Below are 71,103 nucleotides of genomic sequence, written 5' to 3' on the forward strand. Positions count from 1 at the left end.
TTGAAGGATTTTATTCTAAAAAAAAAAAAAGATTAGTGGAAGGTGAAGTGCAAACATTGTAAATCAACCTTTCAGGCTTCTATCTGGAAAAAGTGAAATAGACTAAATTAGTCCCAACTTCAATTTGGATCTAACCATATATGTTTGCTTGATCGTGAGCAGGGTCTGACAAAATGTAACCATATATGTTGTCATTCCGAACTTAATGGATTCAGTTATATAGTATATGGATCTGACAATGTGGGTCAGATCTGGCATAGACCGAGTCAGGACACCAACCATTTGGCGTCCCTCATTCTCAAACCCAAACCTGAACTTGTTCATATCAGCTTAGGTTTTGTTCTAATTCTAGATCAGATGTAAAAAAAAAAATCTAATTATATTTTGACCAATTTAATCCGATCCAATATATAACTTACACAAACTTCATTTGTATTGGGCATGTTTGAGTCCAATTTTTAGATTAGACTGACCTATGCACCCTATGATCACCCGGCCTAGCCCTAAGTTCCTCATAAGTAGGGTAACAATGGGTACTGTGGAGATTGTGCTTTTCAACGTTTAAAATTTTAACTCTACTTGAGCAATGAAGATATATGGCAACTTTTGTAAGGGTTGAGCAAGAATTCCATGAGTTCAACGTCAAAGTAACTTTGGTTTACAATTTCGGGATAATTATTTGGTGAGGGATGCCACCCGTGGGTTTCGAACTTGTGATGTTTCGTTAAGTCGCCCCCACCTGATAAGCAGAACCCTTGTGGGCTAAAATGTAAAATCTTTTAGTGCTTGAAGTCATAAAACCGAAGAGCATTGCTTGGCAATGTTAACCCAAGTTCAGGTTTGGAGGCACCCCAGCTAATGTGCCCTACATTTGGAGGAGATCCCTAATGGACGTCTCAGCCAATGAGTCTCACATCTCATTATATAACTTTCAAGAATCTTGATCAAGAAGTCAAAAATCAAGAGTCTGGATCAAGATAAAAAACACCAAGAAATCAAGAGTCCTGATCAAAATCAAGAAGCCAAGAATCAAAAACACCAAAAAAACCAAGAATCCTGATCTGACTAAGATTAGCTCAAGGGAGATCTTGAGAGAGTTCTACAGAAGAATAAACGAGGAGAGAGCAGACTCTATTCATTAAAGGGACCTTTCATCTCTGAATCAGTTGTAGAGAGAATTTTTTTCTATCATGAACGTTAACCTGCACTGAGTCTAATCACGTTACATCCCCAACACTCGTGAGTTTATGTGTGTGCATATCCAAATTAACAGGCAGGAAGCCTTTGGAGTTATGAATCGTCAGGCGACTAGTTTTTGAAAAATTGATTTCCAAAATCTGTTTCCAGGGTTTCACTCTTGGTAGTAAACAGTTGGATGACACGCAAAGCTTTGGGTGGTGTACCTGCCTCTGGATCGTTCGTCAAAGTATAGAATCTTGTCCTTATCATTGCATAATAGTCAATAGTAAGATGTTCTATGTCAACCACTGAAGATAAGGTTTGGTAGCAAACAATTATTGCATCGTCCCATCGAACTTTATGAACTTTGAATGCAAATGCAAATGCAAACTACTAAACCATTCTCTCTCTCTCTCTCTCATATGATATGTGACCGCTGGAGAGCAGATCAAGTGATCTGCTAAATCACTTTATAAAAGTGATTTGGCATCCTCACCATACACAAGGACCGTGAGGTCCTTTGGATGAAGCAATGAACAGTGAAGACGTCAAATCACTTTTTTAAAGTGATTTGATAGATCAACTGATCTGATCTATGACCACTGTCTTTACTTTCTTAAACCAGGCTCTGTTTGGGAACTGAACACGAAACAGAAAAGGAAGTAGATGTTGAAATGAGATGAGAGTGGAAAGGCGAGACCATCTCGCCTCGCATCTTCACTCCCATCTCCCAAACAGGGGAAAAGGATTCTCCACTTCACCTCATCTTTTCTGTCTCCCCTCTCATCTCAAGTTCCCAAACAGAACCTAATTATCTTGGTTTCTTCTTTCCTATTCAGCATTCAGACGGACATCAAACTGCACGTTGTCTTTCCTATTCAGTCATTTGCTGGCTTGTTTAAAGTATTAAAGCTTATTGGTGAAGCCTGTTATTCTTGTTTTTTTCTCAAGATCGTGTAGTTGTAAGTCACAATCACAATACTTTTTCAAGAAGAAAAGTACATGTCGTGAATGTTAGCAGTGATTGTTTTGGCCTTGAATCTTGTAAGAAAGATGAATAATCATTACATCATAAGCATAATTAACCAACAAATGGGGTGATTATTCTAAAGCTGCAATCAGAAACCCATTGACTGTGATCATTCTAAAGCTGCAATCAGAAACCCATTGACTGTGATCATTCTAAAGCTGCAATCAGAAACCCATTGACCGACTTTGAGATTTTTTTTTTTTTTTTATAACCCGAAGAAACTGCACCCCGCGTGTACCATCCCAGCCTATGAGGCTAAGACTCCTGCCCCCCAGGGCCTATTGCTACTGACCATAGTCACAGATTTTCATAAATCTCGCGATAATATCAAGAGAAATTGCCTGAAAGTTTAAAACGGCAATTTCTCGTAAGATTTTCAAAATCTCATGAGATTTATGAAAAAACATAAATACCACGATTTAAACGTGATATTTATGTTTTAAACGGCTATATATTTATCGTAAAAAACATGTATTTTTATTTTTAAATAATTTTTATTAATATTTTCTTATAAAAAATAAATTTTATATTTTTAAATTTATTTTTTTATTGCCGACATTTTGTTGAAAAAATGCCAGATTTATGAAAATGTTTCAATTTCTCGTGAGTTTTTGAAAAACGAGAAATTGCCGTTTAAAACGTTTGTCACTATGCTACTGACTTTGGGTTTATAAATGTAAAGGTAACTAACTAATCCTTTACTGGCACTATACAAGTGTAAAACAAATTTGTCATTGCCAACAGCCCAACTTGTCAAATTTTTTATGCGTGTCTTCATCAAACCCCAAAAAAGGGAGACAAAAAAATCATTGGAACAATAACAATTGATCCATGAGCAAATGTCAGAATAAACAACAAAGGCAGCACATGCAAAGAAAGTGGGGGTGCAAATAAATATCATAAGACAACAGTAGCAGAGTAAAAAGAATACCAAAACCATGCTCTCCCCCCTCCATCCGTTTCTCGTACCAATTCTTTTTTGTTGTACGCATCTCTTCACCTAATCTCACCCACTGGGCCACTGCAACGATGGTGAAGTGGACAAGATGGAAGTAGCCAAATTGTCATCCTAAAATAGCAAAAACAGTCTTGGACACTTTTTAAATCATCAAAAAGTACCAAGTGTACCCCTTCTACAGGGCTTTGGTAAAGGGTGCCTTGTAAGGTCAAATAGATAAGCCCTATATGTAGGGGTGTCAACTGGGCGGCTTTGGTCAGGACTCAGGTGGAACCAGACTTGGACCAGATTTTTTAGTATAGTATTGGGTCCAAACCCAAGTCTAAACGGTTTCACTATAAGAAAAATAATACCTGAACCCGATAAGAACTACATGAACCAAACCCAGACCATACCCGGTAAAACCATATTTTTTTTTTATCATTTTTACATTGAAAATTGTGGGTCTTAATTGGAACTCGGGCCAGGTCAATTACAAAATTTCACAAACTATACCCGGGTTCATGTATTAATCGGACCTTCAGGTCTGGACCCAGGTCTTAATCGGGTTTTTTTATTTATCACCATACCCAGACCCTATAGGGTTTGGTTCGGATCGGGTTCAGGTAAACCAAGCCCGTTGACACCCCTACCTAGAAGTAGGGCTAGTAAACGAGCCGAACGACCTGAACAGGGCATGTTCAGGCTTGACTCGTTTACTAATAGATTGAGCTCGTGGCTCGGCTCATGTTTGTGTTTAGCCGAGCTAAGCTCAAGCTCGGCTGGTCCCTTAATGATACGAGCCAAACATGAGCTGGCTCATGTATAAACATTCCATGTTATTTATACATAGTGTATATATTTTTATATACTATACTTAAAAAATATATAATTTTTTATAAATTACACTTAATAGTCTATATTTTATGTATACATTTTTCATTTATCCTTCTTTTTAATATATATTTTATGCATTCTTCCTTTTATATATTACACAAAATCTATATTATACATAAAAATATATATCTTATCTATACGAGCTCTCCTAGTCAAGTCGAGCTGAACACCTTGTGTTCGGGCTCGACTCATTTAAGCTAAACGAGCTGCTCATGGCTCAGCTCACCAACTGTACGAACCGATCACGAAGGAGTTCATGATGAGCCGAACCAAGCTGAGTCTAGAGCTGCTCAGTTCATTTACCAGCCCTACCTCTGCTGGACCATGCTGTGTATTGAGTTTGGTGATAGAGAGATGTTTAGTGTGTAGTCATAGCAACAGAAACCAGATATTCTATGTTTCCATTTTTTATTGCCATCCATGCACAAGGGGCCATGCCAATCTTCTCCCGGTGTGTCATCCTTGTTCCTTGTCTGTTCTCATAGTCATGCCATCCTCTTGTCACAAACAATGCTCATGTTTTCTATGTGACCATGTTGTCAGAATCGTATTGGATCGATTTTCAAAATCGATTTGGGGAATTGGCCCATTCCCATTCTGAACTGAATCAACCAGTTTTTAACCAGCAGATGACAGGTGTCAAGAAAATATTAAAATAATATTTAAATATTAAAAAACATTTTAAATTTTTATTTAAAAATAAGCCAAATCAGCTCAGTTTCATATCAATTTTTTGTTGATTGTTCAGGCCAACTCACAATGATACTAACATTGGTATTTGAATTTGCCTAGTTAGTACAAAGATTTTAATATATATATATATATATATATATATATATATATATATATATATATATATATATATATATATATATATATATGAAAATGTTCCAGTTAGGTCCTGGTAAAAAAACATGGTTTTAAGGTGTTTTTCTTTGAATCAATACCTGTAGCACAATTGTTTATTTACTAAGGCACATGCTTCAGATCAAATCAATTTACCAAAAAAATTAAGATCTTCTATCATCAAAATTTAGCATAATATGAGCTGTTGTTTTTTCACCCCTCTAAAAAAACACTTGTGCACGAAAAATACACAATTGAATGCATGTAAACTGATAAAACACATCTATCGGTTTAGATCAAGTAAAAATCACCTAAAGCCGCAATTTTTGTTAAGACCTAACTTGGGGCCTAACTAACATTCTCCATATATATAGCCACTAGAATATGTTAATTAGAAATGTGTGAACTGGAGTATGAACTGTAATTTTCATGGGCTTTTTTTTCTTAAATTTCACCAAAGGGATGTGATCTAGATGCTTACTTTTATAGAAATCTAATCATCCGACTATGATTCATAAGAAAGATGTTTTAAGGCTTAAAAATCAACAACTCAGAATTTTTGTAAATATTTAACCATCCAAACATCACATTTTTTTATCGAAAAATACGTGATCCAATAAATGATTCCTAGCAAATGAACCGTGCAAAATACATCTGCAGGGTTTGATTTGGAAAAAGTGTCAAAAATGTCTAATTCACATTTTTTTCAAAAGTCAAAATTTAGAACTCGTCATGAGAATTGTTTTATAACAAAGGGATCATAGTTATCCACCAACTAGATTATCAGCAAAAGATGACTCAACCCAGGTTTTGAGTCTCTATGTGATAAGCCATACCACCATCACTATCCATCGCAACAATCACTACCAGGCCAAGAGTGATAGACATTGCCAATTGCTGTTTGCAAAGGACCCCACTGATTAACACATTGAAGGGTGAAGATTGAGAGTAATGGACGGTAGTGATGCGTGATCACCAGCCGACGGCAATAAGCCTTATCACACGATTTTGCTCTCTTACGAACCACCTTGGTCAATAGAAAAACCAAGGGTACGATGGTTTTGCCATTCTGTGAAAAGACCAGGGACAATGATTGAAGCGCTCCCCTTATGTCCATTTAAAAAACCCAAGAAGAGGAAAGCCGTCATGTGACTAGCTCATGTGTGGATGCGGCTCTTGATGGGATGAGCACTTCGCAAAAGAAATTCAGTCTTTCCATGGGATGAGAGAGGGAGAGGAAGGCGCCCCTTCCTTCTCAAAAGACCCAAACTGAACGGTGGGTTTCGTTTCCAACGGCTAGTTTTCTTGAATCAGTGAAGGCTCGCCTGTCCTCTGGAGAAAAGGTAAGGGAGGAGGAAGGTGGGAAGATGGCTTCGAGCGTACCGACGGCTCTCTGGGATGGAGTGGTTGAAATCACCAAGAGATCTCAGAAGAAGGGGGAGGAGCCCTTCCTTTGGGCCGTCCAAATCTCCGGCCATCTCAACCTCTCCGGCGTCCCCTTGCCCAGTATCGAGCTCGCCCACATCTTGGTTTCTCATATTTGCTGGGAAAACAACGTGCCCATTGCGTGGAAGTACTTGGAACAGTCTCTCTCTGCCAAGATCGCTCCCCCCATTCTCGCCCTTGCCTTGATCTCTGCAAGGTTTTGGATAAATTGGTTTCTTGGAAACTCTTCTCTCACATGCTTTTAGGCAAATTTCTTTTGTTGGTATTCAAGAATTTGCTTGTTTGGTTCTTCTGTAGTGGACTTTTTGAATTAGTCTTGGTTGGTGACTTTTTTCCTATTATTTTGAACCCTTTGATTTTGGTTCGACATGACATGACATGGTTGGCGGTCTGCATCATGGAATTCTTCTTTGCTCGGTATTTACTTAGTGGTGTCATTTAAGGTGGTCTTTTAGTAATAATCTTAGTTCAGTCTCAATGATCTTTGTGATATATGGATGGTATATCAAGACCTTCTTGACTCTAATAAATATTCAGGGGAACTTGCCCTTCCATTAACTGAAAACCCGGTGACCGATCAATAGGATGGATTTCCTTTACGTGCTTTATTTTGTAACAGTTAATCACTAGAATAAATCTTATGTTCCTTTGATTATATCCCATACAAAACCCACCAAATGTATAATCTGTACTAGCAACGTAGTGTTAAAATTTCAATTGATAATAATAGGCCTTGCCTGCTTTGATCTCACAAACATTTTGCATAGTTGACCACCCTTTTAAACCCACATCAATCTAGCCTTTACATTCTGTCAAAGATCCATTTTTGTCACGGCTGAAAATCTCTTCTGAATGAAGTATTTATATTCTTCTTGGCTTCCAATCTAAAAATTACACATTAATGGAGGTTCAGTTATTATGAGATTCTGTGGGAGCTTTTGCCTATCTTCTCGCTTAGTTTGGAAACAATTGATGAAAAGATCCTTGACAAATTGTACCTTTAATTTATCCCTTGCTATCAATCCATACTCTGCTCTATCTGGATCTCTCAATAAAAGATGGTGCTCGGTTTGTTGCAGGAGATTATCTTCAGCATCTGGAAAGAATGGAACAGCCACATGGTTAACAACTTTTGTTTCTTCCATGTTTAAGCATTTTAATTACCCATTCTCACCATGATTGACTTGTTTGAGGTCTTGTAGCCTGCGCTTGCCTTGGGGCATCCTGTGTGTTCTGTTTCTCCTTGTCTTTAATCTACTACTTACAAAATCCCAAGATTTTACTATATGTTTCGCATCCCGGTACTTCAAAGTTAGTTTGGTTGATCCCCATAGCCTCTCCGCTTTTTGTTGGCCCATTGACACCAATTACTCAACATCTTTCTATGATGGATCTTCATGAGCCCTTTATTCAGAATCTTTCCTAGAACGACGATTCACAAATCATCCTTATTGTAGTCTCCTGGTGCCAGAAACAAATAATGTGCTTAAACCTGTCTCACTTATCTAATTTTATCGTCCTTCTTTAATACGGCCTCTTGTCTCCAATCTCCATCATGTAATTACCCATTTCTCATATGATAAATATACTTCTTTTTTTCCTCTTCTCTTTCCCTCCATTTTTACATATGTTTATAAATCAGTGTCGTATATTCGCTTCTTCACGTTGTGATTTCTGCTTACATCAATACTCAAGGTCTTTTGTGTCCTAAAATTCCTTTAGTTGTCGCCATACCACAAAGTATAGCATGCTTGTATCTTTCAGACTCCACCCAAAATACTCATGTCAGTTTGGATCTTTTTTATTTACCTTTTCTTTTGGTATGGGAAAGTATTGGACAAGTTTTTCCAAATTTTAACATCTGTACCCTGATTATCTCCTGAAATAAAAGAAGAGCAACTAAAAGGTAAAGAAAACTGCCCATTTGGAAAGCTATTGACAGGTTGTCAGTAATATCTCAATCTTTAAATGAAGCACACCCGTCAACTGAAATCCTTGTCTATTAAAAAAGGAAAACAAAAAATACTTCTTCCTCATGTTTTCTTTATTTAATGCAATCGAGTGGATTAAAAGCTCTCTTCTTTTCTTTTTTTGGTTATTGATGGTGTGGCTGAAATGTACATCATACCCTCATCCCCATGTTCTAGGTTTCTTACCCCTTAAGTTTGTTTTCTCAAGTACCGAAATTAGGCCTAAGCTTTATTTCGGCAGATTCTGTCCAAAGGATTGGCCTCTATGTCACATGGGTGCGGGTGCGGGGGTGCAGCAATATATATATATATATATATATAATTTGTGCAGGGGAGGGGTCGAGCTGATGAGTTGTGGAGCTTGATTCAGAGTTTTTGCCCTTGCAGAAAAGGGGTCCGGGGGGGTCTATGGGGGGCAGCGCCCCCCAGAACAATTTTTTTTTAATAAAAAAATTGGACACAAATGACCCTGGGTGTGGTCAACGCACCCAGGGACGGGTTGACCGCACGTGCACCCGCGTCGCGTCGCATCCACGCGGGTGCGGCACCCGGTTTGCCGAGTCCCTGTGACATAGATTGGCCTTAATGTATGGCTTGACTAAGGATCCTAGGCACCTGATTGGCAAATCGTCTAGGCATGCATGTGGACTGGGTTGCTGCTGATATTTGAGTCATGCTTTTGACTAAAAGTTCATTATTATAGTCTCTTAGAATAACTTTTGGTCAGCAGTTTTGTGTTGAAACCACTGGCATTTACTGGCCAAGAAGTTGCCTGGTTGATTCACGGCTTGATTAGGGGGTCCTAAGCACCTAGGCTCCTCATGGGCATGCACTGAGTTGTTTCCAATGCATGATTTTAACACTTACTCTATAGATTTTTACTATGATAGTGTCGTTATCTAATACCTAACGTTTTCAAATATGTTATTTATTGCAGGGTAATTCCATATCGTCGATCCCAACCTGCAGCTTACAGACTTTGTATTGAACTACTCAAGAGGCATGCTTTTTCATATGCATTTCAAATAAATGGAATTCACTGTCAAAGGTGAGGTTTCTTTCTCTTTGTTCATTTTGTTGGCTTGGTAAGTATGATCAAGTTAGTTTTCTCTTACAATGTTTATTTTCCTGCTTTCTTGATACAAAATGCCATAGTCATTATGGTGCATATGTTAATTTATTATGTGCTATTGTATGTCACAGCAGGATTGTCTATTACATGCTTATTTCTTTTGCCCAGAAGGAAGTTTCTTGGATGTTCACTGTATGAAAATGTTGCAACTGAATGTTATACAGGATCATGAAGGCTGTGGATGATGCTCTTTGTCTATCTCAGATGTTTGGTATAAAAGAGCCAGGACCTGGAGAAGTGGTGATCGAATTCGTGTTTGCCATTGTTTTGCAGTTGCTTGATGCAACTTTGGAAGATGATGGATTGCAAGATGTAAGCATCGAGAACCGGTTTAAGTGGACATGCCAACAGGACATGGAAGTGGATATTGAAGACCACGCTGATGAGAAAAAAAAGGAAATTCGAGAAACATTACGGAAAGAAAACAGTTCAGTGGCAGTTGAACTCATTGGACAATTTTTGCAACACAAAGTAATTTTGAGGCTTCTGAACCTAGCATCAAAAAACTTGTAAGTATTGTTGGCATCTATTATTCTTTTTGTCAGTTGTTTTTTATTGGGGCAATTTTCCAAACACAAGTTAACCTTTGGGCTTCTCAACCTAGCATGAAAAATCTGAAAGCATTGTTAGATTGAGTACTTTTCTCAGTTGTTATTTTTAGTTTGCAATGTTTCATGTCAGCCAACTGATCTGCTATGGCAGAACATATCATGATTTGGGAGATAATTTGCTTCCATTTGTCTTTTTTACTTTCATGGAAAATTTGCTTCCATTTGTCTTTTTTACTTTTGTGAACCCTTTAAACCATTCTAGATGGACAATTATTTTCCACTTATTTACTATTTTTTGTAAAATAGTTCATAGTTTCCATACTTATATAATCATTTCTTTAGTATTGGAGCAGGATTATATGACATTTAATCAAATGAGTGGTATCATAAGTAGCAAACTTAGTCTGCGACTCTGGGTTGCCAGGGAAAGAATTAAAACCAAAGACCAAAACCCCAGTATTTCCAGAACATTGCAAACTAAAGCACCTACCTTCTTATGCTGCCTGAGAACTAACATTTGTTATCTTGCTGGAGATTGATCACACAGCACCTTCTATTATTAAAAAATGTTTGAAGGTTTCTCATCTTTCTCCTTGGTTACACATGCTAGTTCCCTTGATTAAGAATTTGAATTTGTAAAGGTGAAGTCAACATGGGAGAAAACTGTGGTTCATCTAGCAGTACTTAGGCTCGTTTGCTTTGTTCCCATCTAAGAGAACACTCTTTCATGGGAAAGGGCACAAATTTCTAGAAACTCCTGATACTCTGTCTTTCCCATTAAGTACCCTCTTCATGGGGTGAGGTATGAACGGATGTATTCATGAAACCATGAAGGAGGTGGGGAATCTCTGGGGCCCACTTGGGCCACCATGGACCTTTCCTGCTACATTGCTTGCATGTTTATTTCGAGCATGGTGGGAAGGTAGTTCCAGCATGGCACTTTCATATGAAAACTGTATGAAACAAATGGGCCCTTATAGTAGCGCTGGGGTGTATATAGGATGATAAAAAAACATGACTGCTTAACACTAGAGTTGGACATAGGGCCTGGCACCTTGCCTGGAACAGGCCCTGCATGGGCATAAGTTTAGGGCATGAGCCTGATTGACCTGGGCCTAGGCCAAATATCCAACGGGCATGGGCTTGGGCCTTGCAGAAGTTCTTCTCCAAGGGGCTGTCACCTGGCTGTGCTAATGTTGCATATAGACAGGTCCATACTTGAGTCTGGGCCTGATAGGAGCCCGAACTGGCCTGGTGGCCTTCCTCTTAGACCTGCTGGCCCTTGGGTTCTGGCCTGAAACCTTGCATCCAACCCTATAAAAGACTATCCTTATCAATTGGTTATAAGACTGCTAAAGCAAATTTGGCACACATGGGGCTGATCTAGGTACATTTAAATCACTGAAAATTTCTATTGAAAGATTTCCTAAAGTCTTGCCCTGATGACATGCATAGATTACTACATTGAAACAGAATATGTAGAACACCTCCAGTGACATACTGATAAGACAAGAACTCGCTCTCTCTTTCTCTCTCTCTCTCTCTCTCTCTCTCTCTCTCTCGGGGAGGGGGAGTAAAGCTGGAGATGTTGGATATAGGAAACCCCATAGCAGAACAATGGACCATCAGTCAATATAACATGGTTTCAAAGTTTCATGAGCAGAATGAGATTGCTTTGGTAGCCAGAACCATCTTTTGTGTTTCGTTTTATTGTTGATTAGTGGATAGTGCTTACTCTTGTTGGTCTTAAAAGTTCAAACACTGTAGATATGTTTCTGTTCAACTCTTTTATTTCATTGCTGCTTACAATTTTTGTTGATGTTTGAGTCTAAAATAAAGTTTGTGTGGCAATAAGGTACATGTTTGAATACCTTAGGAAGCCAATTTTGGGGCCCTAGATTGTAGCTAAGCAAATTGAATTGTGTACACAAATTTATTCTATTTGGTTGGGTTTTTGGACTAAGTTTACAATACATGTTTGAATACGTTAGGAAGCCAATTTTGGAGGCTAGTTTGTAGCTAATCAAATTGGATTTTGTCAGTTTGGTTGAGTTATAGGCTAAGTGTGATTAAGTTGCATGTTTGTCTATACTAGGAAGAATCTCAAGTTTTTCTTGTGGTCCAAAAATTGCTATTTTGTTTCTTGTCAGGCCTTCACACTGGGAAGGTTTTATCAAGCGCTTGACACTGCTAGAGGCAAAATCACACTCATTAAGGAATTCAACAGTGTCTTCAGAGATTCTACTGCAATTGTCATCATATACACGAAGAAACTTTAGTCAAGAGTTCAAACCCACTCAACATCCATCAATAAGGGCATTTGTTAATGCTAGACCTTTGGCACCTTCTACCTGCCAAAACCATGGAGCTAATAGATCTGCACTTTGGATTCCTCTGGATCTATTTCTGGAAGATGCCATGGATGGATCACAAGTTACAGCTACATCTGCTATTGAAAATCTTGCAGGTAAAGCTGTTTCCAAAATGAAAATTGCATCAGCATTATCTCATTCTTCTTAGTGATATCATGATATTTTTGAGATTTGAAATGTCATATTTGGGATTTTGAATTAGTTAGTATTTGATTGGAGTATATGGGTTTAATGCAGATTTGGTAAAGTCTCTTCAAGCTGTCTATGGAACTACTTGGCACGAAACTTTCTTGGGTTTGTGGATGGCAGCCCTTAGGTTTGTTCAAAGGGTAAACACCTCAGCATATGTATTCAACATATTTGTTTAGGATATTATGTTTAACCAGAATTGATATATTTGTCACATTTTCTAAATTTTTATGCAGGAAAGGGATCCCATTGAGGGCCCTGTGCCACGTCTTGATGCACGTTTATGCATCTTACTATGTATTACAACACTTGCAATTGCTGATATTATTGAGGGAGAGGAGAGAAACCTAGCTGTTGAACAAGAACACATGGAGAACAATCAGAGAAAAGAGAAGATAGTAATGGGACAATGCCGAAAAGATCTGATAACCAGCTTGAAAATGCTTGGTGATTTTGAAAGCTTGCTGGCACCTCCCCAGTCTGTTATTTCTGTAGCTAATCAGGCAGCTGCCAAATCAATGATGTTTGTTTCTGGTTTCAAAGTTGGAAGTGGGTACTTTGATGGCATTAGCTTGAACGACGTGCCTAATAATTGTGGTAAGCAATTCAATATAAATATTAACTGAGTTTAATCCATCTTATGGTGAAGTTTTGTACCTTTGTTAATGAAGTTCTATCTTCTCCATGCTGCCTTCATTATCTCAAAATCATTGCAGTTGGAAACATGCGACACCTGATTGTTGAGGCGTGTATTGCAAGACAGTTGATAGACACAACTGCATATTTTTGGCCTGGCTATGTGCGTGGGCATATGAACCAGATACCAAGAGGTATGCCAGGCCAAATGTCTGGTTGGTCTGCTTTAATGAAAGGAGCTCCTTTATCCACATCAATTGTAAATTCTTTGGTGATGACTCCTGCTTCAAGGTATGTCAATACATGGTACATATAGCATGCGACTATATGAATTCGCTTATTAGGAACCTTCTTGTAACTATGGCACTCTATTGTCAGGATGCTGTCTTTCTTTCTTTTGCAAACATGTACTTATATGTAGAGATAAATCGTTGTTTGTGGGTGCTTTGTCCCTGACTTGTAAGGTTCATGTGATGCAAAATTCTTGAGTCTTATTAGCTCCTTTTTCCTTCATTAATATGGATTGACCTCCTGGGCTTTGGTCGTACTGTTTTTTTGTAAAAACATGTATATCAGATGCTATCTGTAAATCTACCCAGGGTAACGCCACTGAATTGCTCATGGATTTGATGGAAGCTTAGCGGAGCTCGAGAAAGTATATGAGATTGCAGTCAGTGGGACAGACGAGGATAAGATATCTGCTGCTACTATTCTTTGCAGTGCCTCTTTGATTAGAGGTTGGAATATTCAGGTACTTACAATCCGCCCCCCAATTTTTGCATGTGTGGGAACAAGGATACTAGTACCAAAACTGGATGATTAGTTGTTGTTTTCTTGCATCATGTTTCAGGCGTGTTGCATCTTCTACTTCAACATATTAAATTTAGTTTTTCATAGGCTTCTCTAATTTTATTATTTATTATGCCCCTCTTTATTTGTAGGAGCACACTGTGCGTCTGGCTGTGAGATTGCTTTCACCACCTCCTCCCGTTGATTATCGTGGAAGTGACAGCCATTTGATTGGTTATGCTCCTATGCTATTCAGTGTGCTTGTAGGAATATCATCTGTTGACAGTGTTCATGTTTTCTCATTACATGGCATGGTAAGAGATTCTTCTGCGTTTCATACAATGTAGATTTAAGCTGTTTGAGTTGGTTCTTAGTATTTAATTCTCATTTTCTAATTTGTTTTACCAGGTCCCCCAACTTGCAGGCACATTAATGGCAATCTGTGAGGTGTTTGGATCCTGCACACCTAATATCACATGGAAGCTTCCAACTGGGGAAGGGATTTCTGTACATTTGGTGTTCTCAACAGCGTTTATTCTTCTTTTGAGGCTTTGGAGGTTCAACTGTCCACCTCTTGAACACTGTGTGTTGGGAAAAGGTGCTTCTGTTGGTTCCCAACTAACTCCTGAGTACCTTCTGTTGCTTAGAAATTCACAAGTAGCTTCCTCTGATAGCAAGCATAGAGATAGACAAGTTAGCTCGCGCGAGGATTCAAACATCAGAAGTGTCTCAGCTTCATCATCTATGCAGCCTATCTTTATGGAAACATTCCCAAAGCTTTCAAATTGGTACCGGCAGCATGAAGCTTGTCTAGCATCTCCTCTTTCGGGTCTTGTGCATGGTACACCTGTCCATCAGGTTGTAGATGGGCTTTTGAGCATGATGTTTAGGAAGCTGAACAAAGGAGGAGGTCAATCCTTGACACCTGGAACATCTGCTAGCAGTAGCCTCAGCAATTCTTCTGGCAATGGAAGTGATGATAACTCTCAAAGACCCATGCTACCAGCCTGGGAAATTATGGAATCTGTTCCCTTTGTAGCCGATGCTGCTCTTACTGCATGTTCACATGGGAGGCTGTACCCTCGTGAGCTGGCTACAGGTTTGTCATGATCTTCATTTTCTGCTTCAATAATGTGTACATTTTCTTTTTCGGCTTTCACAAAGTTTCATTTTTGTATCATGTATGTGTATTCTTCATAAACTGCAATTGGAGGTATGTCTCCCAATGACTACTATGCATTGCCATCTATTGCTGCACTAATATTGCCAAGGATCTGATGCATAATAAACACACCAGACATATTGATACCGACTGCTCCTGCATTTGAGAAAAGATTGATTTTCAAATCGGCATATGTATGTAAAAAGGTCAAACGTACTTACAAAAGCATTGGACAAAACAAAGCATTGTGAACTTATAAGCAAGTTGGGATGATTGTTGTCTTTCATCCCAACTTGAGAGGGAGTGTTGCAAAGTGAAGGTCATTTCTGTCCAATTTGGTGTTTGACCATGAGTTTGACTGGTCAGTCAATATGATAAGGTATAAGTGTATTTTGTAATGTTTCCTTGTAATTTGATGGGTGTGTGTGAATCCCTTAGATCTTGAGATCTGAGGATCTCTCTTCCTCTCCCTTTATTTCAGGGATCTCAAGTCAAAACCCTGAAATGAAGGGATTTGAGATCCAGCATTTGACTACTACAGGTCTCTGGCATGAGGCCCACGCCACATCAGCTAGCCCCATGCTAGCTCAGAGCCTTGGATCTAAGACTGAGGCATTCAAACACACCCCAAGTGTACATAATGGAAAGAGGAGGGGTCGACAGTCTTAGAGTTACCATCATTCACTCATCAACTCATTCTACAATCTTCTTCTTTTCAAATCTATTTTTTCCGTCTTTTCCTACATTGTTCTTGGTTCGAACAGGCCAAGAACATTAAGAGAAGAGGGACTCTAGTTATTGTACAATAAATGTAGCCATAGACTTCCAGCAAAAAAATTCCAAACATTGCCTGATTCCTGTGCTGATATACTTCTATGTTTCTAATGCTGATTATTCATTCCTTGAATCGTAATTAGTAAACTTTGTCACCTTTGCCAGTTTGTAGATAGCCATTTTCTGAGTGTTCTATAAGTCGGGTAGAAGACATTTACCCTTTAGGATGATAATACAGTTTCCCTGGTTGCTATATTTTCCTCTTGACAAGTGGCTGAATGGTCCTTTATGTCGTTCTTCTACCAATTCCACTTCTGTGCTTATGGTTTGACCATGCTTGCTTGAACTCTTCATTTTTCAATAATTGTTGAATGAGCAATGTCATAGGTAATGAATTTGGTGTTAATTCTCTCTTAAGCCATTTACTTGAGCATCAGCTTATGCCCGTAAAACATTTTTCTCTTGTGGGCCCAAAACAAACATGTTTATTGCTGCAACAACTTCAAATGTCACGTATGTGCTCATTGATCCGGATTGTTTAAAACCATATCTGAATGGTTTAAGTTGTTTGCTGAAGAATATCTCAAATGAATGGCCTTGGTATTTCAATCCTGGTTCTGTTGATTTCTAAAGTAGAACCTGTACAGTTGAAGATGGTTCTCTGGCAGGTAACCGTTACAAATGTTCAATGGTAAAGCATCCATAGTGCATGTTTTTAGATATTGGAAACCCAATTGATTTGGTAAAATACTAGCCATGGTAATTTACTTTTGCAGTTTATATCATCCTAGAATGTTGTTATAAGCATAGTCACAAACATCAGCCATTTTCTCAAAAGACAGAAAACCCGATATAATCCTGAGAAAAATATTTTTCAAAATATGACCTATTTTGAATGTCATGTTTTTATCGTGATATTATCACATTATTAATGCAAACATTTATATATTTTGTATATTTTTTTAATATTTCCAACGCTTTCTCTTATATTTTCTTACATATTTTTAAATTTTAAATATACCAGAAAAAGTTTTTTCAATTTATCCCAAGATTTTCTTTTGCTGAGAAAATCCTGATGACGAGATTTGTAACTATGGTTATAAGCACGGGAAGTAGCACATTTCCATAACTACCAAGTTTTTCTTGTTCTACTTGATTTATTTTTACACCTTAGTTTGCATATTGTCAGGAACCTTTAATGCTAGAGCTCCCTTGGTTCTTTTGAACTTTTCACATGACCTTTGGATAGAATATGAGACTCTAAAACATGATTATCGTTTTTTAATCAATTAATAAGCACTACATATTGCTTATTCATTTTTTGCACCTCAGGTCTCAAAATTCTGGCTGATTTCCTTCCGGCTTCTCTAGCTACAATAGTGAGCTACTTCTCTGCTGAAGTAACACGAGGTGTTTGGAAGCCAGCTTTCATGAATGGTACTGATTGGCCAAGCCCTGCTGCAAATCTCGCTTCTGTTGAAGCAGATATCAAGAAAATTGTGTCCACCACTGGTGCTGATGTTCCAAGCCTTGTAATTGGTATTTAATTTAATCCTTTTATTTGCTGTTTTTTTTGTATCCCAATGTCAGCAGGAAGAAAAAGGGGATGTGTTAACACCTTTACGTACAATTTGAGAACATAAAAACTAATCACACCCAAGCACCGGAAAGCGAATCATATTAGACAGTATTTTTATCTTATTATACTTTATGTATTCATAAATGAATGAACGGGCGAGGAGTGATTGGTTCCTTAAGATCAAGCTTTGAGAATCTTACAGGTTTCTCAGACTTGTATTTCACTCTCTGAAGCATACATTGGCAGCTAACGATCATTTTCTTTCTCCCTTTTTGTTCTCCCTGAATTTGGTTTTCATTTTCTTGGCCCTTGGATGATAGACTTATTATGACTATCTTTTTCTGTCAGGAGGAAGTTCACCTGTTACACTTCCCTTGCCTTTGGCAGCATTTGTGAGTCTCACCATAACATACAAACTTGACCATGTGACGGAACCTTTTCTCAACCTTGCTGGCCCAGCACTGGAGGGTCTTGCTGCTGACTGCCCTTGGCCCAGCATGCCAATTGTTGCATCTCTTTGGACACAGAAGGCTAAACGTTGGAACGACTTCTTGACCTTTTCAGCATCTCGCACCGTCTTCCTTCAGAGCACTGATGCTGTTGGTCAGCTTCTAAAGAGTTGTTTTGCTGCCACTCTTGGCTCCTCTGCCAATCCTATTTCAAGTAACGGTGGAGTTGGCGGGCTGCTTGGCCATGGACTCGTGCCTCTTCCTTCAGGAGGGCTCTTGCCTGTTGCACCTGGTATCCTCTACCTAAGAATGTATAGATCGATTCGTGACATACTGTTTGTGACCAAAGAGATTCTCTCTCTTTTAGTAGACTCTGTGAAAGAGATAGCCACCAATGGCATGAGTAAAGCGGAAGTTGCTAAGTTGTGTAAGACCAAATATGGGATGAGATACGGGCATGTTTCACTGTCTGCAGCTATGAGAAAGGCAAAGCTGGCAGCTGCTCTTGGAGCTTCACTCTTATGGTTATCGGGAGGCACTGGTCTGGTTCAGATGCTGTTCCAGGAGACTCTTCCATCTTGGTTTTTGTCGAAAAATGGGCTGCATCCTGAAGAAGCCCAAGGCAAGGCAGCCATGCTAATTGGTTACGCCCTCGCCTACTTTGCCATGCTGGCTGGGGCATTTGCATGGGGTGTGGATAGTTCCTCAAAACGCAGGCCCATTATACTAAGTGGGCACATGGACTTCTTGGCTGGTGTCCTAGATGGGAAGATATCCTTGAGTTGTGAATGGGCGACTTGGCATGCTTATGTGTCAGGGTTCCTGGGCCTGGTAGTTGGGTGTGCACCAAAGTGGGTGGGGGAAGTGGATGTGGAGACTCTCAAGAGATTGAGCAGAGGGCTGAGGCTGTTGGATGAGAAGGAACTTGCCTTTTCACTTTTGGAAAGAGGTGGTGCTGGTACCATGGGTGCAGCTGCTGAACTAGTTATTGGGTCCCTAAGTTTTGCTTAGTATAAACACCAACAGAGAGAGAGAGAGAGAGAGAGAGAGAGAGAGAGAGAGAGAGAGAGAGAGAGAGAGAGATTTAAAAGCATTCTTCTCCATGTATGGTCATTTAAAAGCGTTCTTTCCATGTATGATTAGATGAAAGGTGTTTAGCAAAACTCTTCTTTTCACTTCAATGTATAATATTCTGAGGTTTTGCTTGGATGTGTCCGGTGAATTTTCATGCTTAATCACACATTCGTTTGATCAGGTGCCATTCATTTTCTGTCATCTCAATCGCAAAGAACTGCATCGTCGTTTTGGTGTTTGGTAAGGGGAAGCTAATGTGCTAGTTCTCGTACATGCACAGCTGAGGCCTGCTGGCAACTGGCCAGAGCTGGTTCAAATCAGGTTGGCCTGCTTTGCTTCATCTCTATCCCAAGAGTCAGCTTGCTGATGCTAGCCACTGATTTTCACCAAACTGCCAAACCACACATTGGCTGCCCTAAGGTTGTTTAAACCCTTGAGGTCCTCCTGCCCAACGGAGATTACACCCAGCTTTGACTTTGCGGCAAATGATGTCAGTCGTAGGTTTTAAACTTTTAATGTCCTGTCAACTTGGTGGCATTCACAAGTCTCCCCTACGAGATGAGCGGAGCCCTTGTGGTTATTAATACCCACCTTTTGCCCACAAAGGCTCCGCTCATCTGGTATGGCTGACTTGTGATTACCAAGTTGACTACATGTCTCGAGTTTGAAACCCATAGGGTGTGTCTAAGGTCGAAGCTGGGCGTACTCTCTGGTGGGCAGAAGGACCTCAAGGGTTTTACTAACCGGAGACCAGCCAATGTGCAGTTGGTGATGGGGGAGGGATTTCCTTGGCCTGACAAAAAAAAACGAGTTGATGGTTGATGCATCAACAACAAATTCAGCTGGTAATGGCTCCTAGATTGGCAAAATATAACACTTTATCTGAATATAACCTCAGAATGCACCTTCCTGTTTGGTTAAAACAAGTTCAATAACATGGCGTTTTGCCAATATGCAACTGAACAATGCTTATTGGCTTAGCTCAGGCCATAACTGGTCAGAATATTACCTTGTCCAACAAAAGGCTAATGGTATGACATGATAGTCAGTGGGTTCCGCTCATAAAAAAAAAGATGATCTAGAGCGTGACTGCTAGCAAATAAGCCATGTTAAACACATCTACAGGGTCAGAATGAGTGGATATAACTTGCACCTATGATTTTTCAACTATATTATATATATAGTAGACAGTAGTAAGCATTTATCCTTACGACATTCTCTCTGTTGATTCATTTGAAACCAAAAAAAGAATTTTATTATTGAAAAAACTGAAAGTATGAAGCTCAGGTAACTTTCTTACGCAGTTGTATACAGATGTGGCTTTCGGCACATGACCCTTACCCGAGTAACAAGAGTTTGGAGCCAAGTCCTTGCATCTGAAATGTGTCTTCATATCATTTCCTTTGCCTCTCCTTTTCTCCGTCTTCTTTCACATTTCTGGTTTTGTAGTTTAGACTGATAATGAAACTGAGCACCACCTAACGTTTGCATACAAATTATATCAAAAAATGAGTACTAGTAAGAAAAAAAAAAAAACAGTTTCTGAGCTGTTGAGCCCCTTCTGTTGATTTCCATAGCAGTTTCACAAGACCCACTATCAATGTATAAGTACTTAAGGGTGATGATTTGGATGGTGGAGTCTGGGGGTTTGAGCAATACTAGCGTTTAACCAGAGGTATGAGGAATTGCATCAACATCTGTTATTTGGGACCAGTAATCTACTTCTGGTTGTACTCACATGGCAGCAATGGCTGCTATCTACATGCAACATGAATCTCTTGTTTGCTAGCCACCAGGATGATATGATGATGGTGATTAGATCAAAGTATAAATAACCAACTAATGAGCTAGGTAGTAATGAAAGTAATGAACTAATGAGCTAGAAATCATGTCTTAATCTAACCACATAGATGTGTTGAGCATGGTTTGTTTGCTAAGGATCAAGCCTTTAATCATGTTTTTCTGATGTAAAAAATGTGATCTTTTGAGTTATGAAATTTTGGCACATTGTAGGCCATTGATTTTTGGACCCCCTTTCAAAACTTAATTACTTATCATAATCACATTTTTCAAAACAGTTTCGTACTAAACAAACCATATAGATAACATCCGTAATATTTGATCTACAAAAAATTAAATTTTTTTTAAGAAAAGAGTGATTTCTACTCATTAGTTTCTTACCTTATTAGCCAATATTTACCCAAAGTATAAATAACCAACTTGATCACATGGATTTGTTCTTTTAGATGGAACTTACAAATGGATAGGATAATTTTCTGATGAAATTGAATTCCGGGAATGAATTATGCATGGTAATCTATTTTGGTTTAGAGCCAGCTGGTTGACAAATCGGTTTTGATTGCCATGAAGGAAAAGACTTTTTTTTCCTCTTTCAAGAAGCTGTGGAATGACTATGATGTCATTTGAACCCAAGATCCCTCGGTTATGATAGTGCGACCTGACCATCCAACTATCTCTTTTTCGACCCCACATGTATAGGAAAGTACTTACCATCCAACTTTCTCATTGGCCCATCACTAGGGATGCAAATGAATGGGATCCACAACAGCTAAATACATGAAGAGTCGGATCCAGAACAGCCAAAATTTGCAAAACCTCCTTCCTACATCTGACCCATTTGCGTCCCTACCCAACACCTCTACCCTCGTGTCGTCGGGTAGAGAAGAGAAACTGAAATTTTAAGGAAATGGAATTCTCATGGAAAGGACTCCAAAACAAAAAGAATTGTGAGGTCCAATGAGAACTCGAATTCTCACCCGTGTAACCAAACAGACGCTAAAAATGTAATAAAAGACATTCTTATTTTGGAATAATATTTTCTGTTGGAGTTTAATACCTCTTAAATAAAACAAATTGGTGCCCATGAAAACCCGCTTTCAAGTACAAGTTAAAAAAAGCAGCCCTGTTTTCTCAGAAGCCATAGAAGACAGTTTCTCACTGCACTATAAAAAGGCCGTTTGACTAGGGCTGGTAAACGAGCCAAAAGAACAGAATAGGGCATCTTCAGGCGCAGCTCGTTTATCAGTGGATTGAGTTTGTAACTTGACTCATGCTTGTGTTTAGTCAAGGCCCAAATGGAGCTTGAGCTCGGCTCAGGGATCATGACTTGGTTTGCCAACTATACTAACTGATCACAAACGAGTTGGTGACGAGGCGAACCAAACCAAACCGAGTCACAAGCTGCTCATTTCATTTACCAGCCCTACGTTTGACCCAGATTTTAGTACAAAGAACCCAGAAACCTCTTTCACATGAGAAAATATGGTGGAGGAAATATGATGCTGTAACCACCGAGGTGGTATCCCATGTGGTAAGCTGGGTCCTGTGTCAAGCTGAAGGCCTAGGATCGAATCCCTCTGCCACATGGGGCGGCTGTTGTTCTGATAGGGGTCCGCCTAACCCCAGCTTGACTTTCAAAAAAAAATATGATGCTGTAAACATTGTCCAAGACCCAAATTTTCACTCTAGTTCAGCTATACATTGACCCGTCTGCGTGCGTGCGTGCGTGCGTGAGAGAGAGAGCACTTGATAATTGATATTGGTCATCCTCCATTCAGTGGGAACTCTGTTCCACCGTGAAGTTCCTTGGACGTCTCTAATGGAATCAACCGTGTTTTTCGCAAGATTCAGCCATTCCCCACCCGCCATCTTCATACCCACAAATTTTCACTCCTATAAACGCACTGCCAATTCAAAGAGATCCTCACCACTACTGCTACCAGGTGGGTTGTCTCTCTGTTGCTTCTTTCCTCCTCCATTTCTTTGGTTAGGTCTTTTCTTGAAAATTATTTACGGCCTCCGTCTTCCTCTCTTTCGTCATTAATTTGTTTCTGTGTTGCATTTTCAGCTCTGCGAACAGTTGCAAGAATACCCAAATCGAGTGAAGTGTCCTCGTTGAAAATTGAGGAGGGGGACGATGGAAATGAGCTACCCAAAGAGTACTATGATGACGTACATGCTCTTTTGTTCTTCTTTCTTTGTAATATTGACGAAAAACGATACTCTGTTTTTCTGTTTTCGTGATATTCGCTGTTGTCTTTTATATCTACACAAGGATACCTCCATTGGTGTTATGCTTGAAAAAGGAAATTGATGGAGTGAGTTTTCTCATCTGTTTCCTCAATCACCAACATGTGTTTGAATTCATGAACTACTTGTTGGTGGGGTGGTTCATTTGTTTCTTTCATATGTAAGAGGTTTGACCTTGCTTTGAATATTTTAGGAGCGTTCTCTCTTGTTACTCTCTCCTGGTATCTAATATGCTTAATGAAAAGTCACGAGCTTAAGAATTTATGAGTTTACAGTTTCTCAAGTGATTATGAGTGAGCCTGTTCTACCGGACACTTGTTGAAAGGGCGCAGATGTGCTCAAATGTTTCAGACTAGTTCTAGATTTCCTGTTTTTGTTAGATCGCATTTTGTGCAAGTTTGGTAAAGCGCGTTACTATCTTTTACTTGGTTTTGGTTGAATGAGGAAACTCTAACTGTGCTAGTATTGAGAGATAAGATCTTCCTTGATTGTTTGTTCTCTTTTTCTTTTCCATAAAGTTTGATTACTTGACTAGATTGTGGGTATCGATACACTAGCTTTTCATTGTTGTGGGGATTGAAGTACTAATTATTTCTGTTGGTTGGTTTATAATCTATGTTCGTGTTTATGGAAAAATATGTCACGTTCTTTTGTTGCTTGCATCATGAAAACTTGACCTTATTTTTTCTAGACTAGGAATGGCAAGCACGCCAGCGGGAGAAAACAAAGGAGTTCGAGAGAAAACGTGAAGAGGAGGAAGAAGAAGAACGCTTAAAGGAGATTGAATATCGAGAGATTGGCTCCAGATTGAAGGGTTACCCTGAGGAAGAAGTCCGAAAAGCAAGAATATTGGTTTCAAGCTTTATCAGAGCTGGCGAAGAGATTGAACAGGTAAAGTGTTTTAGTTTGTATGTTGCATTATTTGTCGGTTGATCCTAAAAAGCCTGTACCTGTATAACTCCAATTATTTGAATCCTATAAAAGTAAAATAGGCTCACTTAATCATTTAGGTAAATATTGCACTTCAAGGGAAAGAGTCTTTCTGTTGGTTATCGTAGATGACCGTATGGAGGTCTAAATTGTATTGGAAGTTTAGTTTTCTAACTTGGGTGGAGAATAGAATTATTTAGTATCAACACTACATGCTTGCCATGTCAACCTAAGAAAGATTCTTTGGATAGAATATCGAAAGGCTTGTCAAGGCTTCATGTCTTGGCCCATAAAATTAGAAACTTACCAAACAAAAAAAAGTGAAGATGGTCTGTAAATCACTATAATATGAGGTAGAGGAAAAAAATCTGGTAATATTCTTTTTGAGTCCAATGAATAATGCAGCAGACTTCCTTCCTATATCCATTGTTTATTCAATTTTCGACAGAAGATGAGATGAGTAAGTGCATGACAAATGAAAGAAGCCTTTTTCTTTTTCATCTATCTTTGCTTGAAAATCAGTAAATTATGTTTAGTCGTTGCATGCAGACCAGCAATCCTCTACAATTGTAGAGATGTTGTATCCATTTTTTATGGCCTTTGTTCTAGTAATTTATATCAGTTTCTTTTTTTTATTTCCTTTTTCAAAGATAATTTGTCCTTAGAGATGCCCGATTCTCTAAACTCGGTTCAAGTGTGCCATCAAGAGCAAACGGAAGGGAACTTGGGAACAGAGGGGGATGATTTAATCTTTTTCACTTAGACATTTAGTTCAAGTGGTATTATTGAAATGATGCTTGTGATGTGCACTAGTTACGGTATAATTGATGAGCATCCATAACTAACATGTAGTTTTAAACACTTGCAAGCTGTTCTAATGCACTAATGAAGCTGATACATGGTAGAACCCCTTGCTTGCTATGTAATTTACGTGTTGATGATATTCAGACAGACTTGGTGTGAGTTTTGGAAAACGCTTTTTAAAATAATATATTTTTAATCAAAATCAAGTGAAAGCTAGACACCAAAAATATAAAAACCGGCTCGCACAAGTGGTAGAGTCTGGGTCGAACTCAGAGAACGGGAAATACTTTGTTTTCAACACATAATCTAAACTACTCTTTATTGCCAAAATAAAAAGAATTAATTCAATAAAAAAATACTAAAAGAGTACTGCCCTACGTAGAGGGCTTAAACAAAATAAATAAATGGCCTTATACAACCCAATGAATTGAATTAAATAAAATAAATACCTAGTCTAAAAAGAAAAGCAAGAGTCTTCAGTGCTTGAGGCTTTTGTGGTCCCTTTCTGTCCCTTATAGGTTGAATACTTTTGTATGGTTTGATTAAGGACCCTTTGAGGGCTCCCTGAGGGCACTTTTGAAGACTTGAGGGGACCTCAGAGGGCACTTCGAGGGCACGAAAAGGGGCCAACCGCACGTTCCAACGCTTTCTTGCAAAACACAAAAACACAAAATAAAGCAGTACGACGAAAATAACTACACAAAATCTAAACAAATAACAAACTCACTACAAGACGAAATAGCATAACTAATTTCTAACAAATTATGAACCACTTCAAAGACTAACTAGTGTTGAATAACTAAAACATATAATTCATGAAATACCTAAACGTCTAATGCTGAAAATAAGTAAGACGACTAACTAATGTCTAATACAAATGAACTAAAAATAATAATTATTTTAAAACAAAACTAAAAACACTAAAGGCAAACCCGACTATCTAAATTACCTAACTTACACCTGCGGACTCCGATTAATTTTTAAACACTAAAGCAAACAAAAAGAAAATAAAAAAAACTGAATTAAAACAATAAAAAACAAGCACCTAAGGCTAATATGTAAAACAATTCAACGTCAATCATTTTTATACTAAAAAGAATGTTGAACTGACTTTAACCTAACAAAACCAATACATGTAAATCAACTAAAAAAAAATTAACTCACCCAACCTAAAGAACTATAGCAGATTTCTAAACAGGTTACTTGACATAAGTTATTAATAGCCAGCGACGCTAGCTAAAGAAAACTCGATTTATTTTAGGTACACAAAAGAACTAAAGTAATGTATCTAATTTAATCAACATATAATGGCTAAACCTATACACTTCAATCACATACAGAACTACATTAACATACATCTCCTAAGTAGCAAAACAATCAAAACGAGGAAATGAGTAATCAACTCTATCTACAGCACGCTAACCTAAGTAAAAACAAAAACTGCTGAAACTCAATAAAAACAATGACTGAACTTAAATTTAAGGGATGGCTGAAACTAAATTTAACATGCAGTGACCGGAGAGAATTAAAAAAAAACGTTGAAACATAAAAAAAACAAAAACAAACCGATTGAATAAGAATTTATAAAACACAGCTATGCTAAAGGACTCAACCGACTGATCCTAATTGTTGTGGCTATTCAAAGTAAACGACTGAACCTTAATTGGTAAAAAAATGGTAATCAGTTAAAAAGTTTTATTTATTGATTTTTTTTATATCCGACTATCAAGAACAATCACACCGATATTAAATCAAACAGAAAACTAAATTGAAACTTACTACTACGATGCACATGAACGAATCTAAGTATGCAAACCATGAAATACATAAAAACAAATTCAGATTACGATATATGCAATGAAGATGCGAAAAATCAAGAAATATGCATGCGATGAATGAACCTAAACTACGGAGATGGGGGAAAAGAAGCTTACCTTGCGGATCACCTCCGACGGACTGGTTGAGAGGAGAAAGTGGTCTTCCGTGATGATCACACGCCTACCACCAAATCTGAGGATGGAAGGAAGAGGAACCAACGAGGAGGAAGGTAAGGAGAGAGGAACGAAGAGAAAGGAAAAGAAGGGCGAGAAGCTGGTTGGAGAAGGAAGAAAGTGGGAAGAAGAGAGATGAATTAGAGGAGAGAGAGAGAGAGAAAGAAAGGAGAGGAGACAGATCAAGGGGGCGTGAGCTTCAAGGTGGGAGACAAGAAGGCTGCTGGAAAAAAAAAATTTCCCAGCCCTCTAAACTATTATTTATAAGCCTAATTAGGTTAAAACAAAGTTTTCAAAAGAATCTAGATATTTTCGATAATTTCCAAAACAAGGTCTCTTATGAAAACATGTTTTTCTAAAAATCAAAACTTACTAAACTAATTAAGAATTAGCTAATACAAACCTAAGCTAACTAAACTACAATTAAGAAATTCTAAATCTAATAAAAACACTAAAAATGCAGGGAAAGCTTTGAAAAACCTAATTTTCTGATAAAATTCAATTAAATGCGGTTTCTCGAAACTAATGATAAAAGTGGGTTTTTACAGCAATTTTAACATAGATCATGCATAAATAATGATTAATAAAATGCGAATGTTATGCATGATCAAGTCTCTATTTTCAACTCTCAAATAATAGCATGAGATGTTCTTTTTGCAGGCAGTGGTTATTATATATTGTTTAGACCCAGAAAAATGAAATAGAATTTAGCAAGTGGCTTCAATAACCATGCATACATAGGCGCAGTTAAATTTTTTTTTTAAAGCCCAGTCCTAGCCCAGCCCTGATTCCATATGAAATAGATTTTTATCCATTTTTTAGCCCAGTCCTAACCCAGCCCAGTCCTAGCACAGCCCTGACTGCAGCAAATAGTTTGATTTGTCCATATAAAATAGATTTTTATTAATAATTGTAGCCATTTTTTATTTTATCTCAAATTTTTTTTTTCCGGGGGCGCTGCCCCCAAACCCCCGACTACCAAACCAGTTTTTTTTTCCTACACTCCTGTTTGCTCCCCCCCTCACATGAATCCTAACTACACCACTGCATGCATATCTATTAGATGGATTTTTGACTGTATCTGATTTTTCTTAAACTATATTCTTGGTGTTCCTTCAAATCTTTTTTGTATGTCATATGTATTTACTGGTGCATGCTTCATTTTGTCACTTCAAGGTATTGCCTTTGTACCATTTTCTGTTCATAATTGTTCACCTTTTTCTGATTTTGGTAGAAAATTGAGGAAGCTGCTGGGAGAGGTGAACTTACAGAACTAGTTTTGATGGTTATCTGGAATCGCCTTGATCTTGCCCGCCGAGATGTACGTTGAATGCCTTCTTATCTTCTGTTTTATCTTTCCTTGCTATCATTTATTGCTTGAGGACACACTTTTGTCTAATATAGCCTGCAATTTTATTCACCAACTGCAGTGTAGTCTGTCATAAGCTGATATGTTGATCTATGGCATTTTTGTGTCCTCCATAAACTAGTACGTTGAGATCAACTCAACTATATCTCAGTAAACCTGCAGTAGGATTGATTCAATCCTTATCTCAATTACAAATCAAACCAAATAGTGAAAAGGTGGATGATCCAGATAGACTTATTCACTTGGCAAACAAAGAAAGACAAAGGCTTGCATTCTTTGAAACAGACTTATTGGCATAAATGTTAAATAAAGGTATTCATTGTCCCATTGGATGATGTACAAATAACGAAAATAAAACAGAACAACCTGAGGCAAAATACATGAATAAGTGTGAATTCTTAAGAACCGACTCCTGTAGTGCTATGTGCTAAGTTAACATGAGGTAAAGTTATGAATGAGCATGATCATTAACTTGAATCTTTCTTTCCCTTTTTTGGATGATTGATTTGTTGTTCTTAAATTCTTTAGAATTATAGTGTAAGTAATTGATTGTCAAGATTATGCATTTGGGCTTCCTTTTTCGGGAAATCATATTTCTGTATGAAAGTGCTATGATCATAACTGCTTAAGAATGTCTAGATTTAGTGTGGAAATTACATATTATTCATGGGATGGTTCCATTTTGTAGCTACACTATTTAAATTTATCTTTTTGTGTCATCAGGAAGAAAAGGATGCTATCAGGAGTCTTGACCTCTTGTATAGGAGGGTGGAGGTAAGGATGCTTTATTAAAAAGTTGGTGTTCCATCATGTTAAGATCTAAGTCACACGGACTCGGCTAGGGAGGCGCCGCACCCGAGTCGACACGGGTGCAGACACGGGTGCGGCTTCGGACATGGCCCAGACTCGGTCAACGTCGAGTCAGACTCGGTCAACGTCGAGTCAGACTCGGTCAACGAGTTAAGGTCGAGTTCGTCCTTGTTTTGGACTCAATCAACGTTGACTGAGTCCAAAAATGTCCGTTTTGATTTTTAAAATATGTTTTGGATCCGGGTCGGGTTGGGTCCGGACTCGAGCGATCCAAATTTCATCTGCAGCCGAACCCTAAAAGGGGTTTATCGACAGGGGGAGGGGCTTACCCTCTCGATTTTGCCTCTCTCCCCCAGCCCCTGCAGCTTTCTTCTACACCCACGCCGGCGATCCTGACTCCGGCGACGGTACGCACAGGTGCCATCCACCGTCTCCCCCTCCGTCAACACTCAACAGGTATGTCGACCCTCCTGCACCCTATGCTCGCAGTCTCCCTCCTTGCACCCTCTGCTCGCAGAAGAGGGGCTCGGCCCCTCTCTGTGCCTCCTATTCACAAAGGAGGGGCTTGGCCCCTCCTCGTTTCGCTTATGTCAGGCAGGCCCCTCCCCCCCCTGCACCCTCTGTTCGCAGAAGAGGGGCTCAGACCCTCCTCGTTTCCCTTTTATCGCAGGGGTAAGAAGTAGGAGTGGGGGAAGGAGGGGGCTCGACTGACAGTTTGTGTTGTTAAGAATTGCTTTTTTTTTTGCTTTAAAATTTACAATCTTTATGTGTTAATTTATTGGATTCATGTGGAAGACCCAAAATGAATTTCTTTTTTGGTTCATATCGCTGACCCCAATTGTTTTGGGATGAAGGCGTAGTTGTTGTTGTATGTGTTAATTTATTATTATATATATTTAAAAAATATTTTTTAATATATATATATATATATATATATATATATATATATATATATATATATATATATATATATATATATATAGCCAAGTCCCCGTGTCCAAATTTTTTGGAATTGCGCCGCACCCGTGTCGCACCCGCACTCGCACCCATGTGACATAGGTTAAGATGGTCCTGTTTAGTTCTTTGATATCACCATAACATATGTTGTCTAGTCTGGTCTAACAGATCAACTTTGCAATCCTTGTAGCACCACACTCGTCTTTTCCTAATGAGTCACTTCACATTCTGCTATCTGTCCCATTATCACATCTCCCTCCAGGGATGTTTTGGTCTTCCATTCTAGTTTCTTCAATATTTATCAGGTAATGCCTCCATAGATTTGTTGTTTGAGGACTTCAAAAGACATGCATAAATCAAAGCCTTTATGATTATTCTCCTTCAACAGTCTGCCGATGAAAAAAATTGTTGGCGATAACTAGCCTTAGATACTGTATCAGTTGGTCGTTCAAGTAGCATCTGGACTTTCCTTTTGGTATTTGAAATAGTGTACATGCTTATGTATTGTTCCTGAAGACACTGACTGGAATTATCTGCTGGCAAATTACTTCAGACGGAGATTTTGAAAAGAGAGGCTACTCCAGCCATGAGGTTACTCAATGATCTACTAAATCTGCACGATGGATTCAATGATGAGGAATGGCTTAAGCAGTGCAGGAAGTGCATGATTGATACTTTCCCAAGGGAAGACCCTTTCAGCATGTTTGTCCCCATGGGAGTTGACATTGATACTGTATGTAACTCTTAACTACATCAACAACCTTATAATCCAATGTTATTGTATAATGCAGATGAGGAATTACATATTTAGAACAAATAAGTTGTATTAGATGAGCTGCTTTGTGTCATCGAGCATGTAAGCCATGGTGTAGTTTTGCATAGGCGTGGCACCATCATACTGGTGGGGAATCCCTCACTTCATTATCATTGTGCCAGTTTAGTTGTCCTTTCTTGAGTTTTTTGTCAGGAACCATGACTCTCATTATCATTGTCCCAGTTTAGTTGTCCTTTCTTGAGTTTTTTGTCAAGAACCATGACTCTCATTATCATTGTGCCAGTTTAGTTGTCCTTTCTTGAGTTTTTTGTCAAGAACCATGACTCTTACATTAAATGTTACTTCAAGCCTTAACACTTAACAAGTGTTTTTTCCATTTTTGACTACTAAAAAGAGAGAATAATATATGTGTTTGCATACACCATACTCCCATAAGTTTACGGTACCACACTTTGGCATTTACATAATTAGATTGGCTTCTGATACTGTCAATAAGCTATGCTGCTTATAGAGTACTTCGATGTATATAAATATCATGTTTTTTCACACTCATTTCCAGTAACAAGATTGCTATCTCAACTGTTTTTCTTCCTAGCATCAAGTCCGTAATACATATTTTTTTCCCATTTTTGACTACTAAAAAGAGAATTAATGTGTGCTTGCATACACTATACTCCCAACATATGTTTACGGTACCACACTTTGGCAGTTAGGTAATTAGATTGGCTTCTGACACTGTCAATAAGCTATGCTGCTTATAGAGTACTTCGATGTATGTAAATATAATGTTTTTTCACACTCGATTTCCAGTAACAATATTGCTATCTCAACTGTTTTTCTTCCTAGCATCAAGGTCGTATACAGCTGCCACCAGAGGGCGACGACGTACTCTTGAGGGTTGACTTTGTGAGGGAAGTTGATGCATTGTTAAAAGAAGTTCGTCAGGAGCTGAGCAAAGCACAGACAGTGAAGGGATTTGATGCAGAATCTGTTGCCACCAGGTTGAAGCAACAGGAGAAGCGAAGAACTATACACCAGATAGAAGCAATCTTGGACCTGGCCATAACACTACAATGGTGACTGTTTTGCCAACATGGTTGTGCTTTCGTCTGTGTGAAGATGATTCGGTGGTATTTAGGAGATCCTATTACCATTTCAACATTTGATCTTGGAGGTTTTCTTGCGATAGGCATCAAAAGAATTTTGTTTCACACTTTATTTTTCTGTCTATGCATAAACTTATTTCATATATGTTGTAATCTGAAAAGGAGTGAGACAACAAATTTTGGGCGCAGGCTGTAGCAGCTAAAAAAGAAACAGTTTGTTGGTTGTTTGTAAATATTAGTGTGATTTGTTAATTATTTGTCGTAAATGCATGGGAGACTAAATAAATCAGTGGGATGATTGCTAAATGTTGGGCCGAAGGGAAATGGGGGTAGAAGATCAACTTGAACTGCCTCCATCGCCCTTGCTGAAATTTTAGAGTTAATTGGTTAGGTCTTCTTTGTGGTTTGAATGGTGAGGGGCTGGTGTTTCATGGCAGCATGGTGTCACCTCTACCTATTTCGATCTTCGCCTTGACAGTCTCGGTGGAGGCAAGACCTGGTCCCGTTTGTTCTAGAGATTGGCAAGTATCCAATTTGAGTCCAAGGTCCTCAATTCCTTGATTAGAATGCCACAAATCGGACCACTTGATCATCACAATCAGCGGAATTAATCACTAATAATCACATAAATGAAGAAAACATATACTTAACATCTTGCTGTGTAATTTTGTTTGGCAATTCATTAGGTTTTTAACTCGAAGAAAGACAAATAGTGAAGGTTTTGGTGCAGGACTCTCGGTTATCTATCTAATATACAAAGAAGGTACCAACTTAACAAGGCTTATTTAGGCCTCTCAACTGACTAGAATCCTTACTAGAGTATGAATGACTCGGCACATTCTTATGAGAATTCACGATCAGGCAACACCAGAGGAGCAATTAGAGTCCAAACATAAAGCACAGCAGTTAACCATTCAGTGCAGATGCGAACCCAGACGGACGTCCAACCAACATCGATGAGCTTGGTGCTATCTGAGGTCGAGCTGGTCCATCCAGTAAGGAGCATCGCAGCGTACATGCTAGCAAGTGCAAAAATAAGGTGAAAGAATGTGTAATTATATGTGACAGGCCTTGCTTCTTTCTCCTTCTCTTTTGCACCCTCTTCGGCATCTTTTGATGAAAGAAGAGGTGTTTTCCCTGATGCACAAACACGTAGGAACAGTTAGCAACAAAAGCAGAAACAAGTGCATGCATGCTGGAGTGGCTAATGAACTCCGGCACTGGATGCTCTGGCCGAACAAAAGGTAGTACTTGCTAAACTGTTCAAGGTTTGAGTTGCCAAAGGACTTGACAAATTTCCCAGTTCAACAGCCAAGTCAATTCAAGGTTTATCTCAATTCAGATATCAAGCTGATTCGGTTTACTTGACCAAGTTATCAAAAGCTGGTGGGTTGAATTCAATTTAATGGACCAGGCACAAACTCTCAGTCCACTGCAGAACCTTAGATTCCAGCTGAGTCAAGGTGAATCTGCCAAAATCTTCAAAAGCCAAAGGAGAGGAAAAAATGATCAGGCTTACCTGACTTTGGGGAGGATGGGGGTGAGAGGAAGGTAGTTGAGGATCCAGCACGAACAGCGGAGTACACAACAGAAAGGATTGTTGTGAGCAATCCCAGAACAAGTGTGCTCGTGGAAACTGCTTTGGAATGTTTGTGGAGACCGTTGCAGGCATAATCTCGAGGCTCACTTGAGAGACCAGTGTAGCACACGTATGCACAGTACACAGAAATGACAGAAGCTGGCAAGAGGCTTCCATTCACCTTCAACATGCCAAAGAAAAAAAAAATAATAAAACAAACAGTAGACTCCACCGTCCTACAACTGCCAAGACAACAGCTATGGACTTTGTTTTGTTACCTTGGGATGTAAAACGATAACTGCGAAAGCAAATGCAAGAATCATTGTCATGGTGATGAAGAAAACGTTGAGACTGCAGTCATTGCCTGAGGGATTGAACCAGTGAAAGAGCAGCCCAGAGAACGAAAACGCTGCTAGGTAGCAAACAACTGATATTGAAAGCAAAGCTATATACCTGAAAGACATCAATACAATTAATTAATTCAGCATGAAGTTTAAAATCCTACTCAAAGAATTCCACAAAAGAACAAGCTCCACAGAACCATTTCTGTTCGTCTTTCTCGACCCAAGCATCATTCCACGAGTGCAAAAATTCAAGAAGTATGATCACTTGAACCAGTAAAAACAGCCCTGATCCAAATTTAGATAGAGTTTCTGCAACCAAATAGAACACAAATATATACTTTTAAACATAAATTTAACCTTTCATTGAAAAAAATATAAATTTAACCAGTTGTTGATATGAGAATTCACATGATCCAACAATATGGGTTCTAAACTCAGGATGCAAAGTTCAAAAGCGCTTCTTAATAACAGAATCCCAAGCTTCAACATGGCATTCTCCTCACAGACTTGTTATGCATAAGTTGGGCAGCTGAACATACCATAGATACTAACGACAATGTTGGGAACAAAGAACATAAGAAGAAGGAGCAATGCCCATATGACCAGCTTTGCGATCCAGCAACCATGGTGCCATGAATCTCGTTTATCATTCTGGTCCTTGATGCCAATCATGACGAGCGCAGATATCGTGAAAAACAAGAAATTCCCTAAGCTTACACGAAGAACAGCATCTGTTTGGAACCATTCTTTGCTTGGTGTATGGGCAAAATTATTGATCCCTGCAAACATTTGAAGGTTTGTCCAAGTTATTTTCGTAGAGAGTAAATTCTTTCTGCAAAGGATATCATTTGTTGGCAAATAGCAGCCTGTTTCAGAGTGTACTTGAATAAAAATAAAAATAAAAATAAAAATAAAAGATGAAGATTCCGTGCTTCAACTGGTACCAAAGCATCTTTTCTCTTTAGACAATGAAAATTCTTGTGCTTCAAAAACAATTAGTTACAGATTATTCCAAGAATTTGGAAATAACATGTAATTTTTTTGAAAAACAGAAAAGGAAAATATGCAGTTAATTCAGAACCAAACATTTTACAGAAGAGCACAATTAACTCACCACACCAAAGTTGAATGGAAATCGAGATAAAATAAAAAAAATGCTAAATTAAGGATACGCCTATTCCCTCAATCACCATATGGTACAACCAGTCAGCAAATAGCCAGTTCTACTCTTTGACATATTCTTCTTTTGCTAATCTTTCTGATAGCCAAGATGGGGTACATCCTGCGGCAGGATTAGAAACCAAGTCGTCGCAGTTAAAGATAGTCTGAGCCCGCATTCAACCCCAATACCAACCTGTTCCCCTACGATGACCACGTTCAATTACAGCACCATGCTTTGTGTTTTGGTAGTTTCCGTATGAATCGATAGTTCAGAATAATAAAAAATCATCAATACCCATTCTCAAGCCTTTTGTGGCCACTTGTATATAAGTGTTAAGATAAACCATAACTTTCCAGAGTTACATTCAGAGGATCACGCATGACTGCTGTTCAACAAAACATTTGCCGATTATCTATTCCACAGAAATCGGCAAATGTAGCTGGCAGCCAACTAACGGTTATTATCTTACTCAAATCTCGTATTCAGAGGATCACAAACGACTGCTATTCACCAAAGCATTTAAGACTCCTCAAATCTCGTATTCAGAGGATCACACATGACTATTATTATCTCAAAACATTTGCTTGGTGAGACTTCTCAAATGGCAGCCAAATGACTCATGATAGAGACTCCTCAAATCTCGTGTTTGTTAATCCTGTTTGTTATCCTGTATATGTGTGTAAGTTATCTTCCAACAAAATTGTGTATGGCTAAGTAGCCACAAATGTAGTTATCGTAAAAATCTCTCTTTAATAATAATGAATTCACATCTCACGAAATTGTGAGTGCGCTTTTCTCAAACCCTATTGTTCTTCTTTCATGGTATCAGAGCCACCTTCTCCAACAAGCAAATCAATGGCGTCCAATTTATCAAACTCGTCTATGTCAATGATACCCACTGCATCAGCTACTCAGTGGAACGCGGTGGCAAGTCTAGTCTCGATTAAACTAAATTGAGAAAACTATCTTCTCTGGTGTTCGCAGCTGGAGTCGGTCATAGTGAGTCAAGACCTCTTAGGTTTTGTCGATGGGTCATCTTTTCAACCCATCGAATTTGTCACTGACAAGGAAGGAAGGCGAGCAGTCAACCTTGACTATCACACCTAGCAGAAAGTCGACCAGCTGGCTCTGAGCTGGGTCAAAGCTACAGTCTCTAAAGCGGTCCTTAGACAAATCATGAGATCTAAGTTTGTTCGTGATGTCTGGGTAGTGCTGGAGAAAGCTTATGGTTCGCAGTTACCATTGTGAATCATGATGTTGAAGAAAGAGTTAACTTTTATCAAGAAATAATCAATGGACATGTTGGCATATCTCGACAAAATCAAATTTCTATTTGATTCATTGGCTGCCTCGCGTCATCTTGTTGATGACACGGATCTCATTCAGATAACTCTTAATGGGCTGCCCACCAAGTATGAAAACTTTGTAACATCTGTTACAACTGTCTCTACTATCCATGACTTTGTTGATTTATATTATCTGCTTATAAATCAAGAAAAGCGAGTATTTCTGCCGCACTCAAAATTGTCTGAACCTCAAGAATCAACCCAAACGGCCTTTTTGGCTACCCGAGGTTGAGGTCGAGGATGTGGTTCCTACAGAGGTTGTTGGAATCAAGAAAGGGGACACGGGCACAATCCCCCCTCGAATAGCAATTTCAATCAAGGTAACTCAAACCAACGAGATACTGTAACCTATCAATATTGCGGCAAACGCAATCCCACTACAAAAAACAGTTGGGACATCCCGAAGGCCTTTTCGGCTATGTCCATGCAACAAAGTGGGGATGACTATTGGTACCCAGATACAGGTGCTATCAGTGTTGTGAAAAGCGTTGAGGCGCTCCACCAAAATCTGAGGCGAGGCGTAAGCCTCGAGGCGCAAAGCGTAAGCCTCAAATTTTTTTTTTTTTAAAACTTAAAAAAACTATAAAAATTATCTAAAATTATAAATAAATAAGAAATGCTTTATTGATGAAGCACCAACCAACACGAAATAAAAAATCTCAAATAAATACGGAAAAAATATGAGATTATTAGTATAAAGAAAAATAATGTCTATATTTTTTTTATAGAAAGAAAAATTTAGACAAAACCTTAGCTTATATTAGTATCTTTTCTGGGGTACATTAATTCACGGGAAACAGAACTAGGAGACAAAATTCTCAATAGCATATTTACTATGTTTTATACCCAGGTGGTATCCCATGTGGTAAGCGGAGTCCTGTGTCAAGTTTAAGGCCCAAAATCGAATCCCTCGGACACATGGGCCACATCTAGGAAAGGGTTGGAGGCATCGTTGCGATGCAGGTGAGGTCACATTGGAATTGAATATAATTGATGATTGGATATAGTCAACCCCACCGCAGACATATCTAGATTGAGGATAATCAGGTGAAACGACATTGCACATCAAAAGTGTGCCGCCACACCTGAATGCCCTTCATCTCACCGTCAGGCCACGGAGATGGAGAGTGGTTAGATGCCAGCGGTTTACGAGGCTATACAACACGAATAATGCGAGAAATAACACATTGCATGCAATGTTCATGCTTAAAAGATGCAAAGTGTGTGCACAACAAAAGTACTGCTTTTGTCCTAATTCCGTCCATATATTTGGTTGCACATGGATGATGTGATGCAGTAAATTCCAAGGATCACGAAAAGCAGAAGGCTACTACTTTCCTGCAATAAATTTTTTTATGCAAAAAATCACGAGACTTATCTCATGTCACGTGAAATTCTGGGCAGTTAATTATGATAGAGAAAATGACCCGAGTAGGAAGCTAGCTAGCTACTTGCATAAAGGACCACCACATCAAATGGAGATCAGGTGAAATCACATTGCACAAAATCATTGTAAGGCTGCCCCTGAGCAGTACCCTCCATCTACTGTTGGGCCCCACGGCCGGAAAGATGGAGGGTGCTCAAATGCAGTAGCACAATGATTTTTTGCTCAAATATTGCCAAAATTTGCTCACAGATTGACGCAAAATGCTACCGAGTTGCTTTGAAAACATTGGTTATCAATCAACACACGCAAGAGATGGCAGGGAAAAAGGACAAGCATGACACACCTATGTCACAATGACACGGACATGATGAAGGGGGTCGGGTTACCTGGGGTATGGCTGCTTCCGGCGAGAAGGAGGAGACCGATAAGGGAGAGACGCTAGAGAGGGACTGTGAGAGGGGCTGCGAGAGAGAGGGAGAGGGCTGCGAGAGAGAGGGAGAGAGAGAGAGACCGTGAGAATGGGAAAGGGGTTGCGAGAGAGGGAGAGAGGCTGCGAGAGAGAGGGAGAGATTGTGAGAGACGAGAGCGAGAGGGGCTGCGAGAGACTATTTAGGGACCCTGACCCTCGTTAGGGTCGGGGGCAAGATTTTAAGACCCTCATTTGACCATAATCTTGAGGCGTGCGCACCTCACCCTGAGGCGCGCCTCGCCTTGAGGCGTACGCCTCAAGGCCTCTGAGGCGTACGCCTCTGTGCATTTGTGCCTTAAGCCTGCGCCTCAAGGCACAAAGGCCCTCACCTTGAGGCGAGGCGCATTTTTTGCGCCTTGAGGCGCGTTTTTAATAACACTGGGTACTATCAATCATTTGATGATGAATGAGCAAAATTTTGTAAATAAATCCCCATATCAAGGGAGTAAGTCCATTATAATAGGAAACAGTAAGACTCTACCTATTTCTCATACAAGAGACATGGTTCTTTCACAAGGATCTCAATTTTTACTAAAAAATATTCTTCATGTTCCTGCAATCGCAAAGAACTTATTATCTGTTGGTCAATTTACTATGGATAATTACTGTATTTTTTAATTTACTCAATCTCAATTTATTGTTAAGGATCGTTAGACAGGCAAGATTTGGCTTCGAGGACTGAAAACCGGTGCGGGCCTATATCCAATCAAGGCAAGCAGTGATGCTTCGTTGATGGCAGCATATGAGACAAAACACAGATATTTTGATACATGGCATCGACAACTTGGACATGCCAATAAGACAATTGCATCATTCCTTAGATCTAGAAATGTTATTTCTTTTGATAAAGATAGGCAAATAAAAACCTGTGTTGATTGCCTCATTGAAAAGGCTTATAAACAACCTTTTGGTTATTCTCAAACATGCAGTTCACGGGCTCTAGAACTCTTGCATGCTGATGTCTGGGGCCCTGTACCAATAGATTCCTGAAAAGGTTTCAGATATTATTTACTTTTAGTTGATGATTACTCAAGGTTTTGCCGATTATTTGCCATGAAAATAAATCTAAAGTGTTTGACTACTTCAAAAATTTTAAGTCCATTGTTGAAAATCAAGTTGACTCTGCTATTAAATTTTTTCAGTCAGACAATGGTGGAGAATTTACAAGTTCTAAGTTTGAAAGCTATATTCGAAATCATGGAATATTTCATCATTTCTCATATCCTCATATGCCTGAACAGAACGGTCTTGTTGAACGCAAGTACAGACACATAGTTGAAACCGGTCTTAGCATGCTTAGTGGTACAAATTTAGCCTCTGCCTATTGGGTTGATGCATTTCGAACAGCTACCTACGTCATCAACCGGCTGCCAATTCTAGTTCTAAAACGCCGCACACTGTATGAGTTTCTCTTCCATCGCAAACCTGACTATACTCACCTGCGAGTATTTGGTTGTCCTTGTTATCGACACCCTATAACATGTCAAAATTTTAACCTAAAACGTTACTCTCTTTCTTGGTTATGCATCATGTCATAAAGGTTATCTTTGTTTTCATCCTCCAACTCGTTGCACATATATATATATATATATATATATATATATATATATATATATATCGCCATGTCTATTTTGATGAGTCAGCTTCCCACAGTTCTCGAGTTTCATCGACCTCACTTCACCTGCCATCTTCAAACCTAACTCAGTGGGGCATTTTCCTGTCAATTCCACATGGCATCTCCTCCTCATCTGCATAGTCTCCTTTCTCGTCTTCATCATCCGTATGTCAGTCACCGGAGTTTGGCCTTGACCCCACTCATATGTCTTATTTGGTGGCTTAATATGATGCTCTTACGTACAACTGTACCTAACACTTGGTCCCCTTGCAGTCTTACCTTTAATGTCATTGGCTGAAAATGAGTTTTTTGTATCAAAAGGCTCTCACATGGCACGGTTGCCCACTACAAAGCTCATCTTGTGGCCAAGGGGTTTCATAAAAAAAAAGCATCAATTTTTTTGAGACTTTTAGTCCCGTAGTTAAACCTACCACTATTCGGGTTATTCTCTCACTTGTTGTCTCCTTTAACTAGGTTATGCAATAATGCTTTTCTCAATGGTTATCTCGATGAAGATGTGTACATGAGCTAGCCTCCGGGGTTCAAAAATGTTATATTTCCTAATTATGTCTGCAAACTCGACCGTGTTATCTATGGACTCAAGCAAGCCCCCGGGCATGGTACCAACACTTAAGCACGTAATTACTTTTCTCATGGATTCGTCATTTCCCAGTCAGATACCTCACCTTTCATTTATAAAGATCACCACCTTCTTATCTTTCTACTAATCTAAGTAGATGATCTTCTCATCATCACACGTAATTCTAGGGAAGCCATCAAGAGCATTGTCACCGCTCTACCTTCTCTGTCAAAAACCTTGGGTGTTTAAGTTATTTTCTGAGTATTTGAGGTTCACTATCTTAACCATGCAGTGCATCTATCTCAGCTTCTCTACATTCTCACTCTCAAACCCTATTGTTCCTCTTTCAATAAGCACAACTCTATCCTCATGTAGATCTCCCACTATACAAACACAGGCTAGACAAGTAGAAATGTTTCATCAACAGAGCAAGAAAACCATTACCCTTGAATTCCATTAGCATGACATATTTTGCCAAAAATAAACATATTTCAAAGCAGTACAGAAATTGATGTTCATATTACTACGGGTCCTATGAGATGCAAGGAAAGACACACAAAAAGAACAATCGAAGAAAACCAGAACTATAACCAGAGTAAATAGTCAATAATCTTCACATTAAATGAAGAAAAACAGGATTAAGAAAGAAACAGGAAAAAAAAGTGGGTCAGTGAAAATCCAATGAGGATAACAAGAATTTTTAAGGAAACCCATCAGAGAGAGAGAGAGAAGAATCAAACTCACATGGAATTTTCTCGAGAAGGGGAGCAGCAACTTCTTCTAGGATCCATGAAACGATGAGGAAGAGGGCGAAGAGGCCACAGTAAGCTAGCCTTGCAGACCTCTTAGAGATGCCAGAGGCCACCGAGGTACAGAGACCGCAGGTGCAAGAGGCACAGCAAGAACCCAAGCACGAGGCTGCCCACATCTTCACACAAGCTGTCTGATCTCCAGCACCCCCAAAATCATCAACAGCGTACCCAACTCTCTCTCTCTCTCAACGGATGATTGCGCCGAATGTTACAACTATCACATAATCAAACCTACCGATCTATGAATAAAAAACAAGCAGGGGGTGTCAAACCCGACCCGTACCAAACCCTATAGGGTCAGGGTAACAATTAGAATTCGTATCAGATTCAAAAGATCCGAGTAATATATGGAGCTAATTTACAACTTTTCAATAAAAAATAAAAAATATTATTTTACCGAATATGATTCAAGTATGATTCATGCAATTCTAATAGGATCCGGGTATGATTTTTCTTATAGTAGGTTTGATTGGGCCCGAGTTCAGACAAAATACCAGCATCTTAAATCAAATATGAGTTTGGTTTCACTTGAATCTGAATCAAATCCGACCCGTTGAAAAGAGAGAGAAAGTGTCTGAAAAATGTGTGGAAAAATATTAAAAACTGGGCTCAGCCATGTGGGTACTGGGTAGGGTCAGGCGTTAAGAAGGATGCTGCGAAAGTTTTAGGAAAAAATTACTTTACAGATGGCAATAAATTTCAGCCAAATGTTTGCAACCTTTGGCTCTTTGGTCAGGCTGTCATTTTTTGGTTTTGGGGGTTTCTTGTGGGTAAACGTGCCCAAGGGCTAGAAGCCGGTTTTTTTAGAAAATAACGCTATTTTCAAATGCAGTTACTTTACGCACCTTAAAACGCAGTTGAGATTATTGAAAGTGTCAGTATATTACCACCATTTTGCATTTGTAATACTTTTTAATTTGGTTCACCCGATATTGATATGCCAGCGTCAAGTTTTTAGTCGGCTTTCACTTTCCACGACCATCATTGGGCTTCTGTTATATGTGGGTTGGTTTCAATTCAAATAAGTGGATTACCATATCCCTGAAAGATGCAAGTATATCCAGTTCAACCCATATCTGTTTTTATGTCAACTCATTTCTATCATGCAACCATCATGATTGAAAGCTTTAGAAGCTCTCTTTTTTTTCATAATTAATAATCTGCAAGGAGCCCAACCCTTAGAACCTCTCTAGCTCACTATCTTTCTTATTCTCCAACAGTAGGAAAAATAAATTACTATTTGATTGTTGTAAAAACTGACTAAAAAGGTGGTAAACTCGGAGTTAAAATGTGTTGGCTTTTCATGCCAGATAGATATCTCGGTCTCAATCTCCCTCATCATCCATTTTTGGGATGCCTTGAAGTGAGGATTTTCTTCGGCATCCATGAATATGTTGATTCTTAGTACGACCAACGACCCACCATCGAACAATTCACTCTTCCATTTTTCATTCCAACTCACTTAAGGTTTATCGGGCCTCCAGTTAAAACCTTGATGTTTTCGCTACATATTTTATATGGCCTTGCATAACTTTTGATAAAGTTTATGAATATTCAAATATAATCATTAGTATATTTGTAAACTTTTGCTTTGGTATTACATGCAATTATAAGGTAAGATTTTATAACTAGAGAGCCGTTTCCCAGTTAGGGGAAGGAAAAAACATCACTTTTTTGTCCATATGTTTTAGCATCACTCCATAAACAGGCAAGCGATAATAAAATAAATAATCCAAAGAAATCACATACAACCATCAATTCCATAGTCTATGGTTTGCAACAAGTCTATTGAACTCTCATGTTGGAACAAGGTGCATATTGTCATCAGTCTTATTGAAGCCAAGAACATAAAAGATAAGATAGACCAGGATAACACCCGGCCCAAGAAGGATAGCACCCATACATTTCATGAAATCATGACTAGAACTTCGTCTGTGACCACTCTCCTCCTCCCTCACCTTCTCTTCCTTTCTTACCACATCATCTTCCTCTAGGCCGGCATTCTCATTGTAACCGTCACCTTGATCACTCTCTCTAACCCGTCTCAAAGGATGATCTTCTCCAACATCTTCGAGATAATCCTCGCCGTCGACTCCATTGAAGCAGGAATGAGTGCATGAACAGGAGGAGGAAGTATCGTTGCAACCATCGTCTTGGGGGTTTCGCGAGTTAACCCAGTCGATGAAATTGGACTCCAGAGTAGAGAGCCTTGTATCCATGTGGTTCAACTTCTTGACCGACTGCGATTCGTACTTCTCCGCGAAGAGGAGGGTCCTGAGGAAGTTGATGCGCCTTCGGACGGAATGCGATAACTGGGCGAGATCGCCAAGTTGTTTGGCGTGTTCATGACGAGGCAGGGCCATGATGTTGCCTACGTCTGATTCCAACTCTTGCAGGCGCTGCTCCGCCGGGATCCGAGATTCTGTTGTCATCGTCGCTTCTGTTCTTGTTGTGTTTCCTAACATCTTTTCTCAACCACAGTGTGGGTTATTCTCTCACTGTCTGTGTTGGAATCTATATTATATATTCCCCAAGAAGCACCGTCGGTAACTGATTCCGACTACACCCCATAAAAATTAGGAAATCTCTCTCTCTCTCTCTCTCTCTCTCTCTCTCTCTCTCTCTCTCTCTCTCTCTAACGCCTAACCCCTCTTTGAAACCGTTCCCTCCCACTCCTCTCTGAAACGTTCCCTCCCGCTCCTCACCCATCTCTCTCTCTCTCTGAAACGTTCCCTCCCGCTCCTCACCCATCTCTCTCTCTCTCTGAAACGTTCCCTCCCGCTCCTCACCCATCTCACTCTGTGTGTGGACGTTTCGAGGATGACATTTTCATAGAAAGAGAAGAGAAGGAAGGTCTGTCTTTTCTCTTTGTTTGTTACATTTGAATTGGTTTTATCATTTGATGATGGTTACGCAAGAACCAGGGGGGGAAAGAGAGATCATTTTCCCTTTCTCAGGAAATTTTTGTCGAAATTTTGAGATTCTGAGTTTTCCTTTTGACGATTGACGCAGGAACGAGCCGGTAAGAGAGAGAGAGAGAGAGAGAGAGAGAGAGAGAGAGAGAGAGAGATCTCGAATTTTTAATCTCTTCACGGGAAGTCCCTGTTTTTTCATTCCTCTCTCTCTCTCTCTCTTCTTCAATTGCGCAATTTATAATCCTTCATTTGTCTGCTTTTACAGGTAATTTTCGTAAACATATATATATATATATAAAGTAAAAAATATATAAAACCTACTCTTTACGTGGCAAATTAACGGAAAATGTATCGTTTTGATCGTGTGGCCAATTTTTCTTCATTGGTTCTTGATTCTAGTTCCCTGCTCAAAATAGGACAAATAGCTCACTGAATCCAGCTTCGTTCCTTTTATAAGAAAAATATCTTCTTATCGTATCTTACAATATTTTAAAGCAGAAACAGGGGATTATTTCAAAAAGCCCTTCTTTCATAACACTTTATAAAATGACTAGACTTGACAATATACCTGAAATACAAAACTTCATAAAAGTTGATTATAAGGTGACATGCGTAATATGACCGTAATAAAGAATGACCCCAGCTGAGAAAATGGAATATTGTCTGTTTCTCACATGAAAACTGCGAATTTTTATGGTAAAACAAATGTGGCTTAAAAGCTTTTCCTTTTCGTGTTGAAGATTGATATTAGTAGAAACTTTTCTTATTACAGACCAGCTTGTTTCGATGGTGGTGGAAAAAGGCAATGACATGGCAGTAATGATCAGAATGATGCGAAGCAAAGGAAGGCCCATCCGAAGGAGGAACCATGGGTGGTAATTGGCTGTTAGAATACAACTAGGAATGGCAGTGGACAGGGGAGGGGGCGGGGGACAAGGTCTCCACCCTCGCATAGTCTCAAAATCCTACCCTCCGTCCCCACCGCCATCCTCGCGGGTTTTGATTTTAACCTCCATCCCGACCTCTATCCGTGTTTCATATCCTCCATCTCTGGTCCAAATGGGGCGAGGCGGGGTGGGGCCCCATTTCCTCTTGGTTGACTGCCATCTCTAAAGAAGGATCCGGGATGGGGCGGGGTAAGGCGGGGATCGAAGACGGAGATGGGGGCAGGGTGGGAAAAGTGTAAGTCCATCCCCGCACGGGTTTTGATTTTAACCTTCATCCTCGTTTCATGTCCTCCATCCCCAATCTAAAAGGGGCGAGGCAGGACGGGCCCGGTTTCCCCTGGGTGCACTGCCATCCCTAAATACAACCCATTTTATTGAGGCACTCGGTTCACTCAGACTCTTTCAATGAGATGACTTGGTTAAAGCTTTGGAAGGCAGGGGCCATATAAAGGAAGTTCTTGCAGAGTTGATCCAGCTGATATACAGTTTTGATAGGGTTAGAGTGGAATATAATCACTGTAAATTTTATTACATTAGCTCACCTAGCAAGGGGGGGGGGGGGGGGGGACTGGCTAACAATTGGAAAGACCGTCCCCAAGACTGTCTCCCTCTGTTATAAGGGCTCTTTTTGTATATGATTCTTTTTTTTATCAATGAACTGGTAGGGGGTCTGCCTAACCCCAGCTTGACTTTGAAAAAAAAGAAAAAGGATTTGACTCCAAATGCAATTAAGCCACTAACTCTCATTCTTTAATAGACCATACTAATATGATGTGTAATAGCGCATATTTTTCAATTCTTATCATGTCTATATATGTATATTTTTCCTATGATTACATAAGTCGCATTTTTTTTGTGATTTTTTTTTTGGGGAAAAGTGGTTACTCGCTAAATAAGAAAGTATTTCATAGATTCGCAGTTGGAAAGATAAAAACATGACCATTCTCATTTTTCCTCCTTCTCTCTCTCATTTTTCCTCAACATTTCCGCCAAGGTGTGGAATCCTTGGTGGGGGCCACTAGCGTGCGTCAGTGCACAATGTCAAAGCTTCGTCGATCATGGATCCAAGCTTGGTCTGCGGTTCTGTTTCATAATGGAAATGTTGACTCACAGTCTCAGTTCGTTGGACGCATCTTTGCTCCGAACGGATCTTTCCGATCAAAAGAAGGCTACCTCGCTCTCCTTCCGTCGGGGGTGGACCGGTTTCCGACGAGCCTGCTCTGGGGCAAGGGTCCGACTCTGAGATCATGTTTCTTGGCTTGGCTAATCTTACACGATCGGGTGCAGACTGACAATTTCCTCAAATCCATCGGATTCCATCAGCCGAGTAAATGTGTGTTGTGCGAGGCGGCCGAAGAATCTGCGTTTCACCTTTTTTGGGAGTGCTCTGTCTTTCAAAACATTTTCAAGGTGACTTGGAATAAGCCGGGGGTCAGTGTGTGCCAGGAATCGTTCGCCAACGATTTGTTGTGGGGTCCGAAGCAAGTTCGTCATTGCAACTATTGGCGGATCATTTGGCGAACCTGACTTCTCTCGTCATGGTGGGTTGTATGGATGACTCGCAACAATGCTATCTTTCGGCATATTTCGGTAGTGTTCAACAAAATGGTGAACCTTATTTTGGCGGACGTGTATGCCATTATTCGCATCAACATCCCTGATCTACATCACAATCTACCCACTAGGACCACTCATGATCCAGGGTGACGCTCGCCGACAAACTGGAGTTGTTCCGTGCTTTCCTGTTAACTTTTTTTTCATTTTTTTTCATTTTTCATTTCTCTTTCTTCTTCTTTTTTTCCTTCGTTTTGGGGCTCCTTGGCATGTCCTGGGCCTGGTGGGTTATCTGGTAGGTTCAATGTTGGTTGAACCTGTTTCATAATGTTGATGGTTAGAGTTCGTCTCTCTCTCTCTCTCTCTCTCTCTCTCTCTCTCTCTCTCTCTCTCGGGAAAAGGCTTTGGGAATAGCATTTTAATGGAAATTTGGATCCAGACAACAACAAAGTATCGTTGGTAAATGAGAGTATCAAATATGTGGAAAATTGAACTGTGTTGGACTCTAGCCAGGCTCATCTGAGTCAGAACCCTGGTCCAACTTTGGCATTCCTAAATCTTATACCAAGTTCGATTAGACCTGACTTATCCAGGTTCAAATTTCAATGAACTAAAACTTTTGTTGTTTTTTTTAGGACGGAGAATGCTGGGAGGCGGTCCCCTCGATCTCTTTGCATTAAAAGATAGAAAATATTATATCAATCTTTCAAATGATAGCATATTAATGCATATCGGAAAAAAAATAAAAAACCCTCAATAAGAATGCCTCTCAATAACAAAGAACCCAAGCTCAAAATTTCATTCTTATCTATAATTTTTGGATTTAAAATTAATAAATCCAACTCCCAAGATTGGTCTTGACATGTGATCGCATATTATAGGCCGTTGATTTTTGAAGCCTTATAAAAGGTTGCCTGAATGCCATAATGAGATGATCGAAGAGCCGATTGTCACTAAGTGAATGTTGATCACATCTTTAATGTAAGTTTCATAAAGAACATTCAAAAAAATTCAAAAAAGAAAAGTGTTATATATATATATATAAGATCACATCCATAACATTTTATTTGCAAAAAATTGAAAAAAAAGAAGTGTTTTTACTCATTAGTTTTGTAGCTTCGTTAGTAGCTAACATTAACCCTATATATATATATATCTCCAAAAATCGCTAAGTTTGTTTGTCCACGTCATTTGAATGGCTAAATTTTCAAAAGAACAGAAAAACATATAGAAAAAACTTGATTTTTACTGCTTGAATCCTGTACTAATCTTTGAACTTTTCTTTTCTTTTTGGAAATTTCTTAGATTTGGATTGAGTAGTGATATATGGCCGATATTGTTACAACGCTTGTACCTCAACCAACTAATATATATACATGAACCGAACCGAGTTGAACATTCCCTACTCATGTATGGCTCATTGATTTAACCTTCGGCCTGTTTTATAAAACCAAACCAAATCACAAGTGGCTTGGTTCATTTGCCATTTACATAGCCTACAAAAGCATGAGCCACTCGGAAAACCATATTTTCAAAATCATCTGCAGCAACATCAGCATGAAAACCATACAATGATAATAAGTTTAAGACTAAACTCATCAGGTGAACCATTTTGGGAGGAATTTTGAGCCTCTTAGGTGGTTGATAATCCCACCAGGGATCTGACATTATCAAGTAGCCATCCTAGTAAGCAGACAAACTTAAACCAAGCAGCATGGACTCAATCAGGCTCCTAAATCAACCCCTGCCCTTCTAATCACAGATGATGAATTCGGAATGACATTGCCCAATTGCATTCCTTGGGTGGTAAAGCCACATAGCCATCACCCAGCATTGTTTAACCACAGCACGGTCACACCCATCAAATTTTTCTCCTTCCTCCATATTAAGATGAGATAAAGCAAACAACAATATCAAGACGGAGCGTGCTAATTGTGGGCGAATCTGCACCATCAATTCCACTAAATGTTCCTGATGGAGAATATAATTCTATCTATCTAAAAACAAAGGCAGTGATTTTCAGCATTAAATCACGTTCCAACACAACTATCAAAAATATGATACAAAGAAATCACAGGTAACAAAAGCATAGCAGATATTCCACAATAACAAAACCACTGTTCCCTTTTTCTTGGTGATTTTGCAGAGAATGCCTGAGTGTTTCCATATTGAATCAGATGAGACAACGCTCCCTGTTAAGAAGCCAAACTTCAGGGTCTTTCTTGTCTGTTCAAATCGTAGACGACACAAACATCTGCTGCAGTATTCATCTGAAAAGTGTCAGAAAAGTTACCTTCCTAGGATTTACAAACCTCAGGATTTCAAGCATAGTTTGAAAATGACTCAACAGCAAAGAATGCATAGGACAGATCAGTTAGTTGAGCCACTTGTAACATCAAACCAACCAGGTGACACTAACTTAATATATAGCTGGTACCAGGCTTTTTAACCTACTTATACAAACAACCTACACCAGCTCAACCAGAGGAGCAGACCAAGATCATAGCATGGAGTTCGGGCAAAACTGTTTAGTCATTTTGAGCTTTTGCAACTGTAGTCAGCAAAAGTGAATAGAAGAATAAGAAACGAGAGAGAGAGAGAAAGAGAAAGAGAGGGAAGGACGTCAAAATCACATTAGGTCTAATCTCCTTTAGTTTAAATAGAGATTAGCCAAAAGAATAAATTTACATTTGGGTCCTTCATTATTTATAAAATATCAAATCCAGCCTTAAGAATAAATTCTAAGTTGACTAAAGTAGTCAACTTCTCTTAACACTCCCCCTCAAGTTGGAGAATAGATGTCAATCATGTTCAACTTGCCGCAACATTTAGAGAAACTGAACCTGGCAAGAGGCTTTGTAAAAATATCTGCAACTTGATCCTCAGAGATTACATGCTTGGTAGAGATATGTCCAGTTGTAGTGGCAATCAACTTCAATATGTTTTGTCCTCTCATGAAATACCGGATTATTGGCTATATATGTGGCTGTCTTGTTATCACACATCATCAACATAGGAGATGAAACCTTTACTTTAAGATCTATCTATAAATCCATAATTTTGTCTTTTTACGCCTCAAAAAAAATAAAATCCATAAACATATTAGAAATTAATGAAATTTGATTTGAAGGTTTCTAATAACCTTAAAAGTGTCCTAGAACCAAAAAATGTAAAAAAAGATTGGAGGAAAACCCAAATTTGCTTTTTTTTATCTAAGTAAAACAAGATATTTCAAAATCGAAATGTGTAAATCGACCCTGTTAAAGTATTTCGAATGAATGGAAGCTTAAAATAACTCAGATTGAGTTGAAAATTGATTTCATGGATTCCTAACTCTTCAAGGAAGCATCTCTATTTTACAGATCTCAAAAATAATTTTAAAACTCTAGATATGATTGAAACATTGGGAAATCAATTCTGAAATCAAGAAATTGAGTCTTGACAGACAAGTTTATGTAATTTTTGAGTTTCAGAGGCTAAATGGATTCAATTTCTCCCAAGTTTAAGAGAGAAGTTGCTCAGTTTAACCATAAACATTTCCAACTTACAAATCTAGAAAATGATCTCCCATTGGGGATATCCAATCTGATCAAGTTGACCAAAAATCTATAAAAGCCTATGAAAGAAAATCCCATAGGGTTCTAGTTTTTTATCCAAATGACAGATGAAAACTTAATGAAAATCTATGAAAATTGGCATGCATAAATTAGACATTCTAAGGAAAAAACTTATTTTTACATATCTAAAAAATGATCTACCGTTAGGGAGATATGAATGTAACAAGTTGATTTTAAGTCTGAGTAATGCCTGAAATTGAAAACAGAGAGTGTCTCAACTTAAAATGCTAAAGAAATAAAAATACTTCATAGAAATGGATGAAAATTTCTTGATATGAACTAGACATGCAGATAAAGAAGATCCTTTTTAAAGATTTTGAAAATGATCTCTCATTAGGGAGATATGACTCTGACAAAATGTATAGAATTCTAAACCATTAAAATGACACAGAGTAACAGGGTCATGGTTTTTGACCAAATAAGATATGAAACACCGTAAAAATTAATGTAAATTTACATAAAAAAAACTAGATTCAATGCTGGAGATTTCTCTTTTTACATATTTGAAATATTATCTCTGGTTAGGGAGAAATCACTCTAACAAGTTGGTCTAATTTAAGAGAAAATTTGGATGACTCAAAACAGTGGGGTCCAAATCCTATTTTTTTTTAGGGATCAAATCAACTGAGATTTATCTAATTTTTGGTTGTGAATTTTGCTCACTATTCACGACTGGATTGTTATGCTCTAACTCTTGACTTGGTATAGGATCATTTATGATATCAAGAAAGACACCATCATCTTCAGGATCAAAATTACTTTATTGAGTTTTTAGGAATTCTACCTCTCTACTCTCTATAAATCCCTTTTCAGGATTATATAGTGGATATCCCTTAAAGCCTTTTGGGTATCTCATAAAGATGCATTTTGATAGTTTTTTATCTAACTTGTCTCTCATTTGACTATAAATCAACACATGAGCAGATGACCCCCACTTTCGCAAATGACAAAAGTCTGACTTTCTACCAGTCCATAATTCATGGGGTATAAGCTCTTCAGCCTTACCTTCATTCTGCTACACCAATCTTTTGTTATAAGGCATAGTTGTATGAGGAGTTATATTATTATCAATGCAAAAAATCTTAAACTCATCAGAGTTATATTCACTTCCTCTATCAGATCTAATAACTTGGATTTTTCTTCTTAATAATCCTTCAACTTTATGTTTATATGCCTTAAACTTGTTTAGAGCTTTAGATTTTTTAGAGATTAGGTATATGCAGCCATATCTTGAGTAGTCATCTATAAATGTGATGAAATATAATTTTATATCATGTGTTTCTACTGTTAAATGTCCATAAATATCTATGTGTACCAAAACTAGTAAATTACATGACCTACTACCCTTAGGAAAAGGTTTTTTAGTTATTTTACCTGATATGCATGGTTCGCATTTGTTAAATTCTATATTTTTAAGAGAAGGTAATAATCTCATGTGAATTATTTTTTTATTTTATTAACATTTACATGCCCTAACCTTAAATGCCATAAATATGCATCAACATTAAATACACAATCAATATAACAAGAAATATTCACTGTATTATTTATAGAAGGAGTTACATTAAGACAAAAGAGACCATGGTCAATATCATAGTGACCTCTGAGCTTAACTTTTTTATTTTTTATAATAGTGACCTTATTACCCCAGAAGCGGATTTCGAAGCACTTTTTAGTAAAATCTCTTATTGCTAAAAGATTTGTTCTCATAGAAGGTACATAAAGTATATTTGTTAGTAGGAGACTGGTCTCTTCTACGTGAAGCCTGTAGGTCCCTATCCTGACTAAATCACTATGTGTTATTTTTCATATACACCTTATGATCTGCATGCTTCAATTCCTTCATCTCGACAACTCCTTTCTTTGTATTAGACACATGTCGTGTCACCCCTGAATCAATCCACCACCCTGAGAAATCACTATTTGCGATCAATGATTCAGACACAATGCATACTAATTCTCGTTCTCCATTTACTTGATTTTCTGTATTCTCTTTCTTGATTCTATTTGGGCAATTATTTTTGAAATGCCGAACTTTTCTATAAGATAAACATGCTTCACTGGTTGCAGTCTTGGAGTTTTTGGTTTGCACTGGACACTTCTTGTTGAATTTATTCTTCTTAATTTTTTTTAAGAATGTGCCTTTAGGCTTGAACTTGTGAGAGGTTACCGAGATGGATTCTTAGATATTCATAAATTCTCCCTTCTTGTCTTTTGACATATGCTCTTGCTCAAGGGTTAATTGTAGAGGGAGTTCAGTTAGAGTAAGGCTTTTCTTATTTAATCTCATGACAATTGATACGTTGGAGGAAGGATGTTTAGTATGGTAGAGATTTGCATGCGCTCGGGAATATCATTTCCAGCTATGGCTAAGTTCTTAGTCATTACCAGCATTCAATTCATATGAGTTGCATTGCTCTAGAAAAAATTGAATATAGGTTTATTAAGTCATATCATACTTTTTTCTGACTTCTTTCATCATTCTCTTTTCAGTATAAAGTATTCAAACACTCAGATGAGGTCATCTTGCATAAATGTTAGAAGAGTTGCTCGAGCAAGTTGATCGTCTTTGATAAACTTATAATGAGCTTTCTTCTCTTCTTCACTTGATTTATCAATTAGTGAAGATTTTATATTATTCAATACATATAGGGTCATATCATGTGTTAATAGATATTTCATCTTCCTTCTGAACATTCCAAAATTTATCCCATTGAGTTTTTTTATTTTGGATAATTCAGCTATGACTATTCGATTTGCTATATTCTTAATTATAAATAAATATTAGAATTAATAAAGCTTATTCAAACTAATATTTGTAAATGTAACTAGTTTTGATCATTCTAAACTAGTTTAGCATGCGCTATGATCTTTAAGTATGAAAGAAATTCTTAAAAATTGCTAAATTTAAGCAGTATTTGACAAAAATAAGTAGCAAGTGGTTTTTAGAAACTCAGAACAATTTTTCTGCAATTTTAAAAAGTAATATGAGAGGTTCTATGTTAACAAAAATCACAGAAACCTCTTTTTGCAACTTTCTGAGTTAAACAGAAAGTTTTAACTCTCTTACTGTAATATCAGAAAAGTTCAGAGGCCATGTTATGCAAAAACTCAATAAAGCATAACACTTTTTAAATTTTTTGAGTTTATCAAAAAAGATAAACCACTTTTCTATAATTTTTAGAAAGGTAGAAGCACTTTTAAGCAAAAATGAAAATAGAAACCTAAAAAATATTTTTTTTTAGTTAAACAGAAAGATTCAACCCTCTTTCTGTAAATTCAAAAAAGATCAACAACCTTTTCTTAATTATTCAGCAAACTATATATATATATATATATATATATATATATATATATAAAATTTCCTGAGTTTAACAGAAAAGAAATTAACCACTTTTCTGTAATTTCAGAAAAGTCGGTAAATTATTTTTTGTTTTTCAGGAAAACCAACCATTTTTTTGAATTTGTAGGAAATTTCAGGTTTGAACTGGAATTTTATTATTATTATTATTTTTATGTAAAAAAAGGCTTATACGTTAAAAGGAAGGGGGAATTCGATTAGGGTTCCCCTTTTTCGTTTTCTTTTTCTTTTGTTATGAGAAAGAGAGGAACCTACCATAGCGACATTGGAGAGGCGTCGAGTTTTCTGGCGCCCGATAATCCGGCAAAGAACGACCACCTCCTCCGGCTTGTCCGACGAGGTGAAGACCCTCTTCCCCTTCTTCTTCTTTCCTTTTTCCTTTTTTTTTTGTTTTGTTGTCTGTCTGACGCTGTAGGCAAAAATCCAGCGTCGGTCCGACGACAACACATCCCACCCGACGAAAGCACACCACACCAGACTAGGTGATTGATGATCGTCGCACTACCTCAGAAGGCCTCCGCAGCCTTTGTCTGTTGCTACAGGCAAAAATTTGGCAGCAAATTCAGCCTTCGATCGAAAAGGGTGAGTGATTCTGGGCCTCCTTTTTTTTCTTTCTTTCTTTCAATGGCTTCTATCGACTCTTCTGCATGCATTTTCCGTTCGGTAATGCCTCTCAGTAGAGAGAGGAAAGAGAAAACCAAACCCTCTTCCTATTCTCTTTTTTTTTTCAATTTTACGCAAATCAGAAATGCTTGGTTTGTCGATTTGTCTAAATCAGAAAAAAAAAATTGATCTCTTGTTTTGAATTTTGATTTTTCTTTATATGCCTTTTTTTGGTGATGAGACATTTCGGTTTCTTCATCAACATGCTTGCATGCAGAGATTGCTTTTGACATCGTAAGGGATTTGTCGAATCTACTCTAATACTAATGTTGAGACCTTTATGCACGGATGCAGAATTATAGTGGGGGGTGAAAATGTTGTTGTTATGCTAGAAATTGCCAAAGAGTCACTCTCAATCCTTTCACAAGTTTGAAGGACCTTTAATAACTAAACCATTACTTTCTGTGTGATTTCTTAAATAATACATAGTTGTATAAAGTTTGAGTTTTTGATACACCCTCGACAGAAATCCTTTTATCCTCTAAAAAACGTCTGTAAGTATTGTTACTGTTGGAATGACCTGAGAGAGGCACCTTATCACCACATTGCCTTATGATCACGTTGCCTTACAAAGAGGACTTCCATTATGAGCACGGCGAAGTGTCACCTTTTTTTTGTTCTGGAATAGACATCCGTACCAGAATACTCGCCTCCAAGAGCCTCAACAATTCCCATGAAAACATCCTCTGACCACAGCTGGAGAAAGATTCAGAAGCTTATGTTATATAAACCTGGTGAAAATTGGATTTCTGAAAAGAGATTTCAAGCCTAGAGGCACGTTCTTAAGATCGCTATCTTTAGAACTTCAATCGCCCCACTCCGAAAATTCCGAAGATGCGAAAAAGGGTTTTGTTACGACTGAGTTCCCAGGATACAACTAGGCTTGAACCTCAAGAGAGTCACTGCTTCACAAGAACAGATGACCTCTACCACACATGAACTCTGCAAGCCAAACCGAGAAGAAAGAAAGGAGAAAACTGGAGAGTCAGAGATTCTAATCCTCTTCAAAAGGAAAAAATAGAAGAGTTTATAGACTTTTAGAGAGGTCATCTGTTCTTGCGAAGCAGAAATGCTTGGTTTGTCGATTTGTCTAAATCAGAAAAAAAATTGATCTCTTGTTTTGAATTTTGATTTTTCTTTATATGCTTTTTTTGGTGATGAGACATTTCGGTTTCTTCATCAACATGCTTGCATGCAGAGATTGCTTTTGACATCGTAAGGGATTTGTCGAATCTACTCTAATACTAATGTTGAGACCTTTATGCACGGATGCAGAATTATAGTGGGGGGTGAAAATGTTGTTGTTATGCTAGAAATTGCCAAAGAGTCACTCTCAATCCTTTCACAAGTTTGAAGGACCTTTAATAACTAAACCATTACTTTCTGTGTGATTTCTTAAATAATACATAGTTGTATAAAGTTTGAGTTTTTGATACACCCTCGACAGAAATCCTTTTATCCTCTAAAAAACGTCTGTAAGTATTGTTACTGTTGGAATGACCTGAGAGAGGCACCTTATCACCACATTGCCTTATGATCACGTTGCCTTACAAAGAGGACTTCCATTATGAGCACGACGAAGTGTCACCTTTTTTTTGTTCTGGAATAGACATCCGTACCAGAATACTCGCCTCCAAGAGCCTCAACAATTCCCATGAAAACATCCTCTGACCACAGCTGGAAAAAGATTCAGAAGCTTATGTTATATAAACCTGGTGAAAATTGGATTTCTGAAAAGAGATTTCAAGCCTAGAGGCACGTTCTTAAGATCGCTATCTTTAGAACTTCAATCGCCCCACTCCGAAAATTCTGAAGATGCGAAAAAGGGTTTTGTTACGACTGAGTTCCCAGGATACAACTAGGCTTGAACCTCAAGAGAGTCACTGCTTCGCAAGAACAGATGACCTCTACCACACATGAACTCTGCAAGCCAAACCGAGAAGAAAAAAAGGAGAAAACTGGAGAGTCAGAGATTCTGATCCTCTTTAAAAGGCGAAAATAGAAGAATTTATAGACTTTTAGAGAGGCCAAAACGTTTTGCGATAAATGAGATTAATGGCCATAAATCTGACGGTTTGAAAATAGGACGAAAAGATACCTGAACGGTCACCCACCTTTGACTATTAATCAAAGGCCTCCAAAGTGCGCCATCAAAACGCCACATTGCGCCTCAAGCGCACGGCGCGTCCGTTGCTGCACGATGCGCAGCAATGTCCGCAAGCCACCCATGGACATAAATCTGACGGTTTGAAAATAGGACGAAAAGATACCTGAACGGTCACCCACCTTTGACTATTAATCAAAAGCCTCCAAAGTGCGCCATCAAAACGCCACATTGCGCCTCGAGCGCACGGCGCGTCAACGTCCGCAAGCCACCCATGGACACAAGGCTTACCAAAGTAAAGAATAGAGAACAAAGTCTATATTTAAACAACTAGAAAAACTGATTTCTCTTAGATATGGGACTAAACTTTTTAAAACACTTTTGATGGAAATAAATCATCAATTTTAAAACTTTCCTAACAGCTTAAACCATAGCGGGAGTGTGGAGCTAGCCTCCAGACGAAGTGGCGACCTGACTTCCAACGATTAGTAACCAAGATTTTTCCTGCAACCCGCCAAACGCCTTTGTGGGAGATGATCTTGTAGTGTTCTTCCAATTTCACAGACACGAGGAATTGCCCGTCTTTCAATGTGGAGAAGGTCAGACCAGGTATTTGCGGCCATTGGGCCACCAGAGCTTCGAACATAAAATGATATGAGATGGTTCGTTCGCCCAAACCTCCAGGAAACCCTACTAGTGCCGTCGATTGAAGTGGTTCTAATAGCTGCTGGTAGCGATCAACTGGGATGGAGATCTTAGGTTTGGGGTTCTCAGGGCCCACCCGAAAAGCTCTCATAGGGGAGGCGTAGTCCTCCTTCTTCTCACCTTCCACGATGCTTGCTCAGGACTTCGGTTTTGTGCCTGAGCCGAGGGATCAGTGGCATTCAAACCCTTAGTGGTGGTCGTTAGGATGAAGCACCCCTTCTCATTCAATGCAGTGACTCCTCCTAGTGGGGGTCATTCGTTGGGCGCTGGCGGAATTCTGATTGTCGTCGTTGTTCTCCACCATTCCAAGCTTGAAAGGAGGAGATTATGTAATTTTTTGTCAAACAGGAGAAGGACCAATATATACTTATAACAAAAGAGAGACATTCATCTTTTCATGACGAGGAATGATATGTCAACCAAGAGAATTTAAATGTCTCATCATTATATCCTGCCAACTATTTGAAATGAGAGATATTTTTATAACTAACAAAAAAAAAAAAGACTGAAAAAGATTTCACAATTGGGAGCAAAACCTTACCAAGATGGACCAATAAAAGAAGGGTTAGTCCAATAAAAACAAATGTTCAAAGGTGACTCTATCTCTCTCCACTATATATATATATATATATATATATATATATATATATATATATATATATATATATATATATATATATATATATATATATGATTTTGAAGGATCACAATATTATCAAATCTGCACCATATTCCCACATTGGTACGGATGATCTCTTCGATTAAAGGTCTCACCTCCCGAAAGGGTGCTTCGTATCCATGGAAGTTTTATCTAGTTGGTTTTTTATTAGAGGATGTTGATGGATATTCTTATGCTTTTGGTAGGTTGTACTTGGTCAGAATTTAATATTTCGTATGAAGTGAACCATTAGCCACAACCCATTTGCTTATTGCCCAATGGCCGCATGACAAACTACCTTTTTCTTTTTTTTAATGAAACAAGTAAAATGCTTTATGGACTCATGAGTAAGTGCTGCAAGATATCTTCAATTTAGTTCCGATGATCTGGTCTCTACCTAATGGTGTTTGTTAGACAATGGGATTGAGTTCCACCGTGCTTATTTGCCAACCCTTTTTTTTTTTTTGCTTCAAAATTTCGAAAAAAGAGTGTATACAGATTAATTATTGAAAAACTGAAAAAATCTTTATCTCAGGTAGGTAAAAGGTCATGGTGACTCCCTGGGGGCGAGGGGTAAGCCCTCAAAGTTTCACGCTGCCAGGACAACGACCGGAGTATGGCAGACAGAGCCAGGGTGACTAGGTATATGATCCTGGGTGGATTTTCCGAGTAAAAATAAAAAAAGGTATGTAAAAGGTCACCTCTTGGTGGTTTCTGTCTGCTGCTCTTCTACCTAAGATTTGGTCCCTAGACAGATGCTTCAGTCAAAAAATTGTTCAGGTTTCCAGTACGTCTCAATCTCATAAGGTGTTTCTTTAGAGTATAGAGATTAATTCCAGTAGATATCAGAGTTATGCCATCTACAATATCATATACGCTAAATTTTTTGGTAGCTACGCAATAAGAGTTGATGTCATACCCATAAGATTTCCTATGACAATCTTGGGAGCTAGGATTTGGCATCATCGTTTCAATTATAGCAAGGAAACACAAAGTTAACAATGAAAAACACCATCCCTCGCATAAAAACAACATATTGGTCAATCATGAATCAAGAATCAAGAATCAAGATATACTTACATGATTTCAACCCTCAATTATTCTTGGTATCAAGTCTCTGAGGAATCTACAGAGAGCTCTTAGAACCAAACTCCTGCGGAATGCTGTCACCTCAAACTCCATGTCTTTCATGCAAAACATCTTAAGCAAAATCACATTTAGGAAGCTAATTTTTGCTCTATTCATTCTGCGAGCAAATTGGATTGGATTTGATCCAGAGAGCTTCTACAACATTATAAGTTTATTGTCAATCATGGTTGCTCTAAATCCTGATGGGACACATGAATTGGGGACTGCCCTTTGAAATCTTTCCTATCCCCCAGTTGTATAGAGAAGACTTCAGAACAAGAATACAACGGTTAGAGAGGTGCTGCAGAACAGGGATCGCTCTGTCTGGCGTCCTATTCGATGCCATCTTCCTGCATGGAAAATATCATACACCCACAATCCCTGAGACTTCAACAAATTATCTGGGACATCATTTGCAAGAAAACAGGCAACTCAATAATAATGAATTGCTGAACACTTCCAACAGTTCAAGATGACTTACATGCTATGTGGGTAAGGATATTGTCTCAAAGACCCAACAACTCCCTGAAGAACGGATGTTTGGCATGAGCGTAATGCTCGCACTTTTAAAGATGCTCTCACTCGGCACCTCATGTTACATGTCGTTTGATTCTATCTATGTCTTCTTCATGGCTGAACGCAAATGGGGTTTTCATGATTTAGCTTGGCTAAAGCCCATCTTTAAATGTAATCTTTCCCTTTTCCGTAAGTCGACCTCTCCACCACCGTTCTTTCTGTTGCTATTTGAGAAGTTAATAAAATGTTTTACTTTTCTTCAAAAAACTCCCTGAAGAACGGATGGCATCATCAGCTTTACCATGGTGCCAATGTTTTAGCTAGGTAAATCAAGTCACTTGGCCTCCAAGTCTGGGGTCAACAGTCTCCTAATTCCTGTGTCACATGGACATGCACAAAAGGACACGGGATGCACCGTTTCTGTGCATTTTCTCATTAGGATTAGTCTGCAAGGGACACGTCACAGACAGAAGTTGAAGTATTCCTGTGCATAGCCCAATTCCTGTGTTGCATACAAGTGATTCCGGGGGTTGCTGGAACATGTCATCACTTAGTGATCCTATTGAATTTCGACATAATATCGAATTTTGGTTTATATCCTTCAATCCTGACTGGCTGATGTATGAACGTTGTTATCACTTAGGAACCCTCCTGATTTTGCAACGCTAGATCCACACTGGGGATATAACCTTCATTTTGAATGTGTTCCATTAACCCTATTAGCAATTCAAAAATCCTTGCTGATTTTGGGTGTGTTACATCCTCTGCAAGAAACTTATGGAAGACGCAATCGACTTCAACCCAACTAGACCCAGCTGGTTTCCTCAGTCTTCTGTCCTTCATCAACTTCCTCATCTTAGAGACATCCTTCCACCAACCAGCAGCTGCATATATATTTGAAAGCAAAACACAACTTCCAGGGTTTGGAGACACTGGCATTACTAAAAGCTGTCCAATTCGATCAGCCAATTCTACATTGTCATGAATTCTACAAGCACTCAAGAGAGAACCCCATATGACTGCATCTGGTTCAAAAGGCATACTGTGCACCAATGCAATCACCTCATTTACATGCCCAGCTCGACCAAGGAGATCAATCAAGCAAGCGTAGTGCTCAACCTTGGGGATTATATTATACTTTTTAAACATGCTTGCAAAATGAGCATGACCTTCTTCAACAAGCCCACAGTGGTTGCAAGCACACAATACTCCAACAAATGTGATATCATTAGGAATCAAGCCAACCCTCCTCATCTGAGCAAAAATGGTGAGAGCATCCCAGCTATTTCCATGCATTGCAAGTCCACATATCATAGAATTCCAGGTGACAACATCTTTAATGGGCATCTTAACAAAAACATGGCATGCGTTATCTACACATCCACATTTTGCGTACATGTCTATAAGAGCCGTACCTAAGATTACATTCAAATTTAGACCACTCCTACCTATACAAAGATGAAGCCGTTTTCCAAAATCTAAGGCACCCAAAACAGCACAAGCAGATAGCAAACTCACCATGGTAATTTCATTTGGCTTCACTCCTACCTGTTGCATTTGATCAAACAATTGAATTGCTTCATTTGGCATCATGCATTGAACGTAACCATTAATCATTGCATTCCATGACACCAAGTTTCTTTCTGGCATGGAAGCAAACAATTTCTGTGCTTTATCAATCATGCCACATTCAGCATACAGACCCAAAAGAGCAGTACTCGATGTCACATCCAAAAGAATTTTGTTAACTTCAATGAATACACAAATCCACCTACCAAAAAAATCACAAAGGCTCGAGCATGCTGATACAAGACTCACCATCGTTGCTGAATTTGGCTTAACATCATCAGCTGAAATCAACATTTGAACAAACAAACCCACCATCTCGACAAGCATTCCAGCTTGACCATATCCACCAATCAGTGCAGTCCAAGAAATCACATTTCTTCTCATGGGAATTTCACTAAACATTTGATGTGCAATCTCAATTTCACCAACACTGACATATGCAAAAATAATCGAGTTCCATGATACCAGATCTCTCCCAGACATTTCGTCAAAAGCTTGATGAGCATCACAAATTGAACCAATAGTCGCATACATACCAATCAAACAGTTCCCAACGTACAAATCCTGATCAAACCCAAGTTTCAAAACATGGGTATGGATCTGCTGGCCTTCTCCAATTGCCAAAAGGGAAGAACAAGCTTTTAGAATCATGGGGAAGGTGAAATTACTCGGTCTAATAGAATTCTCAAGCATCTCACGGTACAACAAGATTGAATTCTCCTGAGGGCCGTTGATGGCATAATTCCTAATCATGGAATTCCACGAGAAGTCATTTAACTCAGGCAGACGATCGAAGACGGCACGAGCATAGTCCACGCACCGAAAATCGGAGAGCTTCTCGAGAAAATGGTTGTGGGGGGCGATGCCATGGACGACGAACTGAGCATGAACTTGGTGGATCTGCTTGATGGTGGTGCAATTCCTTAACAGGGAAAGGAGTGAGGCTGGCAGGCTATGCATCTCTTTATAGAAACTGAGTGGTAGGACCCTTCTGGTTAATAATCCTTTGGCTCTGCCTCATTCTCTCTCCTTCTCCCTGCTCTCATTTGAACTGGAGGCACCCCACCGACATCCCCATGAAACACGGGAGAGCCGTATCCCATGAAACACCCAAACCTGAACGTTGATTCAGGACATCCCCACCGATATCCCCATCAAATAAAAACTCAGTTTTTTATTAAATTTAATATCAGACTTAACTAATCCAAAGGCTCAGATTTTATTAAATCTTCAAAACCCAGAATAAATTAATAAAGAATACTCAGATTTAACTAAACCAAAAACCTGTTTTAACAAATCAAATAAAAGCTCAGTTTTTTTATAATAAAATACAAACTTAAACCAAGTTTTAAGCAAGATTTCAAGTACATGTATTAAATCCAGATTTTAAGCCTTAAAATATATTTATGATTTAAAGCCTACTCAATTTAAATCTAAAATAAAAAATATAGATTTAAGATTAACCTAAAAATCAGATTTAACATAATCAATTAAAACTCAAAATTCTAATTAATTCTAAAACCAGATTTAACAAATCAAGAAAAACTCATATTTTCTTAATTGACCGCAATAAAAATAATCAACATGCATAGGCCGAGACGGTTCTCTATATTTTTTCTTTTTTGTTCTCAATCAGTTTGGGCGGATCTTCGGGTTCAATCCTAAACCCAACATCAGCATACCCAAACCGGTGATGCTATCAATTTGTCGAGAATAACCAATAACCTTATCCAAACTGGATCCGGGTCGGGCCCAATCCAAGCATAACCCAAGGTGAACCCGGTTTGAATTAGACCCGGGTCAGAGCCATTTTTGACATGTTTCTTATAGTTTTTCACTGGTTTCGAGAAGTAAAGATCCAGTTTTCATGAATCTATAAAAATTCAGGGATTTTCTCATTCGGTTGTAGGGTTTTATAAGCATTTGTTCATGCTTTTGCACCGGTTCATCATGTCCAAAACCGGTTCAGACCCTTTGATGACCGGTTCAGAGTCGTTTTGGACTGGTTTGAAGTATTTTTAGACCGGTTCCAACTTGAGGACCCTGAGTTTTATCCATATGAGTTTGCTTTTGTTATTTTTCATGCTTTATATGTATTTATTATTAAGAAAACATAACTTATGCATGTTAATTCATGTGTTTTATGTTAGTTAAGTTATGCATAATGTTTTAAGCAAAAATTATGACTAAATTCATGATACTTTATCATCAAAGTTAGTTTATACATATAAGTTGAAGCATAAGCTTGTATTTTGATAATATAAAGTATATTTTGTCATGAATATATATATATGCATTAAAATGTGTGCATATGCATGCTCCATAATACAAATATGTTTTCGGTAAAAGATCTTGAGTGACCAATTCATGTAATCACCAAAGTGATATGAGTTGTGTTAATTGAGAATTCTTTGGACCGTATTAAGATTCATTATTATGATTATATGTGAATTTATGAAACATCAATTATACCTAAAGGTAGGTCATTTTGTTTCAAATTCACACAACGTGCAATAACCAATAAACCAGATCCGGGTCGGGCCCGATCCAAGCATAACCTGGGGTGGATCCGATCTAAATTGGACCCGGGTGAGAGCTATTTTTGACCGGTTCCTTACGATTTTTCATCAGTTTCGAGAAATAGAGACACTGTTTTCATGAATCAATGAAAATACAGGGATTTCCTCATTCAGTTATAGGGTTTTATGAGCATTTGTTCATGCTTTTGCACCAGTTCATTAGGTCCAGAACCGGTTCAAACCCTTTGATGATCGGTTCGGGTCCGTTTTGGACCGGTTCAGGGTATTTTTAGACCGATTTCAACTTGAGGACCCCAGGTTTTACCTATATGAGCTTGCTTTTGTTATTTTTCATGTTTTATATGTATTCATTATTAAGAAAATATGACTTATGCATGTTAATTCAGGTGTTTTATGTTGGTTAAGTTATGTATAATGTTTTAAGCATGAATTATGACTAAATTCATGATATTTTATCATCAAAGATAGTTTATGCATATAAGTTGAAACATACACTTGTATTTTGATGATATAAAATATATTTTGTCATGAATATATATGTATTAAAATGTATGCATGGGCATGCTCCATAATACGAATATGTTTTCGGTAAAAAATCTTGATTGACCGATTCATACAATCACCAAAGTGATCTGAGTTGTGTTGATTAATGATTCTTTAGACCGTATTAAGACTTGTTATTATGATTGTGTGTGAATTTATGAAACATCGATTTTACTCGAAGGTAGGTCGTTGTGTTCCAAATCCACACAGGGTGTAATAGTATATGTGTATTCCACCCTATAAAGCATGTTCGTACCCAAAAGTATAATGCTGAATTGCCTCTAGTTACATGATCTGCTAGTTTCATCAACTGAAGTCAATTCCTCGTGAATTGAAGAGACAAAGCAACTATGAGTATTATTGTTTCCACCAAAGTAAAATGATAATGGCTCAACTATGCTTGTCTCAGAAAAAGTAAAAATAAAGGTCTCACTTTTACTTTTTCACCACAAGTCTCGTCTGAGCAATAATAAAGTTTTATCTTTCGTTCTTTGTTGTATCAGGTTCTTTACTTATCGACGGTTCTAGTAACATTTTCCTTTTACACGGATCTAACTTTTCGGATTGGAAATAAATAGTGTTTTTCACTCTAGGTTATATGAACCTCGATTTGGCCCTTAGAACTAACAAACCTCTCGCTCTTACAGAACATAGTACATCTGAACATAAGGTTGCCTCTAAGAAGTGAGTGCATTTGAATAAACTTAGCCTGTTACTTTTGCAATCAAGAGTAACTAAGAATATTCGGGGCGCTATTTTTCACTACAGAACAATGAAAGAATTTTTAAGAGCCATTGAGGCTCAGTTTGTTAGTTCTAATAAGGGTAGGGCCAGTACGTTGATGTCTAAACTGATATTTATGAAATATATCAGTAACAGTCACATCCGACAACACATTCTGGAAATGAGGAATATTGTATCTCAATTGAATGACATGAAGTTCACCATTTTTGACTCTTTCTTGGTTCATCTAATTTTGACTTCGTTGCTTTTTTAATATGGACCCTTTAAAATCTTCTACAACACACATAACGATGAGTGGTCTTTCAATGATCTATTATCGAAGTGTGTTGAAGAAGATAAGAGACTGAAGGGAGAGAGGGTGCCTAGTGTACATATGGCCTCTCATAAAGAAAAATAGATGTTGGGGCCAAAGAAAAGCTTCTTCAAGAGAAAGAATTAGAAGAAAGCCGTTGAGAAGAGTTCAAACTCTCAGACGAAAGCTAAATCTCAGTCAGAAGGCTCTTCTATAAAGTATTTCTTTTGCAAGAAAAAGGGGCATAAGAAGGTGGAATGCTTAAAGCATAAGAAATGACTAAAAAATAAAGGCATTTTTGAACAAAAGAGAACCAATAGAGTATGAAAGAAGCATCTTCTCAGAAAATCAGATGTGTTCACATGTCAAGAACATTGGGACCTGCAGAGTAGTGTTGAAATTAGGATTCATTTTGGATTTGGTTGATACATTTTATGTTTCATCCTATAGTCGAAACCTGATTTCAATTTCAAAACTTGATAAATTTGGTTTCAGTTTTAAATTTGAAAATTCTAAGTTTGTTATTATAAATTTTTTTGTTAATGTGGGTTCTGCATATGTGTGTGATGGTTTGTATAGGTTAAAAACTGAAGTCCAAATTCAGGAATCTCATTTTGTTGAGAACACATTGATTGACAATAAACATGGCCTAAAGGAAGATCAATCCTATTAGCTTTGGCATCAGAGGTTAGGACATATCTCGAAAGAGAGTCCAAAGACTAGTGAAAGAGGAAATCCTTGGACCCCTTGATTTCACGAATATAGAGTCATGTGTTGACTACATAAAGGCTAAGCAATTTAATACATATAAGAAAGATGTCAAACACAACAATGGAAAGTTGGAGGTAATGCATACGGATGTGTGTGGCCCCTTTTCACCATGTTATATGGGTGAAAAATACTTTATCACCTTTATAGACAATTACTCATGGTATATGTATCTCTACTTATTATTTAAAAAATCAGAAGTCTTTTAGGTTTTTCAGGACTTCAAGAAAGAAATAGAGAAATAAACCGGTGAAGTTATTAAGGTTGTCAGGTCTGATAGACGTGGTGAATATTATGATCATTTCACTGAGATGGGACAAAAGGAAGGGTCATTAGCGTAATTTCTAAAAGAAGAAGACATTTTACCTCAGTATATCATGCCTGGTAGTACTTACCAGAATAGTATAGTTAAAAGAAAAAATCATACATTTAAAGAAATGGTTTAAGTGATATTGAATCACTCAAACCTTCTCTTGACCTTATGGGGTAAAATTCTTAGGATAGCATTGCATATTTTGAATAAGGTTCTTACGAATGCTGTTTAAAAAACTCCTTACGAGTTATGGATAGGTAGAAAATCTTGTTTGTCATATATGCGCATATGGGGATGTCCAACTAAAGCTAAGTTGTATAACCCACATATAAAAGTCTTTGATCTTAGGACGACTAGTGAATTTTTTATTGGTTATCTAGAAAGGTCAAAGAGTTTTAGGTTTAATTGTCTATTTTATACACCACAGATAGTGAAAATAGATAAAGCAAAATTTCTTGAAATTGAGATAGATGCATCTCAAAATATTGATTTTGAGAAAATGTAGGATTTGTGTTTTATACTTGCTAAAGATAAAGACCTAGTTTTTCCTATCATTGTTCCTTTGGATAATGTCAGGGAAAGTTTAGTCAATGAACATCAATTCCAAATAGAGCCAATTGTTGATAAGGATATACAACAACAACAGGATACATAAGTTCATTTTGAACCACCTGTATAGAGGTCCACAAGGACAAAAAAATTTGCTATCCATCCGGACTATGTGGTGTATTTGCAAGAGTTTAATAATTTCATAGATATTGAAGATGATTCATTTACCTTTGCAAAAGCTATTGAAAGTGAAATATCAACACATTGGACCAATGCCATGAAAGAAGAGCTTGACTCTATGGCAACGAACCAAGTGTGGGATCTTGTACTTTGACCTGATGGAGTTGTAAATGGTCTATAAGACCAAAACAAACTCTAAAGTCCATGTGAAAAGGTACATTGATAGGCTTGTTGCAAATGGTTTCACACAGATAGAGGGCATTGATTATAATGAGATTTTTTCTCCTGTTTCAACTAAGGAATCATTTAGAATAATCATGGCCCTTGTAGCTCATTTTGATTTAGAGCTACATCAGATGAATGTAAAAACTGTCTTCTTGAATAGGAATCTGGAAGAGGAGGTATATATGCAACAACCTTCTGGTTTCAGTGTAGATGGCTCAAATAATTTGGTTTGTAAATTAAAGAAGTCAATTTATGGAATTAAAGAGGCCTCTCGCCAGTGGTATAAGAAGTTTAATCAGGTAATTATGAACTTTGGATTTACTGAAAACATTGTTGATCATTGCATTTACATTAAGACTAGTGGGAGTAAATTCATAATTTTGGTTTTATATGTTGATGATATTCTTTTTGCAACTAATGATTTGAGTCTATTATATGAGACAAAAGATTTTTTTCCTCTTATTTTGATATGAAGGACATGGATGATGCCACTTATGTCCTTGGAATCAAGATCCGTCGTGACAAAACTAAGAGTGTCATTGGTCTCTCTCAGAAATCCTATATCCTTAAGGTTCTTAAAAGATATGAAATGGAGAATTGTTCTCCTGGTTCAACATCCATAGTGAAAGTAATAAATTGAGCTTGAAGGACTGTCCACAGGATGATAATGAAAAGACTCAGATGGCAACTGTCCCATATGCTTTAGCGGTTGAGAGTTTGCAGTATACACAGACCTGCACATGACCTGATATAGCATTTGTCGTGAGAATGCTTGGTAGATATCAGTCAAATCCAAGCATTGCGCACTGGAAGATAGTGAAGAAGGTCATACACTATTTATAAGAAACAAAGGATTATATGTTGACCTACAGAAAAGCTAACCACCTATAGGTCATTGGATACTCTTATGCAAACTTAGGAGGATGTCTTGACAGTAGAAAATTCACTACTGGATACATTTTTCTACTAGCAAGTGGTGTCGTCTCATGGAGAAGTGAAAAGTAGTCTACAATTGTTGCTCATACCATGGAGGCAGAATTTATTACTCTATACGAGACTTCGTCTCAGGCCTTTTGGATAAAAAACTTCATTATGGGTCTTGGTATTATGGACTTTATTGAGAGACCACTAAAGATCTTTTGTGATAATGAAGCAGTCGTGTCCTTCTCAAATAACAAGAGCTCAACCTCGTGTCGATACATGGAGTTAAAATATTTTGTTGTTAAAGAAATGACTCAGAATCATCTGATATGTATTGATACAATTGGGACAAAGAAAATGACTGTGGATCCTCTTACTAAAGGGCTAGCATCGGAATTATATTCTCAACATGTAAAGGGAATGAGTCCTTTTGATTCTTTCTGATGTATGACAATACATTATATGTGATCACATTTATGAAAATAAATTGATTCTCTATAGCTTTGTATATTGTTAATTTTGCATAAAGGATCTCTCATTTGGTTAGAGAGAATAACAGAATAACAATATTAATGAGATTGTATATTGTTGATTTTGCATAAAGGATCTCTCATTTGGTTAGAGAGAATAATAGAATAACAATATTAAAGGACCAATAGAATAGGTAAGAGACCAACCTATTCATAAAGATAATTTCAACATGCTAAAGCACTGATAATGAATTGTAAATTAAAGAGGTGGTTAACTAACTCTTCATAAACATTATATTAATAGTCAAGTCTTTCAAATTAAAGAGTACATTATATTAAGGAGTGTTGAAGAAGCACACAAGGACTTGATTGAATGGTTCATTAAATATGTAAACTGAAAGGATGTTCAAGTAGCAGATGTTGGAAGCTATCTGAAGTAAAACGTTCTTGAGATATGGTACTTTTCATGCTATCATGTTCTACTAGATATGGCTAGTCCTTACGGATGGGTCACACTTAGAGGTGGACATCGGCCCCGGCCAGGCCAGCCAGATTAGGGCCCGAGCCCGGCCCTGCCTAGTTACAATCAGGCTCGGGTTGGGCTGGGCCTTTTGTGCTTGACCCAGTTAACAGGTCGGGCTTATTAGGCTGGGTGACTTTGTTTGCGCATGGGATGCAAAGTGCAGCCTGAGCCCAAGCCTATTCAGGGTGGATACCCGAGACCCATCAAGCAGCCCAGCCCAATGGACTTAAAAATAAAAAATCTCTTGTTATTTTAACCCTGGTTGATACTCAAATATCAAAAGACATATTTTAATGTTTTTTTTTATTTATAACCCAAAGAAACCACACCCATCATGAAGACCTGGTCACACTGGCTCAACATGCCATACGTACGCCGTGACAGCAATGTAAAACTCGAGGTTAGGACCCCTACTCCCGGGGCCTATGCTATGCGTTGAATTGCCCAAAGAGGCGACACCCATGGGAATTGAACCTTGACTGCCCGTCTAGCAGCCAAGGCCCACCCCACTAAGCCAACCCCGCCTTGGGGTTCATGTTTTCTATTTGCTCTGATAAATGCACATTAGAGAAAAGGGAAAGAAATAAATAGATAGCACACTGTCATAATATGTTGTGCTCACCTATTTTCAAGTATAAATTTCTGCATCTTCTAACAAATTTGAGTACAAACTCAAAGTTTACCTTGAATGAATCCTGAGGGCCATTTCCCTATATCTCCATATAACATAATAGAAAAAAAAATGGCTTTCCTCTGATGTAATAGCTGGTTACCAATGATAGGACATAAAGATTAGGACCTATCACTTCAAACTTAATCTTCCCTATCACCAGTAACATCATCTCTTTATCACCATTGTGGTCTTTGGCATCAATGAAGATCTTATAGGAGTAGGAAGCTTCATCTTGTCAATTCTCTTGCATAGCACAAGTAATTGGTCTTGTGAAAATGCAGTCAGAGGGAAGCTCCTTTATCATACTACACCATTACTCTAGATTTTTGTTGTCTTTGGACGAAATGAAATTTGAAAATTGAGAGGCAACTGCTAATTGCAAAACCATGGCATTGAAGTTAGAGGTAAGAAGAGACCACTGCATATGGTATATATAGACCCTGAAGTGGTGGGAAACACAGGGATCTAGTTGCTGTTGTGAGATCACTGTTTTGAACATGTGAGATGTTCATTTGTTTGTCCTTCAGCCATTGTTTGATATTTCACCTGACAAACCAAAGTTTTGGCTTCCAACCAATAAGCTTGCACACTTGCAGAAGATCAGGTTTCACTAGGACCTAATGAGGTCGCAGAAATGTTGCTCAAATTTAAAGAGACAATCAGGCCTGGCAGGCAACAATTAGCACTGGTAAACAAGCCAAGCAAACTGAACCGGGCACGACAGGTTCGGGCCCATCTAGTTTACCAGTAGACCAAGCTTGTGACTCAGCTCATGTTTAACCAAGCTGAGATCAGCTCATAGCTCATCCCTGAATGAGATGAGCCCAAAACGAGCTGACTTGTGGAAAAGAATTTCATGTTATTTATACATAAAAATCATGTTGTTTGACTGTGGGGAATAAAGTTATCACTGAAAATAACTTTATCTTGGGAAAAGAGTCGTGTACCCCAACGACTTTTTCTCCTCAAAAACTTCCTCACACAAAAACCGAGTGCCATCAAACGCCCCAAGAATATATATTTTCTATATATTATACTTAAAATATAATACCATTGTAGAATGCCATTGCGGTTGAAGGGAAAGTTTTATAGGACGACTATTAGGCCCGCTTTACTATATAGTACGAAATGTTGGGCTGCTAAGAGACATCATATTCAAAAAATGAGTGTAGCTGAGATGGATGTGTGGAAATACAATAAAAGATAAGATTCGGAACGAGGAGATACGTAAGAAGGTAGGCGTTGCACTCATTGAAAATAAGATGAGAGAGAATCGTTTACGGTGGTTTGGACATATTCGACGAAGGCCTAATGATGCGATCGTAGAATGCCATTGCGGTTGTGCGATCGTAGAATGCCATTAGTTAAAAGATGGAGAAATGGAAAAATATATTAGTTAAAAGAGGTCGGGGTAGGCCTAGGAAGACATGGATGGAGGTGATAAGAAAGGATATGAATGCTTTGAACCTCACCCTTGACATGGCATTGGATAGAAATGAATGGAGGAGAATGATTCATGTGGAAGAC

The 71,103-nt window shown here is 38.3% G+C and overlaps 3 protein-coding genes and 1 pseudogene across 3 annotated transcripts; 2 read left to right on the forward strand and 2 right to left on the reverse strand.

Annotated features, from left to right (window-relative positions):
• The first annotated feature begins 6,035 nt into the window (after window positions 1–6,035).
• Window positions 6,036–19,147, forward strand: LOC149833832 (mediator of RNA polymerase II transcription subunit 33A-like). The gene is made up of 12 exons (XM_090011049.1): window positions 6,036–6,531; window positions 9,243–9,353; window positions 9,602–9,946; window positions 12,139–12,455; window positions 12,598–12,689; window positions 12,786–13,146; window positions 13,266–13,476; window positions 13,822–13,936; window positions 14,127–14,288; window positions 14,383–15,073; window positions 17,243–17,449; window positions 17,838–19,147. Exons 1-12 carry the CDS (start codon window positions 6,257–6,259, stop codon window positions 18,947–18,949), a joined length of 3,999 nt encoding a protein of 1,332 aa, XP_089867175.1. The 5' UTR covers window positions 6,036–6,256; the 3' UTR covers window positions 18,950–19,147.
• A 3,395-nt stretch (window positions 19,148–22,542) lies between these two features.
• LOC149833833 (protein PALE CRESS, chloroplastic-like) lies at window positions 22,543–32,052 on the forward strand. The gene is made up of 7 exons (XM_090011050.1): window positions 22,543–22,755; window positions 22,881–22,984; window positions 23,759–23,953; window positions 28,022–28,108; window positions 28,880–28,930; window positions 30,477–30,656; window positions 31,545–32,052. Exons 1-7 carry the CDS (start codon window positions 22,632–22,634, stop codon window positions 31,776–31,778), a joined length of 975 nt encoding a protein of 324 aa, XP_089867176.1. The 5' UTR covers window positions 22,543–22,631; the 3' UTR covers window positions 31,779–32,052.
• Window positions 32,053–32,447: 395 nt separating this feature from the next.
• On the reverse strand, window positions 32,448–41,322 carry LOC149833834 (uncharacterized). Its single transcript, XM_090009883.1, has 6 exons — window positions 41,031–41,322; window positions 34,267–34,506; window positions 33,925–34,036; window positions 33,662–33,836; window positions 33,324–33,564; window positions 32,448–32,941 (listed from the first exon to the last, which is right to left on the reverse strand). The coding sequence occupies exons 1-6, from the start codon at window positions 41,212–41,214 to the stop codon at window positions 32,646–32,648; spliced, it is 1,248 nt and encodes a 415-aa protein (XP_089866009.1). The 5' UTR covers window positions 41,215–41,322; the 3' UTR covers window positions 32,448–32,645.
• An 18,583-nt stretch (window positions 41,323–59,905) lies between these two features.
• On the reverse strand, window positions 59,906–61,795 carry LOC149833835 (pentatricopeptide repeat-containing protein At1g08070, chloroplastic pseudogene; annotated as a pseudogene).
• Window positions 61,796–71,103: the final 9,308 nt, after the last annotated feature.

This window comes from Nuphar pumila, chromosome 6 (assembly GCF_984573655.1).
Source record: "Nuphar pumila chromosome 6, dmNupPumi1.hap1.1, whole genome shotgun sequence".
Lineage (NCBI taxonomy): Eukaryota > Viridiplantae > Streptophyta > Magnoliopsida > Nymphaeales > Nymphaeaceae > Nuphar > Nuphar pumila.

Excerpts from the sequence above, each read along its gene's own strand:
- LOC149833834 (XM_090009883.1), bottom strand. The coding sequence starts at position 41,214 with ATGTGGGCAGCCTCGTGCTTGGGTTCTTGCTGTGCCTCTTGCACCTGC. Across the intron at positions 33,837-33,924 it reads GAGAAAGACGAACAGAAATG|GTATATAGCTTTGCTTTCAA; the intron begins GTTCTGTGGAGC and ends GATGTCTTTCAG. Across the intron at positions 33,565-33,661 it reads TTATCGTTTTACATCCCAAG|GTGAATGGAAGCCTCTTGCC; the intron begins GTAACAAAACAA and ends GGCATGTTGAAG.
- LOC149833832 (XM_090011049.1), top strand. The coding sequence starts at position 6,257 with ATGGCTTCGAGCGTACCGACGGCTCTCTGGGATGGAGTGGTTGAAATC. Across the intron at positions 9,354-9,601 it reads AATGGAATTCACTGTCAAAG|GATCATGAAGGCTGTGGATG; the intron begins GTGAGGTTTCTT and ends AATGTTATACAG. Across the intron at positions 12,690-12,785 it reads CCCTTAGGTTTGTTCAAAGG|GAAAGGGATCCCATTGAGGG; the intron begins GTAAACACCTCA and ends ATTTTTATGCAG.
- LOC149833833 (XM_090011050.1), top strand. The coding sequence starts at position 22,632 with ATGGAATCAACCGTGTTTTTCGCAAGATTCAGCCATTCCCCACCCGCC. Across the intron at positions 22,756-22,880 it reads CTCACCACTACTGCTACCAG|CTCTGCGAACAGTTGCAAGA; the intron begins GTGGGTTGTCTC and ends TTGCATTTTCAG. Across the intron at positions 30,657-31,544 it reads TGGGAGTTGACATTGATACT|CATCAAGGTCGTATACAGCT; the intron begins GTATGTAACTCT and ends TTTTCTTCCTAG.